The sequence below is a fragment of the Sebastes fasciatus genome, chromosome 9, assembly GCF_043250625.1.
Source record: "Sebastes fasciatus isolate fSebFas1 chromosome 9, fSebFas1.pri, whole genome shotgun sequence".
Lineage (NCBI taxonomy): Eukaryota > Metazoa > Chordata > Actinopteri > Perciformes > Sebastidae > Sebastes > Sebastes fasciatus.
In genome coordinates, this window is record NC_133803.1 from 224,607 (window position 1) to 296,695 (window position 72,089).

Consider the following 72,089-nt stretch of genomic DNA (forward strand, 5'->3'; position numbering starts at 1 on the left):
ACTCCTCCATGTCGCTACACCAACTCACTCCTCCATGTCACTCCTCCATTTCACTCCACCACGTCACTCCTCTATGTCACTCCTTTATATCACTCCTCCAAGTCACTCATCCATGTCTCTCCTCCATGTCACTCCTCCATGTCGCTACACCAACTCACTCCTCCATGTCACTCCTCCATTTCACTCCACCACGTCACTCCTCTATGTCACTCCTCCATGTCACTCCTCCATATCAACTCTCCATGTCACTCCTCCATGTCACTCCTCCATTTCGCTATTCCATGTCACTCCTCCATGTCGCTACACCAACTCACTCCTTGATGTCACTCCTCCATATCGCTACACCAACTCACTCCTCTATGTCACTCCTCCATATCAACCCTACTTGTCACTCCTCCATATCACTCCTCCATGTCACTCCTCTGTTTAACTCCTCCATGTTCCTCATCCATGTCACTTCTCCATGTCGCTACACCAACTCACTCCTCCATGTCACTCCTCCATGTTAATCCTCTATGTCACTCCTCCATGTCATTCCTCCATGTCACTCCTTTATGTCACTCCTCCAAGTCAATCCTCCATGTCACTTTTATGTCTTCCATGACACTCCTCCAGGTCCCTCCTCCATGTCACACCTCCATGTCACTCCTCCATGTCGCTACTCCATTTCACTACTCCATGTCGCTACACCAACTCACTCCTCATGTCACTCCTCCATGTCGCTACTCCATGTCACTCCTCCATGTCGCTACACCAACTAAATCTTCCTTGTCACTCCTCCATGTCACTCATCCAAGTCATTCCTCCATGTTACTCCTTTATGTCACTCCTCCAAGTCATTCCGCCATGTCACTTCTCTATGTCTTCCATGTCACTCCTCCATGTCCTTCCTCCATGTCACTCCCCCATATCAATCCTCCTTGCTGATCCGCCGTGTCACTTCTCCATGTCACTCCTCCATGTCACTTCTATATGTCTTCCATGTCACTCCTCCATGTCGCTACACCAACTCACTCCTCCATGTCAATCCTCCATGTCGCTACTCCATGTCACTCCTCCATGTCACTCTTCCATGTCGCTCCTCCATTTAACTTCTCCAAGTCTTCAATGTCTCTCATCCGTGTAGCTCCACATTGTCACTCCTCCATATAACTCCTCCATGTCACTTCTACATGTTTTCCATGTCACTCCTCCATGTGACTCCTCCATGTCGCTCCACTATGTCATTCCTCCATGTCGCTACACCAACTCAATCCTATTTGTCACTCCTCCATTTCACTCATCCATGTCATTCCTCCATGTCACTCCTCCAAGTCACTCCTCCATGTCACCTCTATATGTCTTCCATGTCACTCCTCCATGTCCCTCCTCCATGTCACTACTCCATGTCATTCCTCCATGTCGCTCCTCCGTGTTGCTCCTCCCTGTCAATCCTCCATGTCAATCATACATGTCCCTCCGCCATGTCAATCCACCATAACAATACTCCTTCGAGATCAACCCTGTCACTTCTCAATGTCACTCCGCCATGTCTCTCCTCCACGTCAATCCTCTATGTCACTCCTCCATGTCACTCCATGTCGCAATTCCATGTCATTCCTCCATGTCGCTACACCAACTCACTCTTCCATGTCACTCCTCCATTTCACTCCACCACGTCACTCCTCTACATCACTCCTCATGTCACTCCTCCATGTCATTCCTCCATATCACTCCTTTATGTCACTCCTCCAAGTCACTTCTCAATTTCACTTCTATATGTCTTCCATGTCACTCCTCCATGTCGCTACTCCATTTCACTACTCCATGTCGCTACACCAACTCACTCCTCATGTCACTCCTCCATGTCGCTACTCCTTGTCACTCCTCCATGTCACTCATCCATGTCATTCCTCCATGTTACTCCGTTATGTCACTCCTCCAAGTCATTCCTCCATGTCACTTCTATATGTCTTCCATGTCACTCATCCATGTCCTTCCTCCATGTCACTCCACCATATCAATCCTCCTTGCTGATCCGCCCTGTCACTTCTCCATGTCACTCCTCCATTTCACTTCTATATGTCTTCCATGTCACTCCTCCATGTCGCTACACCAACTCAATCCTCCATGTCACTCCTCCATGTCGCTACTCCATGTCACTCCTCCATGTCACTCTTCCATGTCGCTCCTCCATTTAACTTCTATATGTCTTCCATGTCACTCCTCCATGTCGCTACACTAACTCACTCCTCCATGTCACTCCTCCATGTCACTCCTCCATGTCCCTCCTCCATGTCACTCCTCCATGTCACTCCTCCATGTCCCTCCTCCATGTCACTTCTCCATGTCACTCACACATGTCCCTCCGCCATGTCACTCCAGCATATCAATCCTCCTTCCTGATCAACCCTGTCACTTCTCCATGTCACTCCTCCATGTTTCTCCTCCACGTCAAACCTCTATGTCACTCCTCCATGTCACTCCTCCATGTCACTTCTATATGTCCTCCATATAACTCCTCCATGTTGCTCCTACATGTCACTCCTCCATGTCACTCATTCATGTCCCTCCGCCATGTCACTCCACCTTATCAATCCTCTTTGCTGATTCGCCCTGTCACTTCTCCATTTCACTCCTCCATGTCACTCCTCCAAGTCACTCCTCCATGTCGCTATTCCATGTCACTCCTTATGTTGCTAAACCAACTCACTCCACCATGTCCCTCCGCCATGTCACTCCACCATATCATTCCTCCTTCCTGATCAAACCTGTCACTTCTCCATGTCACTCCACCATTTCTCTCCTCCACATCAACACTCTATGTCACTCCTCCATGTCTCTCCTCCACATCAATCCTCTATGTCACTCCTACATGTCACTCCTCCATGTCGCTATTCCATGTCACTCCTCCATGTCGCTACATCAACTCACTCTTCCATGTCACTCCTCCTTTTCACTCCACCATGTCACTCGTCTACGTCACTCCTCCATGTCACTCCTCAAAGTCACTCATCCATGTCGCTACTCCATGTGACTCCTCCATGTCACTCCTCCACATCACTCCTATATGTCACTCCTCCATGTCACACCTCCATGTCACTCCTCCATGTCACTATTCCATGTCACTCCTCATGTCGTTATACCAACTCACTTCTACATGTCACACCTCCATTTCACTCCACCACGTCACTCCTCTATGTCACTCCTCCATGTCACTCCTCCATTTCACTCCTCCATGTCGCTATTCCATGTCACTCCTCCATGTCACTACACCAACTCACTCCTCAATGTCACTCCTCCATGTCACTACTCCATGTCACTCCTCCATGTCGCTACACCAACTCAATCCTCCTTTACACTCTTTAATGTCACTCATCCATGTCATTCATCCATGTCACTCCTTTATGTCACTCCTCCAAGTCACTCCTCCATTTCGCTACTCCATGTGACTCCTCCATGTCGCTCCACCAACTAACTCCTCTATGTCACTCCTCCATGTCACTCCTCCAGGTCACTCCTCTATGTCACTCCTCCAAGTCACTCCTCCATATCAATCCTTCATGTCACTCCTCCATTTCACTCCTCCATGTCACTTCTATATTTCTTCCATGTCACTCCTCCATCTCGCTACAAAAACTCAAGCCTCCTTGTCACTCCTCCATGTCGCTACACCAACTCAAACCTCCTTTACACTCTTTAATGTCACTCATCCATGTCACTCCTCCATGTCACTCCTCCATGTCACTCCTCCATGTCACTCCTCCATGTCATTTCTATATGTCTTCTATGTCACTCCATTTCACTCCTCCATGTCACTCCTCCATGTCACTCCTTTATATCACTCCTCCAAGTCTCTCCTCCATGTCGCTACTCCATGTTACTCCTCATGTCGCTACACCAACTCACTCCTCCATGTCACTCCTCCATTTCACTCCACCACGTCACTCCTCTATGTCACTCCTCCATGTCACTCCTCCATATCAACCCTCCATGTAACTCCTCCATGTCACTCCTCCATGTCACTCCTCCATGTCGCTATTCCATGTCACTCCTCTATGTCGCTACACCAACTCACTCCTTGATGTCACTCCTCCGAGTCGCTACTCTATGTCACTCCTCCATGTCGCTACACAAACTCAATCCTACTTGTCACTCCTCCATATCACTCCTCCATGTCACTCCTCTGTTTAAATCCTCCATGTTCCTCATCCATGTCACTTCTCCATGTCGCTACACCAACTCACTCCTCCATGTCACTCCTCGATGTTACTCCTCTATGTCACTCCTCCATGTCATTCCTCCATGTCACTCCTTTATGTCACTCCTCCAAGTCACTCCTCCATGTCACTTCTATGTCTTCCATGTCACTCCTCCAGGCCCCTCCTCCATGTCACACCTCCATGTCACTCCTCCATGTCGCTACACCAACTCACTCCTCATGTCACTCATCCATGTCGCTACTCCATGTCACTCCTCCATATCGCTACACCAACTCAATCTTCCTTGTCACTCCTCCATGTCACTCATCCATGTCATTCCTCCATGTTACTCCTTTATGTCACTCCTCCAAGTCATTCCTCCATGTCACTTCTATATGTCTTCCATGTCACTCCTCCATGTCCTTCCTCCATGTCACTCCACCATATCAATCTTCCTTGCTGATCCGCCCTGTCACTTCTCCATGTCACTCCTCCATGTCACTTCTATATGTCTTCCATGTCACTCCTCCATGTCGCTACACCAACTCACTCCTCCATGTCACTCCTCTACGTCACTCCTCATGTCACTCCTCTATGTCACTACTCCATGTCACTCCTCCATGTCGCTACACCAACTCAAACCTCCTTGTCACTCATCCATGTCACTCAGCCATGTCACTTCTATATGTCTTCTATGTCACTCCATTTCACTCCTCCTTGTCACTCCTCCATGTCACTCCTTTATATCACTCCTCCAAGTCACTCATCCATGTCGCTACTCCATGTGACTCCTCCATGTTGCTCCACACACTCACTCCTCCATGTCACTCCTCCATGTCTCTCCTCCACAACACTCCTATATGTCACTCCTCCATGTCCCTGCTCCATGTCACTCCTCCACATCACTCCTATATGTCACTCCTCCATGTCCCTCCTCCATGTCACTTCTCCATGTCATTCATCCATGTCCCTCCGCCATGTCACTCCACCATATCAATCCTCCTTCCTGATCAACCCTGTCACTTCTCCATGTCACTCCTCCATGTCTCTCCTCCATGTCAAACCTCTATGTCAATCCTCCATGTCACTCCTCCATGTCACTACTCCATATCACTCCTCCATGTAACTTCTATATGTCTTCCATATAACTCCTCCATGTCTCTCACCCATGTCCCTCCGCCATGTCACTCCACTTTATCAATCCTCTTTGCTGATTCGCCCTGTCATTTCTCCATGTCACTCCTCCATGTCACTCCTCCAAGTCCCTCCTCCATGTTGTTCCTCTATGTCACTCCTCCATGTCACACCTCCATGTCACTCCTCCATGTCCCTATTCCATGTCACTCCTTATGTCGCTACACCAACTCACTCCTCCATGTCCCTCGGTCATGTCACTCCACCATATCAACCCTCCTTCCTGATCAAACCTGTCACTTCTCCATGTCACTCCTCCATGTCTCTCCTCCACATCAATCCTCTATGTCACTCCTCCATGTCCCTCCTCCATGTCACTCCTCCATTTCACTCCACCATGTCACTCCTCTACGTCACTCCTCATGTCACTCCTCCATGTCACTACTCCATGTCACTCCTCCATGTCGCTACACCAACTCAAACCTCCTTGTCACTCCTCCATGACACTCAGCCATGTCACTTCTATATGTCTTCTATGTCACTCCATTTCACTCCTCCATGTCACTCCTCCATGTCACTCCTTTATATCACTCCTCCAAGTCACTCCACCACGTCACTCCTCTATGTCACTCCTCCATGTCACTCCTCCATATCACTCCTCCATGTCGCTATTCCATGTCACTCCTCCATGTCACTACACCAACTCACTCCTCAATGTGACTCCTCCATGTCACTACTTCATGTCACTCCTCCATGTCGCTACACCAACTCAATCCTCCTTTACACTCTTTAATGTCACTCATCCATGTCATTCCTCCATGTCACACCTTTATGTCACTCCTCCAAGTCACTCCTCCATTTCGCTACTCCATGTGACTCCTCCATGTCGCTCCAACAACTAACTCCTCCATATCACTCCTCCATGTCACTCCTCAAGGTCACTCCTCTATGTCACTCCTCCAAGTCACTCCTCCATATCAACCCTTCATGTCACTCCTCCATTTCACTCCTCCATGTCACTTCTATATGTCTTCCATGTCACTCCTCCATCTCGCTACACAAACTCAAGCCTCCTTGTCACTCCTCTATGTCACTCTTCCATATCAATCCTACTTGTCACTTCTCCATGTCACTCCTCCATGTCACTTCTATATGTCTTGTATGTCACTCAATTTTACTCCGCCATGTCACTCCTCCATGTCACTCCTTTATATCACTCCTCCAAGTCACTCCTCCATGTCGCTACTACATGTGACTCCTCCAGGTCGCTCCACCAACTCACTCCTCCATGTCACTGCTCCATGTCACTCCTCCACATCACTCCTCCATGTCACTCCTCCATGTCACACCTCCATGTGACTCCTCCATGTCACACCTCCATGTCACTCCCCCATGTCGCTACTCCATTTCACTACTCCATGTCGCTCCACCAACTCACTCCTCCATGTTACTCCTCCATGTCACTCCTCCACATCACTCCTCTATGTCACTCCTCCATGTCACACCTCCATGTCACTCCTCCATGTCACTATTCCATGTTACTCCTCATGTCGCTACACCAACTCACTCCTCCATGTCACTCCTCTATTTCACTCCACCACGTCACTCCTCTATGTCACTCCCCCATGTCACTCCTCCATATCAACCCTCCATGTCACTCCTCCATGTCACTCCTCCATGTTACTCCTCCATGTCGCTATTCCATGTCACTCCTCCATGTCGCTACACCACCTCACTCCTTGATGTCACTCCTCCATGTCGCTACTCCATGTCACTCTTCCATGTCGCTACACAAACTAATTGTCACTCCTCTATGTCACTCCTCCATGTCACTCCTCCATGTCTCTCCTCCACGTCAAACCTCTATGTCACTCCTCCATGTCGCTACACCATGTCACTCCTCCATGTCGCTACACAAACTAATTGTCACTCCTCTATGTCACTCCTCCATATCAACCCTCCATGTCACTCCTCCATGTCACTCCGCCATGTCACTCCTCCATGTCGCTATTCCATGTCACTCCTCCATGTCGCTACACCACCTCACTCCTTGATGTCACTCCTCCATGTCGCTACTCCATGTCACTCCTCCATGTCGCTACACAAACTAATTGTCACTCCTCTATGTCACTCCTCCATATCAATCCTACTTGTCACTCCTCCATGTCATTCCACCATGGCTCTCCTCCACGTCAAACCTCTATGTCACTCCTCCATGTCACTCCTCCATGTCGCTACACCAACTCACTCTTCCATGTCACTCCTCCATGTCACTCCTCCATGTCACTTCTATATGTCTTCCATATAACTCCTCCATGTTGCTCCTCCATTTCACTCCTCCATGTCATTCATCCATGTCCCTCCGCCATGTCACTCCTCCATATCACTCCTCCAAGTCACTCCTCCATGTTGCTCCTCTATGTCACTCCTCCATGTCACACCTCCATGTCACTCCTCCATGTCGCTATTCCATGTCACTCCTTATGTCGCTACACCAACTCACTCGTCAATGTCCCTCCGCCATGTCACTCCGCCATATCAACCCTCCTTCCTGATCAAACCTGTCACTTCTCCATGTCACTCCTCCATGCCTCTCCTCCACATCAACACTCTATGTCACTCCTCCATGTCTCTCCTCCACATCAATCCTCTATGTCACTCCTCCATGTCACTCCTCCGAGTCACTCCTCCATGTCGCTATTCCATGTGACTCCTCCATGTCGCTACACCAACTCACTCTTCCATGTCACTCCTCCATTTCACTTCACCATGTCACTCCTCTACGTCACTCCTCATGTCACTCCTCCATGTCACTACTCCATGTCACTAATCCATGTCGCTACACAGACTCAAACCACCTTGTCACTCCTCCATGTCACTCAGCCATGTCACTTCTATATGTCTTCTATGTCACCCCATTTCACTCCTCCATGTCACTCCTCCATGTCACTCCTTTATATCACTCCTCCAAGTCACTCATCCATGTCGCTACTCCATGTGACTCCTCCATGTTGCTCCACCAACTCACTCCTGCATGTCACTCCTCTATTTTACTCCTCCATATCACTCCTCCATGTCACTTCTATATGTCTTCCATATAACTCCTCCATGTTGCTCCCCCATGTCACTCCTCCATGTGTCTCATCCATGTCCCTCCGCCATGTCACTCCACCTTATCAATCCTCTTTGCTGATTCGCCCTGTCACTTCTCCATGTCACTCCTCCATGTCACTCCTCCACATCACTCCTCTATGTCACTCCTCCAGGTCACTCCTCTATGTCACTCCTCCAAGTCACTCCTCCATATCAATCCTTCATGTCACTCCTCCATTTCACTCCTCCATGTCACTTCTATATCTCTTCCATGTCACTCCTCCATCTCGCTACACAAACTCAAGCCTCCTTGTCACTCCTCTATGTCACTCCTCCATATCAATCCTACTTGTCACTCCTCCATGTCACTCCTCCATGTCACTTCTATATGTCTTCTATGTCACTCCATTTTACTCCTCCATGTCACTCCTCCATGTCACTCCTTCATGTCACTTCTATATCTCTTCCATGTCACTCCTCCATCTCGCTACACAAACTCAAGCCTCTTTGTCACTCCTCTATGTCACTCCTCCATATCAATCCTACTTGTCACTCCTCCATGTCACTCCTCCATGTCACTTCTATATGTCTTCTATGTCACTCCATTTTACTCCTCCATGTCACTCCTCCATGTCACTCCTTTATATCACTCCTCCAAGTCACTCCTCCATGTCGCTACTACATGTGACTCCTCCAGGTCGCTCCACCAACTCACTCCTCCATGTCACTGCTCCATGTCACTCCTCCACATCACTCCTCCATGTCACTCCTCCATGTCACTCCTCCACATACCTCCTCTATGTAACTCCTCCATGTCACACTTCCATGTCACTCCTCCATGTCACTATTCCATGTTACTCCTCATGTCGCTACACCAACTCACTCCTCCATGTCACTCCTCTATTTCACTCCACCACGTCACTCCTCTATGTCACTCCTCCATGTCACTCCTCCATATCAACCCTCCATGTCACTCCTCCATGTCACTCCTCCATGTCACTCCTCCATGTCGCTATTCCATGTCACTCCTCCATGTCGCTACACCACCTCACTCCTTGATGTCACTCCTCCATGTCGCTACTCCATGTCACTCCTCCATGTCGCCACACAAACTAATTGTCACTCCTCTATGTCACTCCTCCATATCAATCCTACTTGTCACTCCTCCATGTCACTCCTCCATGGCTCTCCTCCACGTCAAACCTCTATGTCACTCCTCCATGTCACTCCTCCATGTCGCTACACCAACTCACTCTTCCATGTCACTCCTCCATGTCACACCTCCATGTCACTACTCCATATCACTCCTCCATGTCACTTCTATATGTCTTCCATATAACTCCTCCATGTTGCTCCTCCATGTCACTCCTACATGTCACTCATCCATGTCCCTCCGCCATGTCACTCCACCTTATCAATCCTCTTTGCTGATTCGCCCTGTCACTTCGCCATGTCACTCCTCCATGTCACTCCTCCAAGTCACTCCTCCATGTTGCTCCTCTATGTCACTCCTCCATGTCACACCTCCATGTCACTCCTCTATGTCGCTATTCCATGTCACTCCTTATGTCGCTACACCAACTCACTCCTCAATGTCCCTCCGCCATGTCACTCCACCATATCAACCCTCCTTCCTGATCAAACCTGTCACTTCTCCATGTCACTCCTCCATGCCTCTCCTCCACATCAACACCCTATGTCACTCCTCCATGTTTCTCCTCCACATCAATCCTCTATGTCACTCCTCCATGTCACTCCTCCGAGTCACTCCTCCACGTCGCTATTCCATGTCACTCCTCCATGTCGCTACACCAACTCACTCTTCCATGTCACTCCTCCATTTCACTTCACCATGTCACTCCTCTACGTCACTCCTCATGTCACTCCTCCATGTCACTACTCCATGTCACTCCTCCATGTCGCTACACCAACTCAAACCACCTTGTCACTCCTCCATGTCACTCAGCCATGTCACTTCTATATGTCTTCTATGTCACTCCATGTCACTCCTCCATGTCACTCCTTTATATCACTCCTCCAAGTCACTCATCCATGTCGCTACTCCATGTGACTCCTCCATGTTGCTCCACCAACTCACTCCTGCATGTCACTCCTCCATTTTACTCCTCCACATCACTCCTATATGTCACTCCTCCATGTCACACATCCATGTCACTCCTCCATGTCACTATTCCATGTCACTCCTCATGTCGCTATACCAACTCACTTCTACATGTCACTCCTCCATTTCACTCCACCAAGTCACTCCTCTATGTCACTCCTCCATGTCACTCCTCCATGTCGCTATTCCATGTCACTACACCAACTCAATCCTCCTTTACACTCTTTAATGTCACTCATCCATGTCATTCCTCCATGTTACTCCTTTATGTCACTCCTCTAAGTCATTCCTCCATGTCACTTCTATATGTCTTCCATGTCACTCCTCCATGTCCTTCCTCCATTTCACTCCACCATATAAATCCTCCTTGCTGATCCGCCCTGTCACTTCTCCATGTCACTCCTCCATGTCACTTCTATATGTCTTCCATGTCACTCCTCCATGTCGCTACACCAACTCACTCCTCCATGTCACTCCTCCATGTCACTCCTCCATGTCACTCCTCCATGTCACTTCTCCATGTCACTCATCCATGTCCCTCCGCCATGTCACTCCACCATATCAATCCTCCTTCCTGATCAACCCTGTCACTTCTCCATGTCACTCCTCCATGTCTCTCCTCCATGTCAAACCTCTATGTCACTCCTCCATGTCACTCCTCCATGTCGCTACACCAACTAACTCTTCCATGTCACTCCTCCATGTCACTCCTCCTTGTCACTAATCAATATCACTCCTCCATGTCACTTCTATATGTCTTCCATTTAACTCCTCCATGTTGCTCCTCCATGTCACTCCTCCATGTCACTTCTATATGTCTTCCATGTCACTCCTCCATGTCGCTACACCAACTCACTCCTCCATGTCACTCCTCCATGTCGCTACTACATGTCACTCTTCCATGTCACTCTTCCATGTTGCTCCTCCATTTAACTTCTATATGTCTGCCATGTCACTCCTCCATGTCGCTACACCAACTCACTCCATCCATGTCCCTCCGCCATGTCACTCCACCATATCAATCCTCCTTCCTGATCAACCCTGTCACTTCTCCATGTCACTCCTCCATGTCTCTCCTCCATGTCAAACCTCTATGTCACTCCTCCATGTCGCTACACCAACTCACTCTTCCATGTCACTCCTCCATGTCACTTCTCCATGTCACTACTCCATATCACTCCTCCATGTCACTTCTATATGTCTTCCATATAACTCCTCCATGTTGCTCCTCCATGTCACTCCTCCATGTCACTCATCCATGCCCCTCCGCCATGTCACTCCACCTTATCAATCCTCTTTGCTGATTCGCCCTGTCACTTCTCCACGTCACTCCTCCATGTCACTCTTCCAAGTCACTCCTCCATGTCGCTATTCCATGTCACTCCTTATGTCGCTACACCAACTCACTCCTCCATGTCCCTCCGCCATGTCACTCCACCATATCAACCCTCCTTCCTGATCAAACCTGTCACTTCTCCATGTCACTCCTCCATGTCTCTCCTCCACATCAACCCTCTATGTCACTCCTCCATGTCTCTCCTCCACATCAATCCTCTATGTCACTCCTCCATGTCACTCCTCCATGTCGCTATTCCATGTCACTCCTCCATGTCGCTACACCAACTCACTCCTCCATGTCACTCCTCCATTTCACTCCACCATGTCACTCGTCTACGTCACTCCTCATGTCACTCCTCCATGTCACTCCTCCAAGTCACTCCTCCATTTCACTCCTCCATGTCAGTCCTCCATGTCACTCCTCCACATCACTTTTATATGTCACTCCTCCATGTCACACCTCCATGTCACTCCTCCATGTCACTATTCCATGTCACTCCTCATGTCGCTATACCAACTCACTTCTACATGTCACTCCTCCATTTCACTCCACCACGTCACTCCTCTATGTCACTCCTCCATGTCACTCCTCCATGTCACTCCTCAATGTTACTCCTCCATGTCACTCCTCCATTTCACTCCACCATGTCACTCGTCTACGTCACTCCTCATGTCACTCCTCCATGTCACTCCTCCATGTCACTACTCCATGTCACTCCTCCATGTCGCTACACCAACTCAAACCACCTTGTCACTCCTCCATGTCACTCAGCCATGTCACTTCTATATGTCTTCTATGTCACTCCATGTCACTCCTCCATGTCACTCCTTTATATCACTCCTCCAAGTCACTCATCCATGTCGCTACTCCATGTGACTCCTCCATGTTGCTCCACCAACTCACTCCTGCATGTCACTCCTCCATTTTACTCCTCCACATCACTCCTATATGTCACTCCTCCATGTCACACATCCATGTCACTCCTCCATGTCACTATTCCATGTCACTCCTCATGTCGCTATACCAACTCACTTCTACATGTCACTCCACCATTTCACTCCACCAAGTCACTCCTCTATGTCACTCCTCCATGTCACTCCTCCATGTCGCTATTCCATGTCACTCCTCCATGTCACTACACCAACTCACTCCTCAATGTGACTCCTCCATGTCACTACTCCATGTCACTCCTCCATGTCGCTACACCAACTCAATCCTCCTTTACACTCTTTAATGTCACTCATCCATGTCATTCCTCCATGTTACTCCTTTATGTCACTCCTCCAAGTCATTCCTCCATGTCACTTCTATATGTCTTCCATGTCACTCCTCCATGTCCTTCCTCCATGTCACTCCACCATATAAATCCTCCTTGCTGATCCGCCCTGTCACTTCTCCATGTCACTCCTCCATGTCACTTCTATATGTCTTCCATGTCACTCCTCCATGTCGCTACACCACCTCACTCCTTGATGTCACTCCTCCATGTCGCTACTCCATGTCACTCCTCCATGTCGCCACACAAACTAATTGTCACTCCTCTATGTCACTCCTCCATATCAATCCTACTTGTCACTCCTCCATGTCACTCCTCCATGGCTCTCCTCCACGTCAAACCTCTATGTCACTCCTCCATGTCACTCCTCCATGTCGCTACACCAACTCACTCTTCCATGTCACTCCTCCATGTCACACCTCCATGTCACTACTCCATATCACTCCTCCATGTCACTTCTATATGTCTTCCATATAACTCCTCCATGTTGCTCCTCCATGTCACTCCTACATGTCACTCATCCATGTCCCTCCGCCATGTCACTCCACCTTATCAATCCTCTTTGCTGATTCGCCCTGTCACTTCGCCATGTCACTCCTCCATGTCACTCCTCCAAGTCACTCCTCCATGTTGCTCCTCTATGTCACTCCTCCATGTCACACCTCCATGTCACTCCTCTATGTCGCTATTCCATGTCACTCCTTATGTCGCTACACCAACTCACTCCTCAATGTCCCTCCGCCATGTCACTCCACCATATCAACCCTCCTTCCTGATCAAACCTGTCACTTCTCCATGTCACTCCTCCATGCCTCTCCTCCACATCAACACCCTATGTCACTCCTCCATGTTTCTCCTCCACATCAATCCTCTATGTCACTCCTCCATGTCACTCCTCCGAGTCACTCCTCCACGTCGCTATTCCATGTCACTCCTCCATGTCGCTACACCAACTCACTCTTCCATGTCACTCCTCCATTTCACTTCACCATGTCACTCCTCTACGTCACTCCTCATGTCACTCCTCCATGTCACTACTCCATGTCACTCCTCCATGTCGCTACACCAACTCAAACCACCTTGTCACTCCTCCATGTCACTCAGCCATGTCACTTCTATATGTCTTCTATGTCACTCCATGTCACTCCTCCATGTCACTCCTTTATATCACTCCTCCAAGTCACTCATCCATGTCGCTACTCCATGTGACTCCTCCATGTTGCTCCACCAACTCACTCCTGCATGTCACTCCTCCATTTTACTCCTCCACATCACTCCTATATGTCACTCCTCCATGTCACACATCCATGTCACTCCTCCATGTCACTATTCCATGTCACTCCTCATGTCGCTATACCAACTCACTTCTACATGTCACTCCTCCATTTCACTCCACCAAGTCACTCCTCTATGTCACTCCTCCATGTCACTCCTCCATGTCGCTATTCCATGTCACTACACCAACTCAATCCTCCTTTACACTCTTTAATGTCACTCATCCATGTCATTCCTCCATGTTACTCCTTTATGTCACTCCTCTAAGTCATTCCTCCATGTCACTTCTATATGTCTTCCATGTCACTCCTCCATGTCCTTCCTCCATTTCACTCCACCATATAAATCCTCCTTGCTGATCCGCCCTGTCACTTCTCCATGTCACTCCTCCATGTCACTTCTATATGTCTTCCATGTCACTCCTCCATGTCGCTACACCAACTCACTCCTCCATGTCACTCCTCCATGTCACTCCTCCATGTCACTCCTCCATGTCACTTCTCCATGTCACTCATCCATGTCCCTCCGCCATGTCACTCCACCATATCAATCCTCCTTCCTGATCAACCCTGTCACTTCTCCATGTCACTCCTCCATGTCTCTCCTCCATGTCAAACCTCTATGTCACTCCTCCATGTCACTCCTCCATGTCGCTACACCAACTAACTCTTCCATGTCACTCCTCCATGTCACTCCTCCTTGTCACTAATCAATATCACTCCTCCATGTCACTTCTATATGTCTTCCATTTAACTCCTCCATGTTGCTCCTCCATGTCACTCCTCCATGTCACTTCTATATGTCTTCCATGTCACTCCTCCATGTCGCTACACCAACTCACTCCTCCATGTCACTCCTCCATGTCGCTACTACATGTCACTCTTCCATGTCACTCTTCCATGTTGCTCCTCCATTTAACTTCTATATGTCTGCCATGTCACTCCTCCATGTCGCTACACCAACTCACTCCATCCATGTCCCTCCGCCATGTCACTCCACCATATCAATCCTCCTTCCTGATCAACCCTGTCACTTCTCCATGTCACTCCTCCATGTCTCTCCTCCATGTCAAACCTCTATGTCACTCCTCCATGTCGCTACACCAACTCACTCTTCCATGTCACTCCTCCATGTCACTTCTCCATGTCACTACTCCATATCACTCCTCCATGTCACTTCTATATGTCTTCCATATAACTCCTCCATGTTGCTCCTCCATGTCACTCCTCCATGTCACTCATCCATGCCCCTCCGCCATGTCACTCCACCTTATCAATCCTCTTTGCTGATTCGCCCTGTCACTTCTCCACGTCACTCCTCCATGTCACTCTTCCAAGTCACTCCTCCATGTCGCTATTCCATGTCACTCCTTATGTCGCTACACCAACTCACTCCTCCATGTCCCTCCGCCATGTCACTCCACCATATCAACCCTCCTTCCTGATCAAACCTGTCACTTCTCCATGTCACTCCTCCATGTCTCTCCTCCACATCAACCCTCTATGTCACTCCTCCATGTCTCTCCTCCACATCAATCCTCTATGTCACTCCTCCATGTCACTCCTCCATGTCGCTATTCCATGTCACTCCTCCATGTCGCTACACCAACTCACTCCTCCATGTCACTCCTCCATTTCACTCCACCATGTCACTCGTCTACGTCACTCCTCATGTCACTCCTCCATGTCACTCCTCCAAGTCACTCCTCCATTTCACTCCTCCATGTCAGTCCTCCATGTCACTCCTCCACATCACTTTTATATGTCACTCCTCCATGTCACACCTCCATGTCACTCCTCCATGTCACTATTCCATGTCACTCCTCATGTCGCTATACCAACTCACTTCTACATGTCACTCCTCCATTTCACTCCACCACGTCACTCCTCTATGTCACTCCTCCATGTCACTCCTCCATGTCACTCCTCAATGTTACTCCTCCATGTCACTCCTCCATTTCACTCCACCATGTCACTCGTCTACGTCACTCCTCATGTCACTCCTCCATGTCACTCCTCCATGTCACTACTCCATGTCACTCCTCCATGTCGCTACACCAACTCAAACCACCTTGTCACTCCTCCATGTCACTCAGCCATGTCACTTCTATATGTCTTCTATGTCACTCCATGTCACTCCTCCATGTCACTCCTTTATATCACTCCTCCAAGTCACTCATCCATGTCGCTACTCCATGTGACTCCTCCATGTTGCTCCACCAACTCACTCCTGCATGTCACTCCTCCATTTTACTCCTCCACATCACTCCTATATGTCACTCCTCCATGTCACACATCCATGTCACTCCTCCATGTCACTATTCCATGTCACTCCTCATGTCGCTATACCAACTCACTTCTACATGTCACTCCACCATTTCACTCCACCAAGTCACTCCTCTATGTCACTCCTCCATGTCACTCCTCCATGTCGCTATTCCATGTCACTCCTCCATGTCACTACACCAACTCACTCCTCAATGTGACTCCTCCATGTCACTACTCCATGTCACTCCTCCATGTCGCTACACCAACTCAATCCTCCTTTACACTCTTTAATGTCACTCATCCATGTCATTCCTCCATGTTACTCCTTTATGTCACTCCTCCAAGTCATTCCTCCATGTCACTTCTATATGTCTTCCATGTCACTCCTCCATGTCCTTCCTCCATGTCACTCCACCATATAAATCCTCCTTGCTGATCCGCCCTGTCACTTCTCCATGTCACTCCTCCATGTCACTTCTATATGTCTTCCATGTCACTCCTCCATGTCGCTACACCAACTCACTCCTCCATGTCACTCCTCCATCTCACTCCTCCATGTCACTCCTCCATGTCACTTCTCCATGTCACTCATCCATGTCCCTCCGCCATGTCACTCCACCATATCAATCCTCCTTCCTGATCAACCCTGTCACTTCTCCATGTCACTCCTCCATGTCTCTCCTCCATGTCAAACCTCTATGTCACTCCTCCATGTCACTCCTCCATGTCGCTACACCAACTAACTCTTCCATGTCACTCCTCCATGTCACTCCTCCATGTCACTAATCAATATCACTCCTCCATGTCACTTCTATATGTCTTCCATTTAACTCCTCCATGTTGCTCCTCCATGTCACTCCTCCATGTCACTTCTATATGTCTTCCATGTCACTCCTCCATGTCGCTACACCAACTCACTCCTCCATGTCACTCCTCCATGTCACTCCTCCATGTCCCTCCTCCATGTCACTTCTCCATGTCACTCATCCATGTCCCTCCGCCATGTCACTCCACCATATCAATCCTCCTTCCTGATCAACCCTGTCACTTCTCCATGTCACTCCTCCATGTCTCTCCTCCATGTCAAACCTCTATGTCACTCCTCCATGTCGCTACACCAACTCACTCTTCCATGTCACTCCTCCATGTCACTTCTCCATGTCACTACTCCATATCACTCCTCCATGTCACTTCTATATGTCTTCCATATAACTCCTCCATGTTGCTCCTCCATGTCACTCCTCCATGTCACTCATCCATGCCCCTCCGCCATGTCACTCCACCTTATCAATCCTCTTTGCTGATTCGCCCTGTCACTTCTCCACGTCACTCCTCCATGTCACTCTTCCAAGTCACTCCTCCATGTCGCTATTCCATGTCACTCCTTATGTCGCTACACCAACTCACTCCTCCATGTCCCTCCGCCATGTCACTCCACCATATCAACCCTCCTTCCTGATCAAACCTGTCACTTCTCCATGTCACTCCTCCATGTCTCTCCTCCACATCAACACTCTATGTCACTCCTCCATGTCTCTCCTCCACATCAATCCTCTATGTCACTCCTCCATGTCGCTATTCCATGTCACTCCTCCATGTCGCTACACCAACTCACTCCTCCATGTCACTCCTCCATTTCACTCCACCATGTCACTCGTCTACGTCACTCCTCATGTCACTCCTCCATGTCACTCCTCCAAGTCACTCCTCCATTTCACTCCTCCATGTCACACCTCCATGTCACTCCTCCATGTCACTATTCCATGTCACTCCTCATGTCGCTATACCAACTCACTTCTACATGTCACTCCTCCATTTCACTCCACCACGTCACTCCTCTATGTCACTCCTCCATGTCACTCCTCCATGTCACTCCTCAATGTCACTCCTCCATGTCACTACGCCATGTCACTCCTCCATGTCGCTACACCAACTCAATCCTCCTTTACACTCTTTAATGTCACTCATCCATGTCATTCATCCATGTCACTCCTTTATGTCACTCCTCCAGGTCACTCCTCCATTTCGCTACTCCATGTGACTCCTTCATGTCGCTCCACCAACTAACTCCTCTATGTCACTCTTCCAAGTCACTCCTCCATATCAATCCTTCATGTCACTCCTCCATTTCACTCCTCCATGTCACTTCTATATGTCTTCCATGTCACTCCTCCATCTCGCTACAAAAACTCAAGCCTCCTTGTCACTCCTCTGTCACTCCTCCATATCAATCCTACTTGTCACTCCTCCATGTGCCTCCTCCATGTCACTTCTATATGTCTTCTATGTCACTCCATTTCACTCCTCCATGTCACTCCTCCATGTCACTCCTTTATATCACTCCTCCAAGTCACTCCTCCAGGTCGCTCCACCAACTCACTCCTCCATGTCACTCCTCCATTTCACTCCTCCACATCACTCCTCTATGTCACTCCTCCAGGTCACTCCTCTATGTCACTCCTCCAAGTCACTCCTCCATATCAATCCTTCATGTCACTCCTCCATTTCACTTCTCCATGTCACTTCTATATGTCTTCCATGTCACTCCTCCATCTCGCTACACAAACTCAAGCCTCCTTGTCACTCCTCTATGTCACTCCTCCATATCAATCCTACTTGTCACTCCTCCATGTCACTTCTATATGTCTTCTATGTCACTCCATTTCACTCCTCCATGTCACTCCTCCATGTCACTCCTTTATATCACTCCTCCAAGTCACTCCTCCATGTCGCTACTCCATGTTACTCCTCATGTCGCTACACCAACTCACTCCTCCATGTCACTCCTCCATTTCACTCCACCACGTCACTCCTCTATGTCACTCCTCCATGTCATTCCTCCATGTTACTCCTCCATGTGTTACCATGACTACAGACCACCGGAGCTTAGCTTACCATAGTTTACCAGAGCTGAAGACTTTCTCCTGTACCATGTTAACATAACTAACTAACAGGTGAGATGATTACAAATGCTGTGAATAATTAATATTGTCATCTGTCTACTCAAATAAAGTTTGACTGTGAAACAGAAATGTGTTGTGTTGCTTACAAGTCACTATTTACTACCTGTAATCTGCTACATGCATGACATCAAATATATATAATATATAAATATCATCTGTTTAAACAGTGTAATTACATAAAGCCTTTGTGAATGAACATGTTATATTTAGATGATGGGAGTACAAGAAGCCTGTTCTGCTGGTTCTTGCAGACTAACTGTAGGAGCTACTTTGCTCAAGTTCGGTTGAGGAGGAGAGACAGTGACGCGCTGTGGGGCGGGGTCAGCTACTGAAGGTTCTGCTCTGGTTCGACCAGGAAACCCTCACGTGGCTTGCATTCTCTAATGACGTCAGAATACAAGGAAAAAAGCGAATTTTTTTTCTGCACCCATTTCCGGACAAACGGAGGAGGAGAAAAAGAGAGAGGATGGTCTTTTATGATACTATGGTGGCCTGTAGACACACTGGGGACAGATATTGATGTTTAAAAGACATGGAAAAGTGCATTTTGCATAATAGGTGACCTTTAAGATATGATGGGGCCTGACCGTTTAGCGCTTTGTAGGTGAGGAGGACGATTTTAAAATCTATTCTGGATTTTACAGGCAGCCAGTGCAGAGAAGCTAATACAGGCGTAATATGATCTCTTTTTCTAGTTCTAGTCAGTACACGTGCTGCAGAATTCTGGATCAACTGGAGAGTCTTAAGAGACTTATTGGAGCAGCCTGATAATAAGGAATTGCAGTAATCGAGTCTAGAGGTAACAAATGCATGGACTAATTTTTCTGCATCATTTTGACACAGGATGTGCCTGATCTTCGCAATGTTACGTAGATGAAAGAAGGCAGTCCGTGAGGTTTGTTTTATGTGAGAGTTAAAGGACATATCCTGGTCGAAGACAACTCCCAGGTTCCTTACGGTGGTGCTGGAGGCCAGGGCAATGCCATCTAAAGTAACTATATCATTAGATAATTTGTTTCGGAGGTGCTCAGGGCCTAGTACAATAACTTCAGTTTTGTCTGAGTTTAACATCAGGAAATTGCAGGTCATCCAGGTTTTTATGTCCTTAAGGCATGCTTGAAGTTTAGTTAACTGGTTTGTTTCGTCTGGCTTGATTGATAGATATAATTGGGTATCATCTGCATAACAATGAAAGTTTATGGAGTGTTTTCTAATAACATTGCCTAAGGGAAGCATATATGTGACCTGCTCCATCATTATGAGTCACATTGACCCCGAAACACATTTTGAGTTATCTGTCTGACTGTAAAGAGGAACGTCTCAGCTTTATGGCAATACCAAGATTATCTTTCTACGACAAATATTCGATAAGATATGCTCTTTCAAAGTTCGACTGTCATGGAACATTACTTTTGAGAAAAAGGGCATTAAAGATAAGAATTCATATTCAGCCATTTTTTGCATTGATTAAAACACATTTATTAAGACTCAAGTCTAAATGAACACAATATTTCTTGGTCAAAAATGACACCCAACATTTCATAATGTAGCCTACACATACTTACATGCATACATGTGCACATAGTCACGAGCACGTGATGTGCACGTGGCCACGTGCACGCGTATGACCACAAGCAGTACAGTAGATAGGGCTAGAAGTCCATGTAGAAAAGAATCCAAAATTGATGGAATAAAATTGATAAAATATTTAAAAAATATACTGTACATATGATATAATATATAGTATATATGTTTATTTCAAAATAATAATAATTATATGAAGAACACACAATTAAAAATATTAAATATGGAGTCTTGTGCACACAGGTACGTGCACAAACTTACAAGTCCATATCCAAACAATAAAAAAACATACTAGAAAAAACATATGAACAAATATTATGTACATATTATGTATGTACAATATTATATAATATAATATATAATAGAAATATAGACATAATAGAAAGACTATGAAATGTGTTGCCTGTGCACATTCTGCTGGCTTCTCCTGGAGCTCACTGTATCCTTTGACAGGGTCATGTGGGAGCTGATCTTCTCAAGGAGATCCAGATGTTTCTCATCTACAAAATGACATAAAGGGAAAAGCATAAAGTGAAAAATCAAGTCATCTCAAAGATTTTAAGCTTGCTAAATCATGTTGAATCATTGTTGAATGAGGCCTGATCATTATCATATAAATACAGCCCTATATTAATTAACATAGCCTATTCACCATGTGATATCAGATTAATATACAACATATCATTTTACTATACATTAAGCTATTTCTTTTGCTATTTAAAATGATATCCTCCAAGAGACACACACCTGAGACAGACAGACAACTCAGAGACACACCTGAGACAGACAAACATCTATAGACTACACACAGTGACACACACATTATTAGCTGCTGTTAATGCTTCTTAGCCTGCTCTAGGGATTTTAAAAGTCTTTAAAACAAACAGATAAAATAAGGATAGTGTAGTTAAACTATAATAACTTACCATCAGTCATTTCTTTTATCTGGTCGCGTCTTCTCTCCATCTCCTCCGGTGTAGAGAGCGGCGCTGTTTTACAGTTTGCTGAGATCGCCCGGCCGGGAGTACCAGTGTAGCTACACTGGTACTCCCGGCCGGGCGATCTCAGTCTCTATAACACTGTCCTGATTTAATAACTATAATCAGAGACACTGTGTGTCATCATCGGCTCAGCCATGAGTGGAATATCTTCCTCCTCGTCTTCCTCCAACTCTCTTTCTCCGTCCTGATCAGCTGATTGAGAGCTAGCCTAGCCTCTAGCGTTAGCCGGGCGTCCGACCCGACTCGGCGCACCCGCTGTCCTCATCACCCGGTGCGGTGAAATAATCTGAATTTAAGTCGGTCCAGGTGTATTCAGATGTAGCACCTCTAACAGGAATTTAATTTAAAAGTCGAGCGATGTTTTCCATACGTGATTTCATCTTGTCAAGCCAGCTATCTCCTCCGTCAACCACAATCTGTCAATCAACTCTATTGAGCCGCGTCAATACACAGCGGACTTCCGGTAAAAACTTTACGACAACGTTATGTTTAAGAGCTTCAAAACTAGACTTATCATTTGAATTTTACATCGATTCTTACTTTGTATTAAAGCTGAGACTTTATTTATTCAGAAACGAATAAAAAAAACAAAAACTCAAAACACACTTTTTCATAAAAAAACGTGTTTTTACAAGAATGCGCTGCCGCGACATCCGACTCATTTTGATAGAGCGGGTCACATATAAGGTAAATAGAATTGGTCCAAGTACAGAACCCTGTGGAACTCCGTGACTAACTTTGGCGTGCATGGAGGACTCATCGTTGACATGTACAAACTGAGATCGATCTGATAAATAGGACTTAAACCAACTTAGTGCAGTTCCTTTAATGCCAATTAAATGTTCCAGTCTTTGTAATAGGATGTCATGGTCAATGGTGTCGAAAGCAGCACTGAGATCTAGCAAGACAAGTACAGAGACAAGTCCTTTGTCCGATGCCATTAGAAGGTCATTTGTAATTTTCACTAGTGCTGTCTCTGTGCTATGGTGCACTCTAAATCCTGACTGATAATCTTCGAATAAATGATTGTTCTGTAGAAAGTCACACAGCTGACTGGCAACTACTTTTTCGAGTATTTTGGAGGTAAAGGGAAGGTTAGATATAGGTCTATAGTTGGCTAGGACCTCTGGATCAAGAGTGGTCTTTTTAAGAAGAGGTTTAATTACAGCTACTTTAAAGGACTGTGGTACATAGCCTGTTAGTAAAGACACATTGATCATATCCAGTAAAGAGGTGCTACCTAGAGGTAAAACTTCTTTAAGCAGTTTAGTTGGGATGGGGTCTATAGGAGACAGGTAGTTGATTTAGATGAGGAGATCAGTGAGGTTAATTTGTGGAGATCGATAGGAGAAAAGCAGTCTAAATATATATCAGGTTGTACAGCTGTTTCTAAGGTTCCTAAGTTTGAGGATAAATTGGTACCAGTTGACGGTAGGAGGTGATTAATTTTGTCTCTAATAGTTATGATTAGAGACGATGACATCACTGTAATACATAAAAGAATATGCGAGTTGCATCCAACTCATATTTACCTGGCATGGGAGATACAATGATCAAGTATTTTATGACAATAATTTTTTTTTAAAGTTAAAAAAAATATAGATTAATACCAGTCATATTCTTGAAAAGAAGCATTATTTTGAAGAAAAAAAATATTTATGTTACAAATATACAACTGAGTAGAGATTGTCAACTGTGAGTGTATTGTGGCAGCACGCTTCAATGTGTCTATCCAAACTAGCCTAATGTTCCAGAATGTGTGAAAACATCAAAGGACGATGACATCACATCAAAGGACGATGACATCACATCAAAGGATGATGACATCACTGTAATACATAAAATGATATGTATGAATATTCAAAATGACGTATGGAAAACTCAATTTAAATGTCCAGAAAAGTGGCAGTGTTGATGTGCAGCAGTGTCTGGTGTACGTTGGGAAGCTGTGTGTTGAGCAATGCGAGTTGCATCCAACTCATATTTACATGGCATGGGAGATACAATGATCAAGTATTTTATGACAATAATTTTTTTTTAAAGTTGTAAACAAATACAGATTAATACCAGCCATATTCTTGAAAAGAAGCATTATTTTGAAGAAAAAAATATGTATGTTACAAATATCCAACTGAGTAGAGATTGTCAACTGTGAGTGTATTGTGGCAGCACGCTTCAATGTGTCTATCCAAACTAGCCTATTGTTCCAGAATGTGTGAAAACATTAAAGGACGATGACATCACTGTATTACATAAAATTATATGTATGAATATTCAAAATGACGTGTGGAAAAGTAAATTTAAATGTCCAGAAAAGTGGCAGTGTTGCTGTGCAGCAGTTTCTGATGGACGTTGTGAAGCTGTGAGTTGAGCAATGCGAGTTGCATCCAACTCATATTTACCTGGCATGGGAGATACAATGATCAAGTATTTCATGACAATAATTAATTTTTAAAGTTAAAACAAATACAGATTAATACCAGCCATATTCTTGAAAAGAAGCATTATTTTGAAGAAAAAACTATGTATGTTACAAATATCCAACTGAGTAGAGATGTCAATTGTGAGTGTATTGTGGCTGCACGCTTCAATGTGTCTATCCAAACTAGCCTAATGTTCCAGTATGTGTGAAAACATCAAAAGATGATGACATCACATCAAAGGACAATGACATCACTGTAATACATAAAAGGACATGTATGAATATTCAAAATGACATATGGAAAACTAAATTTAAATGTCCAGAAAAGTGGCAGTGTTGCTGTGCAGCAGTGTCTGGTGTTCATTGTGAAGCTGTGAGTTGAGCAATACATGGCAACTGTATTGTGGCAGCACGCTTCAATGTGTCTATCCAAACTAGCCTAATGTTCCAGAATGTGTGAAAACATATAAAGGACAATGACATCACATCCAAGGACGATGACATCACATCAAAGGATGATGACATCACTGTAATACATAAAATGATATGTATGAATATTCAAAATGACGTATGGAAAACTCAATTTAAATGTCCAGAAAAGTGGCAGTGTTGCTGTGCAGCAGTGTCTGGTGTTCATTGTGAAGCTGTGAGTTGAGCAATGCGAGTTGCATCCAAAACATATTTACATGGCAACTGTGAGTGTATTGTGGCAGCACGCTTCAATGTGTCTATCCAAACTAGCCTAATGTTCCAGAATGTGTGAAAACATATAAAGGACAATGACATCACATCCAAGGACGATGACATCACATCAAAGGATGATGACATCACTGTAATACATAAAATGATATGTATGAATATTCAAAATGACGTATGGAAAACTCAATTTAAATGTCCAGAAAAGTGGCAGTGTTGCTGTGCAGCAGTGTCTGGTGTACGTTGGGAAGCTGTGTGTTGAGCAATGCGAGTTGCATCCAACTCATATTTACCTTGCATGGGAGATACAATGATCAAGTATTTTATGACAATCATTTTTTTAAAAGTTAAAAACAAATACAGATTAATACAAACCATATTCTTGAAAAGAAGCATTATTTTGAAGAAAAAAATATGTATGTTACAAATATCCAACTGAGTAGATATTGTCAACTGTGAGTGTATTGTGGCAGCACGCTTCAATGTGTCTATCCAAACTAGCCTAATGTTCCAGAATGTGTGAAAACATCAAAAGATGATGACATCACATCAAAGGACGATGACATCACTGTAATACATAAAAGGACATGTATGAATATTCAAAATGACGTATGGAAAACTAAATTTAAATGTCCAGAAAAGTGGCAGTGTTGCTGTGCAGCAGTGTCTGGTGTTCATTGTGAAGCTTTGAGTTGAGCAATGCGAGTTGCATCCAACACATATTTACATGGCATGGGAGATACAATGATCAAGTATTTTATGACAATAATTTTTTTTTAAAGTTGTAAACAAATACAGATTAATACCAGCCATATTCTTGAAAAGAAACATTATTTTGAAGAAAAAAATATGTATTTTACAAATATCCAACTGAGTAGAGATTGTCAACTGTGAGTGTATTGTGGCAGCACGCTTCAATGTGTCTATCCAAACTAGCCTAATGTTCCAGAATGTGTGAAAACATCAAAAGATGATGACATCACATCAAAGGACGATGACATCACTGTAATACATAAAAGGACATGTATGAATATTCAAAATGACTTATGGAAAACTAAATTTAAATGTCCAGAAAAGTGGCAGTGTTGCTGTGCAGCAGTGTCTGGTGTTCATTGTGAAGCTGTGAGTTGAGCAATGCGAGTTGCATCCAACACATATTTACATGGCATGGGAGATACAATGACCAAGTATTTTATAACAATAATTTTTTTTTAAAGTTGTAAACAAATACAGATTAATACCAGCCATATTCTTGAAAAGAAACATTATTTTGAAGAAAAAAATATGTATTTTACAAATATCCAACTGAGTAGAGATTGTCAACTGTGAGTGTATTGTGGCAGCACGCTTCAATGTGTCTATCCAAACTAGCCTAATGTTCCAGAATGTGTGAAAACATCAAAAGATGATGACATCACATCAAAGGACGATGACATCACTGTAATACATAAAAGGACATGTATGAATATTCAAAATGATGTATGGAAAACTAAATTTAAATGTCCAGAAAAGTGGCAGTGTTGCTGTGCAGCAGTGTCTGGTGTTCATTGTGAAGCTTTGAGTTGAGCAATGCGAGTTGCATCCAACACATATTTACATGGCATGGGAGATACAATGATCAAGTATTTTATGACAATAATTTTTTTTTAAAGTTGTAAACAAATACAGATTAATACCAGCCATATTCTTGAAAAGAAACATTATTTTGAAGAAAAAAATATGTATTTTACAAATATCCAACTGAGTAGAGATTGTCAACTGTGAGTGTATTGTGGCAGCACGCTTCAATGTGTCTATCCAAACTAGCCTAATGTTCCAGAATGTGTGAAAACATCAAAAGATGATGACATCACATCAAAGGACGATGACATCACTGTAATACATAAAAGGACATGTATGAATATTCAAAATGACTTATGGAAAACTAAATTTAAATGTCCAGAAAAGTGGCAGTGTTGCTGTGCAGCAGTGTCTGGTGTTCATTGTGAAGCTGTGAGTTGAGCAATGCGAGTTGCATCCAACACATATTTACATGGCATGGGAGATACAATGACCAAGTATTTTATAACAATAATTTTTTTTTAAAGTTGTAAACAAATACAGATTAATACCAGCCATATTCTTGAAAAGAAACATTATTTTGAAGAAAAAAATATGTATTTTACAAATATCCAACTGAGTAGAGATTGTCAACTGTGAGTGTATTGTGGCAGCACGCTTCAATGTGTCTATCCAAACTAGCCTAATGTTCCAGAATGTGTGAAAACATCAAAAGATGATGACATCATATCAAAGGACGATGACATCACTGTAATACATAAAAGGACATGTATGAATATTCAAAATGACTTATGGAAAACTAAATTTAAATGTCCAGAAAAGTGGCAGTGTTGCTGTGCAGCAGTGTCTGGTGTTCATTGTGAAGCTGTGAGTTGAGCAATGCGAGTTGCATCCAACACATATTTACATGGCATGGGAGATACAATGACCAAGTATTTTATAACAATAATTTTTTTTTAAAGTTGTAAACAAATACAGATTAATACCAGCCATATTCTTGAAAAGAAACATTATTTTGAAGAAAAAAATATGTATGTTACAAATATCCAACTGAGTAGAGATTGTCAACTGTGAGTGTATTGTGGCAGCACGCTTCAATGTGTCTATCCAAACTAGCCTATTGTTCCAGAATGTGTGAAAACATCAAAGGACGATGACATCACTGTATTACATAAAATGATATGTATGAATATTCAAAATGACGTGTGGAAAAGTAAATTTAAATGTCCAGAAAAGTGGCAGTGTTGCTGTGCAGCAGTTTCTGATGGACGTTGTGAAGCTGTGAGTTGAGCAATGCGAGTTGCATCCAACTCATATTTAGCTGGCATGGGAGATACAATGATCAAGTATTTCATGACAATAATTAATTTTTTAAAGTTAAAACAAATACAGATTAATACCAGCCATATTCTTGAAAAGAAGCATTATTTTGAAGAAAAAACTATGTATGTTACAAATATCCAACTGAGTAGAGATGTCAATTGTGAGTGTATTGTGGCAGCAGGCTTCAATGTGTCTATCCAAACTAGCCTAATGTTCCAGAATGTGTGAAAACATCAAAAGATGATGACATCACATCAAAGGACGATGACATCACTGTAATACATAAAAGGACATGTATGAATATTCAAAATGACGTATGGAAAACTAAATTTAAATGTCCAGAAAAGTGGCAGTGTTGCTGTGCAGCAGTGTCTGGTGTTCATTGTGAAGCTGTGAGTTGAGCAATGCGAGTTGCATCCAACACATATTTACATGGCATGGGAGATACAATGATCAAGTATTTTATGACAATAATTTTTTTTTAAAGTTGTAAACAAATACAGATTAATACCAGCCATATTCTTGAAAAGAAACATTATTTTGAAGAAAAAAATATGTATTTTACAAATATCCAACTGAGTAGAGATTGTCAACTGTGAGTGTATTGTGGCAGCACGCTTCAATGTGTCTATCCAAACTAGCCTAATGTTCCAGAATGTGTGAAAACATCAAAAGATGATGACATCACATCAAAGGACGATGACATCACTGTAATACATAAAAGGACATGTATGAATATTCAAAATGACTTATGGAAAACTAAATTTAAATGTCCAGAAAAGTGGCAGTGTTGCTGTGCAGCAGTGTCTGGTGTTCATTGTGAAGCTGTGAGTTGAGCAATGCGAGTTGCATCCAACACATATTTACATGGCATGGGAGATACCATGACCAAGTATTTTATGACAATAATTTTTTTTTAAAGTTGTAAACAAATACAGATTAATACCAGCCATATTCTTGAAAAGAAACATTATTTTGAAGAAAAAAATATGTATTTTACAAATATCCAACTGAGTAGAGATTGTCAACTGTGAGTGTATTGTGGCAGCACGCTTCAATGTGTCTATCCAAACTAGCCTAATGTTCCAGAATGTGTGAAAACATATAAAGGACAATGACATCACATCCAAGGACGATGACATCACATCAAAGGATGATGACATCACTGTAATACATAAAATGATATGTATGAATATTCAAAATGACGTATGGAAAACTCAATTTAAATGTCCAGAAAAGTGGCAGTGTTGCTGTGCAGCAGTGTCTGGTGTACGTTGGGAAGCTGTGTGTTGAGCAATGCGAGTTGCATCCAACTCATATTTACCTTGCATGGGAGATACAATGATCAAGTATTTTATGACAATAATTTTTTTTTAAAGTTGTAAACAAATACAGATTAATACCAGCCATATTCTTGAAAAGAAACATTATTTTGAAGAAAAAAATATGTATTTTACAAATATCCAACTGAGTAGAGATTGTCAACTGTGAGTGTATTGTGGCAGCACGCTTCAATGTGTCTATCCAAACTAGCCTAATGTTCCAGAATGTGTGAAAACATCAAAGGACGATGACATCACTGTAATACATAAAAGGATATGTATGAATATTTAAAATGACATATGGAAAACTAAATTTAAATGTCCAGAAAAGTGGCAGTGTTGCTGTGCAGCAGTGTCTGGTGTACGTTGGGAAGCTGTGTGTTGAGCAATGCGAGTTGCATCCAACTCATATTTACCTTGCATGGGAGATACAATGATCAAGTATTTTATGACAATAATTTTTTTTTAAAGTTGTAAACAAATACAGATTAATACCAGCCATATTCTTGAAAAGAAACATTATTTTGAAGAAAAAAATATGTATTTTACAAATATCCAACTGAGTAGAGATTGTCAACTGTGAGTGTATTGTGGCAGCACGCTTCAATGTGTCTATCCAAACTAGCCTAATGTTCCAGAATGTGTGAAGACATATAAAGGACAATGACATCACATCCAAGGACGATGACATCACATCAAAGGATGATGACATCACTGTAATACATAAAATGATATGTATGAATATTCAAAATGACGTATGGAAAACTCAATTTAAATGTCCAGAAAAGTGGCAGTGTTGCTGTGCAGCAGTGTCTGGTGTACGTTGGGAAGCTGTGTGTTGAGCAATGCGAGTTGCATCCAACTCATATTTACATGGCATGGGAGATACAATGATCAAGTATTTTATGACAATAATTTTTTTTTAAAGTTGTAAACAAATACAGATTAATACCAGCCATATTCTTGAAAAGAAACATTATTTTGAAGAATAAAATATGTATTTTACAAATATCCAACTGAGTAGAGATTGTCAACTGTGAGTGTATTGTGGCAGCACGCTTCAATGTGTCTATCCAAACTAGCCTAATGTTCCAGAATGTGTGAAAACATCAAAAGATGATGACATCACATCAAAGGACGATGACATCACTGTAATACATAAAAGGACATGTATGAATATTCAAAATGATGTATGGAAAACTAAATTTAAATGTCCAGAAAAGTGGCAGTGTTGCTGTGCAGCAGTGTCTGGTGTTCATTGTGAAGCTGTGAGTTGAGCAATGCGAGTTGCATCCAACACATATTTACATGGCATGGGAGATACAATGATCAAGTATTTTATGACAATAATTTTTTTTTAAAGTTGTAAACAAATACAGATTAATACCAGCCATATTCTTGAAAAGAAACATTATTTTGAAGAAAAAAATATGTATTTTACAAATATCCAACTGAGTAGAGATTGTCCCAGAATGTGTGAAAACATCAAAAGATGATGACATCACATCAAAGGACGATGACATCACTGTAATACATAAAAGGACATGTATGAATATTCAAAATGACTTATGGAAAACTAAATTTAAATGTCCAGAAAAGTGGCAGTGTTGCTGTGCAGCAGTGTCTGGTGTTCATTGTGAAGCTGTGAGTTGAGCAATGCGAGTTGCATCCAACACATATTTACATGGCATGGGAGATACCATGACCAAGTATTTTATGACAATAATTTTTTTTTAAAGTTGTAAACAAATACAGATTAACACCAGCCATATTCTTGAAAAGAAACATTATTTTGAAGAAAAAAATATGTATTTTACAAATATCCAACTGAGTAGAGATTGTCAACTGTGAGTGTATTGTGGCAGCACGCTTCAATGTGTCTATCCAAACTAGCCTAATGTTCCAGAATGTGTGAAAACATATAAAGGACAATGACATCACATCCAAGGACGATGACATCACATCAAAGGATGATGACATCACTGTAATACATAAAATGATATGTATGAATATTCAAAATGACGTATGGAAAACTCAATTTAAATGTCCAGAAAAGTGGCAGTGTTGCTGTGCAGCAGTGTCTGGTGTACGTTGGGAAGCTGTGTGTTGAGCAATGCGAGTTGCATCCAACTCATATTTACCTTGCATGGGAGATACAATGATCAAGTATTTTATGACAATAATTTTTTTTTAAAGTTGTAAACAAATACAGATTAATACCAGCCATATTCTTGAAAAGAAACATTATTTTGAAGAAAAAAATATGTATTTTACAAATATCCAACTGAGTAGAGATTGTCAACTGTGAGTGTATTGTGGCAGCACGCTTCAATGTGTCTATCCAAACTAGCCTAATGTTCCAGAATGTGTGAAAACATCAAAGGACGATGACATCACTGTAATACATAAAAGGATATGTATGAATATTTAAAATGACATATGGAAAACTAAATTTAAATGTCCAGAAAAGTGGCAGTGTTGCTGTGCAGCAGTGTCTGGTGTACGTTGGGAAGCTGTGTGTTGAGCAATGCGAGTTGCATCCAACTCATATTTACCTTGCATGGGAGATACAATGATCAAGTATTTTATGACAATAATTTTTTTTTAAAGTTGTAAACAAATACAGATTAATACCAGCCATATTCTTGAAAAGAAACATTATTTTGAAGAAAAAAATATGTATTTTACAAATATCCAACTGAGTAGAGATTGTCAACTGTGAGTGTATTGTGGCAGCACGCTTCAATGTGTCTATCCAAACTAGCCTAATGTTCCAGAATGTGTGAAAACATCAAAAGATGATGACATCACATCAAAGGACGATGACATCACTGTAATACATAAAAGGACATGTATGAATATTCAAAATGATGTATGGAAAACTAAATTTAAATGTCCAGAAAAGTGGCAGTGTTGCTGTGCAGCAGTGTCTGGTGTTCATTGTGAAGCTGTGAGTTGAGCAATGCGAGTTGCATCCAACACATATTTACATGGCATGGGAGATACAATGATCAAGTATTTTATGACAATAATTTTTTTTTAAAGTTGTAAACAAATACAGATTAATACCAGCCATATTCTTGAAAAGAAACATTATTTTGAAGAAAAAAATATGTATTTTACAAATATCCAACTGAGTAGAGATTGTCAACTGTGAGTGTATTGTGGCAGCACGCTTCAATGTGTCTATCCAAACTAGCCTAATGTTCCAGAATGTGTGAAAACATCAAAAGATGATGACATCACATCAAAGGACGATGACATCACTGTAATACATAAAAGGACATGTATGAATATTCAAAATGACGTATGGAAAACTAAATTTAAATGTCCAGAAAAGTGGCAGTGTTGCTGTGCAGCAGTGTCTGGTGTTCATTGTGAAGCTTTGAGTTGAGCAATGCGAGTTGCATCCAACTCATATTTACCTGGCATGGGAGATACAATGATCAAGTATTTCATGACAATAATTAATTTTTTAAAGTTAAAACAAATACAGATTAATACCAGCCATATTCTTGAAAAGAAGCATTATTTTGAAGAAAAAACTATGTATGTTACAAATATCCAACTGAGTAGAGATGTCAATTGTGAGTGTATTGTGGCAGCAGGCTTCAATGTGTCTATCCAAACTAGCCTAATGTTCCAGAATGTGTGAAAACATCAAAAGATGATGACATCACATCAAAGGACGATGACATCACTGTAATACATAAAAGGACATGTATGAATATTCAAAATGACTTATGGAAAACTAAATTTAAATGTCCAGAAAAGTGGCAGTGTTGCTGTGCAGCAGTGTCTGGTGTTCATTGTGAAGCTGTGAGTTGAGCAATGCGAGTTGCATCCAACACATATTTACATGGCATGGGAGATACAATGACCAAGTATTTTATGACAATAATTTTTTTTTAAAGTTGTAAACAAATACAGATTAATACCAGCCATATTCTTGAAAAGAAACATTATTTTGAAGAAAAAAATATGTATGTTACAAATATCCAACTGAGTAGAGATTGTCAACTGTGAGTGTATTGTGGCAGCACGCTTCAATGTGTCTATCCAAACTAGCCTATTGTTCCAGAATGTGTGAAAACATCAAAGGACGATGACATCACTGTATTACATAAAATGATATGTATGAATATTCAAAATGACGTGTGGAAAAGTAAATTTAAATGTCCAGAAAAGTGGCATTGTTGCTGTGCAGCAGTTTCTGATGGACGTTGTGAAGCTGTGAGTTGAGCAATGCGAGTTGCATCCAACTCATATTTACCTGGCATGGGAGATACAATGATCAAGTATTTCATGACAATAATTAATTTTTTAAAGTTAAAACAAATACAGATTAATACCAGCCATATTCTTGAAAAGAAGCATTATTTTGAAGAAAAAACTATGTATGTTACAAATATCCAACTGAGTAGAGATGTCAATTGTGAGTGTATTGTGGCAGCACGCTTCAATGTGTCTATCCAAACTCGCCTAATGTTCCAGAATGTGTGAAAACATCAAAAGATGATGACATCACATCAAAGGACAATGACATCACTGTAATACATAAAAGGACATGTATGAATATTCAAAATGACGTATGGAAAACTAAATTTAAATGTCCAGAAAAGTGGCAGTGTTGCTGTGCAGCAGTGTCTGGTGTTCATTGTGAAGCTGTGAGTTGAGCAATGCGAGTTGCATCCAACACATATTTACATGGCATGGGAGATACAATGATCAAGTATTTTATGACAATAATTTTTTTTTAAAGTTGTAAACAAATACAGATTAATACCAGCCATATTCTTGAAAAGAAACATTATTTTGAAGAAAAAAATATGTATTTTACAAATATCCAACTGAGTAGAGATTGTCAACTGTGAGTGTATTGTGGCAGCACGCTTCAATGTGTCTATCCAAACTAGCCTAATGTTCCAGAATGTGTGAAAACATCAAAAGATGATGACATCACATCAAAGGACGATGACATCACTGTAATACATAAAAGGACATGTATGAATATTCAAAATGACTTATGGAAAACTAAATTTAAATGTCCAGAAAAGTGGCAGTGTTGCTGTGCAGCAGTGTCTGGTGTTCATTGTGAAGCTGTGAGTTGAGCAATGCGAGTTGCATCCAACACATATTTACATGGCATGGGAGATACCATGACCAAGTATTTTATGACAATAATTTTTTTTTAAAGTTGTAAACAAATACAGATTAATACCAGCCATATTCTTGAAAAGAAACATTATTTTGAAGAAAAAAATATGTATTTTACAAATATCCAACTGAGTAGATATTGTCAACTGTGAGTGTATTGTGGCAGCACGCTTCAATGTGTCTATCCAAACTAGCCTAATGTTCCAGAATGTGTGAAAACATATAAAGGACAATGACATCACATCCAAGGACGATGACATCACATCAAAGGATGATGACATCACTGTAATACATAAAATGATATGTATGAATATTCAAAATGACGTATGGAAAACTCAATTTAAATGTCCAGAAAAGTGGCAGTGTTGCTGTGCAGCAGTGTCTGGTGTACGTTGGGAAGCTGTGTGTTGAGCAATGCGAGTTGCATCCAACTCATATTTACCTTGCATGGGAGATACAATGATCAAGTATTTTATGACAATAATTTTTTTTTAAAGTTGTAAACAAATACAGATTAATACCAGCCATATTCTTGAAAAGAAACATTATTTTGAAGAAAAAAATATGTATTTTACAAATATCCAACTGAGTAGAGATTGTCAACTGTGAGTGTATTGTGGCAGCACGCTTCAATGTGTCTATCCAAACTAGCCTAATGTTCCAGAATGTGTGAAAACATCAAAGGACGATGACATCACTGTAATACATAAAAGGATATGTATGAATATTTAAAATGACATATGGAAAACTAAATTTAAATGTCCAGAAAAGTGGCAGTGTTGCTGTGCAGCAGTGTCTGGTGTACGTTGGGAAGCTGTGTGTTGAGCAATGCGAGTTGCATCCAACTCATATTTACCTTGCATGGGAGATACAATGATCAAGTATTTTATGACAATAATTTTTTTTTAAAGTTGTAAACAAATACAGATTAATACCAGCCATATTCTTGAAAAGAAACATTATTTTGAAGAAAAAAATATGTATTTTACAAATATCCAACTGAGTAGAGATTGTCAACTGTGAGTGTATTGTGGCAGCACGCTTCAATGTGTCTATCCAAACTAGCCTAATGTTCCAGAATGTGTGAAAACATATAAAGGACAATGACATCACATCCAAGGACGATGACATCACATCAAAGGATGATGACATCACTGTAATACATAAAATGATATGTATGAATATTCAAAATGACGTATGGAAAACTCAATTTAAATGTCCAGAAAAGTGGCAGTGTTGCTGTGCAGCAGTGTCTGGTGTACGTTGGGAAGCTGTGTGTTGAGCAATGCGAGTTGCATCCAACTCATATTTACATGGCATGGGAGATACAATGATCAAGTATTTTATGACAATAATTTTTTTTTAAAGTTGTAAACAAATACAGATTAATACCAGCCATATTCTTGAAAAGAAACATTATTTTGAAGAATAAAATATGTATTTTACAAATATCCAACTGAGTAGAGATTGTCAACTGTGAGTGTATTGTGGCAGCACGCTTCAATGTGTCTATCCAAACTAGCCTAATGTTCCAGAATGTGTGAAAACATCAAAGGACGATGACATCACTGTAATACATAAAAGGATATGTATGAATATTTAAAATGACATATGGAAAACTAAATTTAAATGTCCAGAAAAGTGGCAGTGTTGCTGTGCAGCAGTGTCTGGTGTTCATTGTGAAGCTGTGAGTTGAGCAATGCGAGTTGCATCCAACACATATTTACATGGCATGGGAGATACAATGATCAAGTATTTTATGACAATAATTTTTTTTTAAAGTTGTAAACAAATACAGATTAATACCAGCCATATTCTTGAAAAGAAACATTATTTTGAAGAAAAAAATATGTATTTTACAAATATCCAACTGAGTAGAGATTGTCAACTGTGAGTGTATTGTGGCAGCACGCTTCAATGTGTCTATCCAAATTAGCCTAATGTTCCAGAATGTGTGAAAACATCAAAAGATGATGACATCACATCAAAGGACGATGACATCACTGTAATACATAAAAGGACATGTATGAATATTCAAAATGACGTATGGAAAACAAAATTTAAATGTCCAGAAAAGTGGCAGTGTTGCTGTGCAGCAGTGTCTGGTGTTCATTGTGAAGCTGTGAGTTGAGCAATGCGAGTTGCATCCAACACATATTTACATGGCATGGGAGATACAATGATCAAGTATTTTATGACAATAATTTTTTTTTAAAGTTGTAAACAAATACAGATTAATACCAGCCATATTCTTGAAAAGAAACATTATTTTGAAGAAAAAAATATGTATTTTACAAATATCCAACTGAGTAGAGATTGTCAAATGTGAGTGTATTGTGGCAGCACGCTTCAATGTGTCTATCCAAACTAGCCTAATGTTCCAGAATGTGTGAAAACATATAAAGGACAATGACATCACATCCAAGGACGATGACATCACATCAAAGGATGATGACATCACTGTAATACATAAAATGATATGTATGAATATTCAAAATGACGTATGGAAAACTCAATTTAAATGTCCAGAAAAGTGGCAGTGTTGCTGTGCAGCAGTGTCTGGTGTACATTGGGAAGTTCTGTGTTGAGCAATGCGAGTTGCATCCAACTCATATTTACCTTGCATGGGAGATACAATGATCAAGTATTTTATGACAATAATTTTTTTTTAAAGTTGTAAACAAATACAGATTAATACCAGCCATATTCTTGAAAAGAAACATTATTTTGAAGAAAAAAATATGTATTTTACAAATATCCAACTGAGTAGAGATTGTCAACTGTGAGTGTATTGTGGCAGCACGCTTCAATGTGTCTATCCAAACTAGCCTAATGTTCCAGAATGTGTGAAAACATCAAAGGACGATGACATCACTGTAATACATAAAAGGATATGTATGAATATTTAAAATGACATATGGAAAACTAAATTTAAATGTCCAGAAAAGTGGCAGTGTTGCTGTGCAGCAGTGTCTGGTGTACGTTGGGAAGCAGTGTGTTGAGCAATGCGAGTTGCATCCAACTCATATTTACCTTGCATGGGAGATACAATGATCAAGTATTTTATGACAATAATTTTTTTTTAAAGTTGTAAACAAATACAGATTAATACCAGCCATATTCTTGAAAAGAAACATTATTTTGAAGAAAAAAATATGTATTTTACAAATATCCAACTGAGTAGAGATTGTCAACTGTGAGTGTATTGTGGCAGCACGCTTCAATGTGTCTATCCAAACTAGCCTAATGTTCCAAAATGTGTGAAAACATATAAAGGACAATGACATCACATCCAAGGACGATGACATCACATCAAAGGATGATGACATCACTGTAATACATAAAATGATATGTATGAATATTCAAAATGACGTATGGAAAACTCAATTTAAATGTCCAGAAAAGTGGCAGTGTTGCTGTGCAGCAGTGTCTGGTGTACGTTGGGAAGCTCTGTGTTGAGCAATGCGAGTTGCATCCAACTCATATTTACCTTGCATGGGAGATACAATGATCAAGTATTTTATGACAATCATTTTTTTAAAAGTTAAAAACAAATACAGATTAATACAAACCATATTCTTGAAAAGAAGCATTATTTTGAAGAAAAAAATATGTATGTTACAAATATCCAACTGAGTAGAGATTGTCAACTGTGAGTGTATTGTGGCAGCACGCTTCAATGTGTCTATCCAAACTAGCCTAATGTTCCAGAATGTGTGAAAACATCAAAAGATGATGACATCACATCAAAGGACGATGACATCACTGTAATACATAAAAGGACATGTATGAATATTCAAAATGACGTATGGAAAACTAAATTTAAATGTCCAGAAAAGTGGCAGTGTTGCTGTGCAGCAGTGTCTGGTGTTCATTGTGAAGCTGTGAGTTGAGCAATGCGAGTTGCATCCAACACATATTTACATGGCATGGGAGATACAATGATCAAGTATTTTATGACAATCATTTTTTTAAAAGTTGTAAACAAATACAGATTAATACCAGCCATATTCTTGAAAAGAAACATTATTTTGAAGAAAAAAATATGTATTTTACAAATATCCAACTGAGTAGAGATTGTCAACTGTGAGTGTATTGTGGCAGCACGCTTCAATGTGTCTATCCAAACTAGCCTAATGTTCCAGAATGTGTGAAAACATATAAAGGACAATGACATCACATCCAAGGACGATGACATCACATCAAAGGATGATGACATCACTGTAATACATAAAATGATATGTATGAATATTCAAAATGACGTATAGAAGACTCAATTTAAATGTCCAGAAAAGTGGCAGTGTTGCTGTGCAGCAGTGTCTGGTGTACGTTGGGAAGCTGTGTGTTGAGCAATGCGAGTTGCATCCAACTCATATTTACCTTGCATGGGAGATACAATGATCAAGTATTTTATGACAATAATTTTTTTTTAAAGTTGTAAACAAATACAGATTAATACCAGCCATATTCTTGAAAAGAAACATTATTTTGAAGAGAAAAATATGTATTTTACAAATATCCAAATGAGTAGAGATTGTCAACTGTGAGTGTATTGTGGCAGCACGCTTCAATGTGTCTATCCAAACTAGCCTAATGTTCCAGAATGTGTGAAAACATATAGAGAAAAATGACATCACATCCAAGGACGATGACATCACATCAAAGGATGATGACATCACTGTAATACATAAAATGATATGTATGAATATTCAAAATGACGTATGGAAAACTCAATTTAAATGTCCAGAAAAGTGGCAGTGTTGCTGTGCAGCAGTGTCTGGTGTTCATTGTGAAGCTGTGAGTTGAGCAATGCGAGTTGCATCCAACACATATTTACATGGCATGGGAGATACAATGATCAAGTATTTTATGACAATAATTTTTTTTTAAGGTTGTAAACAAATACAGATTAATACCAGCCATATTCTTGAAAAGAAACATTATTTTGAAGAAAAAAATATGTATTTTACAAATATCCAACTGAGTAGAGATTGTCAACTGTGAGTGTATTGTGGCAGCACGCTTCAATGTGTCTATCCAAACTAGCCTAATGTTCCAGAATGTGTGAAAACATCAAAGGACGATGACATCACTGTAATACATAAAAGGATATGTATGAATATTTAAAATGACATATGGAAAACTAAATTTAAATGTCCAGAAAAGTGGCAGTGTTGCTGTGCAGCAGTGTCTGGTGTACGTTGGGAAGCTGTGTGTTGAGCAATGCGAGTTGCATCCAACTCATATTTACCTTGCATGGGAGATACAATGATCAAGTATTTTATGACAATAATTTTTTTTTAAAGTTGTAAACAAATACAGATTAATACCAGCCATATTCTTGAAAAGAAACATTATTTTGAAGAAAAAAATATGTATTTTACAAATATCCAACTGAGTAGAGATTGTCAACTGTGAGTGTATTGTGACAGCACGCTTCAATGTGTCTATCCAAACTAGCCTAATGTTCCAGAATGTGTGAAAACATATAAAGGACAATGACATCACATCCAAGGACGATGACATCACATCAAAGGATGATGACATCACTGTAATACATAAAATGATATGTATGAATATTCAAAATGACGTATGGAAAACTCAATTTAAATGTCCAGAAAAGTGGCAGTGTTGCTGTGCAGCAGTGTCTGGTGTTCATTGTGAAGCTGTGAGTTGAGCAATGCGAGTTGCATCCAACACATATTTACATGGCATGGGAGATACAATGATCAAGTATTTTATGACAATAATTTTTTTTTAAGGTTGTAAACAAATACAGATTAATACCAGCCATATTCTTGAAAAGAAACATTATTTTGAAGAAAAAAATATGTATTTTACAAATATCCAACTGAGTAGAGATTGTCAACTGTGAGTGTATTGTGGCAGCACGCTTCAATGTGTCTATCCAAACTAGCCTAATGTTCCAGAATGTGTGAAAACATCAAAGGACGATGACATCACTGTAATACATAAAAGGATATGTATGAATATTTAAAATGACATATGGAAAACTAAATTTAAATGTCCAGAAAAGTGGCAGTGTTGCTGTGCAGCAGTGTCTGGTGTACGTTGGGAAGCTGTGTGTTGAGCAATGCGAGTTGCATCCAACTCATATTTACCTTGCATGGGAGATACAATGATCAAGTATTTTATGACAATAATTTTTTTTTAAAGTTGTAAACAAATACAGATTAATACCAGCCATATTCTTGAAAAGAAACATTATTTTGAAGAAAAAAATATGTATTTTACAAATATCCAACTGAGTAGAGATTGTCAACTGTGAGTGTATTGTGACAGCACGCTTCAATGTGTCTATCCAAACTAGCCTAATGTTCCAGAATGTGTGAAAACATATAAAGGACAATGACATCACATCCAAGGACGATGACATCACATCAAAGGATGATGACATCACTGTAATACATAAAATGATATGTATGAATATTCAAAATGACGTATGGAAAACTCAATTTAAATGTCCAGAAAAGTGGCAGTGTTGCTGTGCAGCAGTGTCTGGTGTACGTTGGGAAGCTGTGTGTTGAGCAATGCGAGTTGCATCCAACTCATATTTACCTTGCATGGGAGATACAATGATCAAGTATTTTATGACAATAATTTTTTTAGAAGTTAAAAACAAATACAGATTAATACAAACCATATTCTTGAAAAGAAGCATTATTTTGAAGAAAAAAATATGTATGTTACAAATATCCAACTGAGTAGAGATTGTCAACTGTGAGTGTATTGTGGCAGCACGCTTCAATGTGTCTATCCAAACTAGCCTAATGTTCCAGAATGTGTGAAAACATCAAAAGATGATGACATCACATCAAAGGACGATGACATCACTGTAATACATAAAAGGACATGTATGAATATTCAAAATGACGTATGGAAAACTAAATTTAAATGTCCAGAAAAGTGGTAGTGTTGCTGTGCAGCAGTGTCTGGTGTTCATTGTGAAGCTGTGAGTGGAGCAATGCGAGTTGCATCCAACACATATTTACATGGCATGGGAGATACAATGATCAAGTATTTTATGACAATAATTTTTTTTTAAAGTTGTAAACAAATACAGATTAATACCAGCCATATTCTTGAAAAGAAACATTATTTTGAAGAAAAAAATATGTATTTTACAAATATCCAACTGAGTAGAGATTGTCAACTGTGAGTGTATTGTGGCAGCACGCTTCAATGTGTCTATCCAAACTAGCCTAATGTTCCAGAATGTGTGAAAACATATAAAGGACAATGACATCACATCCAAGGACGATGACATCACATCAAAGGATGATGACATCACTGTAATACATAAAATGATATGTATGAATATTCAAAATGATGTATGGAAAACTCAATTTAAATGTCCAGAAAAGTGGCAGTGTTGCTGTGCAGCAGTGTCTGGTGTACGTTGGGAAGCTCTGTGTTGAGCAATGCGAGTTGCATCCAACTCATATTTACCTTGCATGGGAGATACAATGATCAAGTATTTTATGACAATCATTTTTTTAAAAGTTAAAAACAAATACAGATTAATACAAACCATATTCTTGAAAAGAAGCATTATTTTGAAGAAAATAATATGTATGTTACAAATATCCAACTAAGTAGAGATTGTCAACTGTGAGTGTATTGTGGCAGCACGCTTCAATGTGTCTATCCAAACTAGCCTAATGTTCCAGAATGTGTGAAAACATCAAAAGATGATGACATCACATCAAAGGACGATGACATCACTGTAATACATAAAAGGACATCTATGAATATTCAAAATGACGTATGGAAAACAAAATTTAAATGTCCAGAAAAGTGGCAGTGTTGCTGTGCAGCAGTGTCTGGTGTTCATTGTGAAGCTGTGAGTTGAGCAATGCGAGTTGCATCCAACACATATTTACATGGCATGGGAGATACAATGATCAAGTATTTTATGACAATAATTTTTTTTTAAAGTTGTAAACAAATACAGATTAATACCAGCCATATTCTTGAAAAGAAACATTATTTTGAAGAAAAAAATATGTATTTTACAAATATCCAACTGAGTAGAGATTGTCAACTGTGAGTGTATTGTGGCAGCACGCTTCAATGTGTCTATCCAAACTAGCCTAATGTTCCAGAATGTGTGAAAACATCAAAGGACGATGACATCACTGTAATACATAAAAGGATATGTATGAATATTTAAAATGACATATGGAAAACTAAATTTAAATGTCCAGAAAAGTGGCAGTGTTGCTGTGCAGCAGTGTCTGGTGTACGTTGGGAAGCTGTGTGTTGAGCAATGCGAGTTGCATCCAACTCATATTTACCTTGCATGGGAGATACAATGATCAAGTATTTTATGACAATAATTTTTTTTTAAAGTTGTAAACAAATACAGTTTAATACCAGCCATATTCTTGAAAAGAAACATTATTTTGAAGAAAAAAATATGTATTTTACAAATATCCAACTGAGTAGAGATTGTCAACTGTGAGTGTATTGTGGCAGCACGCTTCAATGTGTCTATCCAAATTAGCCTAATGTTCCAGAATGTGTGAAAACATATAAAGGACAATGACATCACATCCAAGGACGATGACATCACATCAAAGGATGATGACATCACTGTAATACATAAAATGATATGTATGAATATTCAAAATGACGTATGGAAAACTCAATTTAAATGTCCAGAAAAGTGGCAGTGTTGCTGTGCAGCAGTGTCTGGTGTACGTTGGGAAGCTCTGTGTTGAGCAATGCGAGTTGCATCCAACTCATATTTACCTTGCATGGGAGATACAATGATCAAGTATTTTATGACAATCATTTTTTTAAAAGTTAAAAACAAATACAGATTAATACAAACCATATTCTTGAAAAGAAGCATTATTTTGAAGAAAAAAATATGTATGTTACCAACTGAGTAGAGATTGTCAACTGTGAGTGTATTGTGGCAGCACGCTTCAATGTGTCTATCCAAACTAGCCTAATGTTCCAGAATGTGTGAAAACATCAAAAGATGATGACATCACATCAAAGGATGATGACATCACTGTAATACATAAAAGGATATGTATGAATATTCAAAATGACGTATGGAAAACTAAATTTAAATGTCCAGAAAAGTGGCAGTGTTGCTGTGCAGCAGTGTCTGGTGTTCATTGTGAAGCTGTGAGTTGAGCAATGCGAGTTGCATCCAACACATATTTACATGGCATGGGAGATACAATGATCAAGTATTTTATGACAATAATTTTTTTTTAAAGTTGTAAACAAATACAGATTAATACCAGCCATATTCTTGAAAAGAAACATTATTTTGAAGAAAAAAATATGTATTTTACAAATATCCAACTGAGTAGAGATTGTCAACTGTGAGTGTATTGTGGCAGCACGCTTCAATGTGTCTATCCAAACTAGCCTAATGTTCCAGAATGTGTGAAAACATATAAAGGACAATGACATCACATCCAAGGACGATGACATCACATCAAAGGATGATGACATCACTGTAATACATAAAATGATATGTATGAATATTCAAAATGACGTATGGAAAACTCAATTTAAATGTCCAGAAAAGTGGCAGTGTTGCTGTGCAGCAGTGTCTGGTGTACGTTGGGAAGCTCTGTGTTGAGCAATGCGAGTTGCATCCAACTCATATTTACCTTGCATGGGAGATACAATGATCAAGTATTTTATGACAATCATTTTTTTAAAAGTTAAAAACAAATACAGATTAATACAAACCATATTCTTGAAAAGAAGCATTATTTTGAAGAAAAAAATATGTATGTTACAAATATCCAACTGAGTAGAGATTGTCAACTGTGAGTGTATTGTGGCAGCACGCTTCAATGTGTCTATCCAAACTAGCCTAATGTTCCAGAATGTGTGAAAACATCAAAAGATGATGACATCACATCAAAGGATATGACATCACTGTAATACATAAAAGGATATGTATGAATATTCAAAATGACGTATGGAAAACTAAATTTAAATGTCCAGAAAAGTGGCAGTGTTGCTGTGCAGCAGTGTCTGGTGTACGTTGGGAAGCTGTGTGTTGAGCAATGCGAGTTGCATCCAACTCATATTTACCTTGCATGGGAGATACAATGATCAAGTATTTTATGACAATCATTTTTTTAAAAGTTAAAAACAAATACAGATTAATACAAACCATATTCTTGAAAAGAAGCATTATTTTGAAGAAAAAAATATGTATGTTACAAATATCCAACTGAGTAGAGATTGTCAACTGTGAGTGTATTGTGGCAGCACGCTTCAATGTGTCTATCCAAACTCGCCTATTGTTCCAGAATGTGTGAAAACATCAAAGGACGATGACATCACCGTAATACATAAAAGGATATGTATGAATATTTAAAATGACATATGGAAAACTAAATTTAAATGTCCAGAAAAGTGGCAGTGTTGCTGTGCAGCAGTGTCTGGTGTACGTTGGGAAGCTGTGTGTTGAGCAATGCGAGTTGCATCCAACTCATATTTACCTTGCATGGGAGATACAATGATCAAGTATTTTATGACAATCATTTTTTTAAAAGTTAAAAACAAATACAGATTAATACAAACCATATTCTTGAAAAGAAGCATTATTTTGAAGAAAAAAATATGTATGTTACAAATATCCAACTGAGTAGAGATTGTCAACTGTGAGTGTATTGTGGCAGCACGCTTCAATGTGTCTATCCAAACTAGCCTAATGTTCCAGAATGTGTGAAAACATCAAAAGATGATGACATCACATCAAAGGACGATGACATCACATCAAAGGACGATGACATCACTGTATTACATAAAAGGATATGTATGAATTTTCAAAATGACATATGGAAAACTAGTGTCGCCAGGTTTGATGTGCTGGTGATGTTTGGCAGTGAGTTCAGCAGTCAGGTCCAGCCACTGTAAGTTAGTGTTTCTGTCCCTGTTAGGCTTCAGTGTGGACTCCCTTTGGAGTTTGTGGGGGGGTGTTAGTGTGGTGTGAACGCGGTTAGAGCTGCTGTCAGCTCGGGAGCACGGCCGAGGCTGCGGGGGAAGTTGCCGGTTGCTGGTTGCTTCGGTTGCTTTGCGGTAGAGAGTGCATAAATACCCACCGCAACTAGCACCTGAAGACTAGGGGGGAGTTTACCTAGTTCTCTGTCAGGCAGTTAGAGGGACGGTGCACGGTGACGTCACGGCTGTGCGGGGGGGCTGTGTGAGCTCAGCGTGCCGGGTGTGTTTTTGTCGCGTCAGTAGAGGATCGTGCGTGTAGGTAAGTGAGTTATGGGGAGTGTAGAGGAGTTTTTGAGAGCGCCATCGGAGGAGCTGCTGGACAGCTGCTCACGTGAACAGTTAATCCGTATTGCCGAACATTTTAATTTAGATGTTGGTGATAAGAGGATGAAGGACAAAATTAAAGGTATTGTTAAAGCCAATCTCACTGATAGGGGTATTTTCAGAGGTAAAATGTATACTGTTGGTCCTGAGGTGGACAGTGTTGCTGTGTCTGGCTGCAGAGATACAGGTCAGACTTTTGAGCAGAGGAGAGAGCTGTTGCTACTGCAGACAGAGATGGAGAAGCTGGCAGTGGAGAAACTGAGGAGAGAGGCAGAACTTAAAAGGCTGGAGATAGAGCACAGGTTGAGTTTACCTGCTGGAGGTGCTAGCTGTGCATCTGACTTCTCTGGTAGATCGACTTCGTCATTTGATGTTGCCAGTAATCTGAGGTTAGTTCCCTCTGCTGCTTGTAAAGAGAAGTGAAAAAGCTTACAGCACCTGGTATTCCCAGGCGGTCTCCCACCCAAGTACTGACCAGGCCCGACCCTGCTTAGCTTCCGAGATCAGACGAGATCGGGCGTGTTCAGGGTGGTATGGCCGTAAGCAACAGCACTGGTGACGAGATCGGGCGTGTTCAGGGTGGTATGGCCGTAAGTAACAGCACTGGTGACGAGATCGGGCGTGTTCAGGGTGGTATGGCCGTAAGCAACAGCACTGGTGACAAAACGGCCCTTTATAGATGTCAATCACTGCCACCGTGAACGCCTGTGTGCATATCTGTCCATAGGGACATTAGCATATTTCCAGAAGTTCTGGGCAAGGAGCTCTGATTACAGTGACACAGTTTCCCCACATGAATGATAAACACTATCTATGACAGAGGTGAGATTGTAACTGAGCTGCTTGAATGCAGGTTTGAGGTGCTTTTTGCAATTTTATGCTACTTTATACTTGACTTTACAGGGATAGATTGGAGTTTTTACTCCACTACGTTTGTGATTGTTATTGCGACTTTGTAGATTTAGATTTGACATTTAAAACGTGATTGTTTCATAAAATATGGCGCAGTATGATACTTGAAAATGCTGCTTACACAGCAATACATCAGTGATAATAATCCAATAATATTTTCATAACATAGCCTGTAACAATGTAACAACGACAGAGTTTGTAACAAAGACCCTTTTTGTCATCATAGTGAGAATATTTGTTTGTGTTCCTGACAATCTGCAGCTGCTACCTTCATAGACAGAATACGAACACTTTGTGTTACAGCATCTTTAAATGGCCTTTTTGTTGCTGCAAATGTTGCTTACGGCCATACCACCCTGAACACGGCCGATCTCGTCTGATTTCGGAAGCCAAGCAGGGTCGGGCCTGGTCAGTACTTGGATGGGAGACCGCCTGGGAATACCAGGTGCTGTAAGCTTTTTCGCTTCTCTTTTACAAACAGCGGAGGGCGCTGCTGCTTCTTCGTTGGACACTGGCAGGCGCTGATGAAAATCAATAGAATGGTGTACACACAATGTCAATGCTTTTCAAATATTTTTTAAAGAGCAGATCACGAGTTACAAGTGTATATCATTATATCATAAACTAATTAGAAGCTGATCAATTTCACTCGGGAAAAAAATAAACCTTTATTGAAGTTCATTGGACAGCATAGAGTGGAAAGAATGGTGAAGATATACATCACTCAGAAACGACACGTGAGTTTTCAACTTTTTTTCAAAAGCATGCAGAAGTGATTCAAACTGAAGTAATGGCCGTTACTCTTTGGTGACAGCACACTAGCATCAGGACAAAGCGTTGAAAATGTGGGAGAAAGAAAAATGCTGAAATTCAACATCCAGAGTCAAGCTGCTCTGATTTTCAAAGTCTCCACCGGAGAAGCAGCGGCGCCCTCTGCTGCTTGTAAAGAGAAGTGAAAAAGCTTACAGCACCTGGTATTCCCAGGCGGTCTCCCACCCAAGTACTGACCAGGCCCGACCCTGCTTAGCTTCCGAGATCAGACGAGATCGGGCGTGTTAAGGGTGGTATGGCCGTAAGCAACAGCACTGGTGACGAGATCGGGCGTGTTCAGGGTGGTATGGCCGTAAGCAACAGCACTGGTGACAAAACGACACAGGCGTTCACTGCCACCGTGAACGCCTGTGTGCATTTCTGTCCATAGGGACATTAGCATATTTCCAGAAGTTCTGGGCAAGGAGCTCTGATTACAGTGACACAGTTTCCCCACATGAATGATAAACACTATCTATGACAGAGGTGAGATTGTAACTGAGCTGCTTGAATGCAGGTTTGAGGTGCTTTTTGCAATTTTATGCTACTTTATACTTGACTTTACAGGGATAGATTGGAGTTTTTACTCCACTACGTTTGTGATTGTTATTGCGACTTTGTAGATTTAGATTTGACATTTAAAACGTGATTGTTTCATAAAATATGGCGCAGTGTGATACTTGAAAATGCTGCTTACACAGCAATACATCAGTGATAATAATCCAATAATATTTTCATAACATAGCCTGTAACAATGTAACAACGACAGAGTTTGTAACAAAGACCCTTTTTGTCATTATAGTGAGAATATTTGTTTGTGTTCCTGACAATCTGCAGCTGCTACCTTCATAGACAGAATAGGAACACTTTGTGTTACAGCATCTTTAAATGGCCTTTTTGTTGCTGCAAATGTTGCTTACGGCCATACCACCCTGAACACGGCCGATCTCGTCTGATCTCGGAAGCCAAGCAGGGTCGGGCCTGGTCAGTACTTGGATGGGAGACCGCCTGGGAATACCAGGTGCTGTAAGCTTTTTCGCTTCTCTTTTACAAACAGCGGAGGGCGCTGCTGCTTCTTCGTTGGACACTGGCAGGCGCTGATGAAAATCAATAGAATGGTGTACACACAATGTCAATGCTTTTCAAATATTTTTTAAAGAGCAGATCACGAGTTACAAGTGTATATCATTATATCATAAACTAATTAGAAGCTGATCAATTTCACACGGGAAAAAAAGAAACCTTTATTGAAGTTCATTGGACAGCATACAGTGGAAAGAATGGTGAAGATATACATCACTCAGAAACGACACGTGAGTTTTCAACTTTTTTTCAAAAGCATGCAGAAGTGATTCAAACTGAAGTAATGGCCGTTACTCTTTGGTGACAGCACACTAGCATCAGGACAAAGCGTTTAAAAATGTGGGAGAAAGAAAAATGCTGAAATTCAACATCCAGAGTCAAGCTGCTCTGATTTTCAAAGTCTCCACCGGAGAAGCAGCGGCGCCCTCTGCTGCTTGTAAAGAGAAGTGAAAAAGCTTACAGCACCTGGTATTCCCAGGCGGTCTCCCACCCAAGTACTGACCAGGCCCGACCCTGCTTAGTTTCCGAGATCAGACGAGATCGGGCGTGTTCAGGGTGGTATGGCCGTAAGCAACAGCACTGGTGACGAGATCGGGCGTGTTCAGGGTGGTATGGCCGTAAGCAACAGCACTGGTGACAAAACGGCCCTTTATAGATGTCAATCACTGCCACCGTGAACGCCTGTGTGCATTTCTGTCCATAGGGACATTAGCATATTTCCAGAAGTTCTGGGCAAGGAGCTCTGATTACAGTGACACAGTTTCCCCACATGAATGATAAACACTATCTATGACAGAGGTGAGATTGTAACTGAGCTGCTTGAATGCAGGTTTGAGGTGCTTTTTGCAATTTTATGCTACTTTATACTTGACTTTACAGGGATAGATTGGAATTTTTACTCCACTACGTTTGTGATTGTTATTGCGACTTTGTAGATTTAGATTTGACATTTAAAACGTGATTGTTTCATAAAATATGGCGCAGTATGATACTTGAAAATGCTGCTTACACAGCAATACATCAGTGATAATAATCCAATAATATTTTCATAACATAGCCTGTAACAATGTAACAACGACAGAGTTTGTAACAAAGACCCTTTTTGTCATCATAGTGAGAATATTTGTTTGTGTTCCTGACAATCTGCAGCTGCTACCTTCATAGACAGAATACGAACACTTTGTGTTACAGCATCTTTAAATGGCCTTTTTGTTGCTGCAAATGTTGCTTACGGCCATACCACCCTGAACACGGCCGATCTCGTCTGATTTCGGAAGCCAAGCAGGGTCGGGCCTGGTCAGTACTTGGATGGGAGACCGCCTGGGAATACCAGGTGCTGTAAGCTTTTTCGCTTCTCTTTTACAAACAGCGGAGGGCGCTGCTGCTTCTTCGTTGGACACTGGCAGGCGCTGATGAAAATCAATAGAATGGTGTACACACAATGTCAATGCTTTTCAAATATTTTTTAAAGAGCAGATCACGAGTTACAAGTGTATATCATTATATCATAAACTAATTAGAAGCTGATCAATTTCACTCGGGAAAAAAATAAACCTTTATTGAAGTTCATTGGACAGCATACAGTGGAAAGAATGGTGAAGATATACATCACTCAGAAACGACACGTCAGTTTTCAACTTTTTTTCAAAAGCATGCAGAAGTGATTCAAACTGAAGTAATGGCCGTTACTCTTTGGTGACAGCACACTAGCATCAGGACAAAGCGTTGAAAATGTGGGAGAAAGAAAAATGCTGAAATTCAACATCCAGAGTCAAGCTGCTCTGATTTTCAAAGTCTCCACCGGAGAAGCAGCGGCGCCCTCTGCTGCTTGTAAAGAGAAGTGAAAAAGCTTACAGCACCTGGTATTCCCAGGCGGTCTCCCACCCAAGTACTGACCAGGCCCGACCCTGCTTAGCTTCCGAGATCAGACGAGATCGGGCGTGTTCAGGGTGGTATGGCCGTAAGCAACAGCACTGGTGACGAGATCGGGCGTGTTCAGGGTGGTATGGCCGTAAGCAACAGCACTGGTGACAAAACGGCCCTTTATAGATGTCAATCACTGCCACCGTGAACGCCTGTGTGCATTTCTGTCCATAGGGACATTAGCATATTTCCAGAAGTTCTGGGCAAGGAGCTCTGATTACAGTGACACAGTTTCCCCACATGAATGATAAACACTATCTATGACAGAGGTGAGATTGTAACTGAGCTGCTTGAATGCAGGTTTGAGGTGCTTTTTGCAATTTTATGCTACTTTATACTTGACTTTACAGGGATAGATTGGAGTTTTTACTCCACTACATTTGTGATTGTTATTGCGACTTTGTAGATTTAGATTTGACATTTAAAACGTGATTGTTTCATAAAATATGGCGCAGTATGATACTTGAAAATGCTGCTTACACAGCAATACATCAGTGATAATAATCCAATAATATTTTCATAACATAGCCTGTAACAATGTAACAACGACAGAGTTTGTAACAAAGACCCTTTTTGTCATTATAGTGAGAATATTTGTTTGTGTTCCTGACAATCTGCAGCTGCTACCTTCATAGACAGAATACGAACACTTTGTGTTACAGCATCTTTAAATGGCCTTTTTGTTGCTGCAAATGTTGCTTACGGCCATACCACCCTGAACACGGCCGATCTCGTCTGATCTCGGAAGCCAAGCAGGATCGGGCCTGGTCAGTACTTGGATGGGAGACCGCCTGGGAATACCAGGTGCTGTAAGCTTTTTCGCTTCTCTTTTACAAACAGCGGAGGGCGCTGCTGCTTCTTCGTTGGACACTGGCAGGCGCTGATGAAAATCAATAGAATGGTGTACACACAATGTCAATGCTTTTCAAATATTTTTTAAAGAGCAGATCACGAGTTACAAGTGTATATCATTATATCATAAACTAATTAGAAGCTGATCAATTTCACTCGGGAAAAAAATAAACCTTTATTGAAGTTCATTGGACAGCATACAGTGGAAAGAATGGTGAAGATATACATCACTCAGAAACGACACGTCAGTTTTCAACTTTTTTTCAAAAAAATGCAGAAGTGATTCAAACTGAAGTAATGGCCGTTACTCTTTGGTGACAGCACACTAGCATCAGGACAAAGCGTTGAAAATGTGGGAGAAAGAAAAATGCTGAAATTCAACATCCAGAGTCAAGCTGCTCTGATTTTCAAAGTCTCAACCGGAGAAGCAGCGGCGCCCTCTGCTGCTTGTAAAGAGAAGTGAAAAAGCTTACAGCACCTGGTATTCCCAGGCGGTCTCCCACCCAAGTACTGACCAGGCCCGACCCTGCTTAGCTTCCGAGATCAGACGAGATCGGGCGTGTTCAGGGTGGTATGGCCGTAAGCAACAGCACTGGTGACGAGATCGGGCGTGTTCAGGGTGGTATGGCCGTAAGCAACAGCACTGGTGACAAAACGGCCCTTTATAGATGTCAATCACTGCCACCGTGAACGCCTGTGTGCATTTCTGTCCATAGGGACATTAGCATATTTCCAGAAGTTCTGGGCAAGGAGCTCTGATTACAGTGACACAGTTTCCCCACATGAATGATAAACACTATCTATGACAGAGGTGAGATTGTAACTGAGCTGCTTGAATGCAGGTTTGAGGTGCTTTTTGCAATTTTATGCTACTTTATACTTTATTTTACTATACATTAAGCTATTTCTTTTGCTATTTAAAATGATATCCTCCAAGAGACACACACCTGAGACAGACAGACAACTCAGAGACACACCTGAGACAGACAAACATCTATAGACTACACACAGTGACACACACATTATTAGCTGCTGTTAATGCTTCTTAGCCTGCTCTAGGGATTTTAAAAGTCTTTAAAACAAACAGATAAAATAAGGATAGTGTAGTTAAACTATAATAACTTACCATCAGTCATTTCTTTTATCTGGTTGCGTCTTCTCTCCATCTCCTCCGGTGTAGAGAGCGGCGCTGTTTTACAGTTTGCTGAGATCGCCCGGCCGGGAGTACCAGTGTAGCTACACTGGTACTCCCGGCCGGGCGATCTCAGTCTCTATAACACTGTCCTGATTTAATAACTATAATCAGAGACACTGTGTGTCATCATCGGCTCAGCCATGAGTGGAATATCTTCCTCCTCGTCTTCCTCCAACTCTCTTTCTCCGTCCTGATCAGCTGATTGAGAGCTAGCCTAGCCTCTAGCGTTAGCCGGGCGTCCGACCCGACTCGGCGCACCCGCTGTCCTCATCACCCGGTGCGGTGAAATAATCTGAATTTAAGTCGGTCCAGGTGTATTCAGATGTAGCACCTCTAACAGGAATTTAATTTAAAAGTCGAGCGATGTTTTCCATACGTGATTTCATCTTGTCAAGCCAGCTATCTCCTCCGTCAACCACAATCTGTCAATCAACTCTATTGAGCCGCGTCAATACACAGCGGACTTCCGGTAAAAACTTTACGACAACGTTATGTTTAAGAGCTTCAAAACTAGACTTATCATTTGAATTTTACATCGATTCTTACTTTGTATTAAAGCTGAGACTTTATTTATTCAGAAACGAATAAAAAAAACAAAAACTCAAAACACACTTTTTCATAAAAAAACGTGTTTTTACAAGAATGCGCTGCCGCGACATCCGACTCATTTTGATAGAGCGGGTCACATATAAGGTAAATAGAATTGGTCCAAGTACAGAACCCTGTGGAACTCCGTGACTAACTATGGCGTGCATGGAGGACTCATCGTTGACATGTACAAACTGAGATCGATCTGATAAATAGGACTTAAACCAACTTAGTGCAGTTCCTTTAATGCCAATTAAATGTTCCAGTCTTTGTAATAGGATGTCATGGTCAATGGTGTCGAAAGCAGCACTGAGATCTAGCAAGACAAGTACAGAGACAAGTCCTTTGTCCGATGCCATTAGAAGGTCATTTGTAATTTTCACTAGTGCTGTCTCTGTGCTATGGTGCACTCTAAATCCTGACTGATAATCTTCGAATAAATGATTGTTCTGTAGAAAGTCACACAGCTGACTGGCAACTACTTTTTCGAGTATTTTGGAGGTAAAGGGAAGGTTAGATATAGGTCTATAGTTGGCTAGGACCTCTGGATCAAGAGTGGGCTTTTTAAGAAGAGGTTTAATTACAGCTACTTTAAAGGACTGTGGTACATAGCCTGTTAGTAAAGACACATTGATCATATCCAGTAAAGAGGTGCTACCTAGAGGTAAAACTTCTTTAAGCAGTTTAGTTGGGATGGGGTCAATAGGAGACAGGTAGTTGATTTAGATGAGGAGATCAGTGAGGTTAATTTGTGGAGATCGATAGGAGAAAAGCAGTCTAAATATATATCAGGTTGTACAGCTGTTTCTAAGGTTCCTAAGTTTGAGGATAAATTGGTACCAGTTGACGGTAGGAGGTGATTAATTTTGTCTCTAATAGTTATGATTAGAGACGATGACATCACTGTAATACATAAAAGGATAAATACAGATTAATACCAGTCATATTCTTGAAAAGAAGCATTATTTTGAAGAAAAAAAATATTTATGTTACAAATATACAACTGAGTAGAGATTGTCAACTGTGAGTGTATTGTGGCAGCACGCTTCAATGTGTCTATCCAAACTAGCCTAATGTTCCAGAATGTGTGAAAACATCAAAGGACGATGACATCACATCAAAGGACGATGACATCACATCAAAGGATGATGACATCACTGTAATACATAAAATGATATGTATGAATATTCAAAATGACGTATGGAAAACTCAATTTAAATGTCCAGAAAAGTGGCAGTGTTGATGTGCAGCAGTGTCTGGTGTACGTTGGGAAGCTGTGTGTTGAGCAATGCTAGTTGCATCCAACTCATATTTACCTTGCATGGGAGATACAATGATCAAGTATTTTATGACAATAATTTTTTTAAAAGTTAAAAACAAATACAGATTAATACAAACCATATTCTTGAAAAGAAGCATTATTTTGAAGAAAAAAATATGTATGTTACAAATATCCAACTGAGTAGAGATTGTCAACTGTGAGTGTATTGTGGCAGCACGCTTCAATGTGTCTATCCAAACTAGCCTAATGTTCCAGAATGTGTGAAAACATCAAAGGACGATGACATCACATCAAAGGACGATGACATCACTGTATTACATAAAATTATATGTATGAATATTCAAAATGACGTGTGGAAAAGTAAATTTAAATGTCCAGAAAAGTGGCAGTGTTGCTGTGCAGCAGTTTCTGATGGACGTTGTGAAGCTGTGAGTTGAGCAATGCGAGTTGCATCCAACTCATATTTACCTGGCATGGGAGATACAATGATCAAGTATTTCATGACAATAATTAATTTTTAAAGTTAAAACAAATACAGATTAATACCAGCCATATTCTTGAAAAGAAGCATTATTTTGAAGAAAAAACTATGTATGTTACAAATATCCAACTGAGTAGAGATGTCAATTGTGAGTGTATTGTGGCTGCACGCTTCAATGTGTCTATCCAAACTAGCCTAATGTTCCAGAATGTGTGAAAACATCAAAAGATGATGACATCACATCAAAGGACAATGACATCACTGTAATACATAAAAGGACATGTATGAATATTCAAAATGACGTATGGAAAACTAAATTTAAATGTCCAGAAAAGTGGCAGTGTTGCTGTGCAGCAGTGTCTGGTGTTCATTGTGAAGCTGTGAGTTGAGCAATGCGAGTTGCATCCAACACATATTTACATGGCAACTGTGAGTGTATTGTGGCAGCACGCTTCAATGGTAAATGGACTTGGACTTATATAGCGCTTTTCTAGTCTTCCGACCACTCAAAGCGCTTTACACTACATGTCAGTATTCACCCATTCACACACACATTCATACACTGATGGCAGAGGCTACTAAGGTGCCAACTTTGCCCATCAGGATTTAATCTAAATACTCATTCACACACCGATGGCTATGCCTCCGGGAGCAATTTGGGGTTAAGTATCTTGCTCAAGGACTCATCGACATGTGACCCGGAGCAGCCTGGGATCGAACCACCGACCTTCCGATTGGTGGACAACCTGCTCTACCCTCTGAGCCACAGACGCCCGTGTGTCAATGTGTCTATCCAAACTAGCCTAATGTTCCAGAATGTGTGAAAACATATAAAGGACAATGACATCACATCCAAGGACGATGACATCACATCAAAGGATGATGAAATCACTGTAATACATAAAATGATATGTATGAATATTCAAAATGACGTATGGAAAACTCAATTTAAATGTCCAGAAAAGTGGCAGTGTTGCTGTGCAGCAGTGTCTGGTGTACGTTGGGAAGCTGTGTGTTGAGCAATGCGAGTTGCATCCAACTCATATTTACCTTGCATGGGAGATACAATGATCAAGTATTTTATGACAATCATTTTTTTAAAAGTTAAAAACAAATACAGATTAATACAAACCATATTCTTGAAAAGAAGCATTATTTTGAAGAAAAAAATATGTATGTTACAAATATCCAACTGAGTAGAGATTGTCAACTGTGAGTGGATTGTGGCAGCACGCTTCAATGTGTCTATCCAAACTAGCCTATTGTTCCAGAATGTGTGAAAACATCAAAGGACGATGACATCACTGTATTACATAAAATGATATGTATGAATATTCAAAATGACGTGTGGAAAAGTAAATTTAAATGTCCAGAAAAGTGGCAGTGTTGCTGTGCAGCAGTTTCTGATGGACGTTGTGAAGCTGTGAGTTGAGCAATGCGAGTTGCATCCAACTCATATTTACCTGGCATGGGAGATACAATGATCAAGTATTTCATGACAATAATTAATTTTTTAAAGTTAAAACAAATACAGATTAATACCAGCCATATTCTTGAAAAGAAGCATTATTTTGAAGAAAAAACTATGTATGTTACAAATATCCAACTGAGTAGAGATGTCAATTGTGAGTGTATTGTGGCAGCACGCTTCAATGTGTCTATCCAAACTAGCCTAATGTTCCAGAATGTGTGAAAACATCAAAAGATGATGACATCACATCAAAGGACAATGACATCACTGTAATACATAAAAGGACATGTATGAATATTCTAAATGACGTATGGAAAACTAAATTTAAATGTCCAGAAAAGTGGCAGTGTTGCTGTGCAGCAGTGTCTGGTGTTCATTGTGAAGCTGTGAGTTGAGCAATGCGAGTTGCATCCAACACATATTTACATGGCATGGGAGATACAATGATCAAGTATTTTATGACAATCATTTTTTTAAAAGTTGTAAACAAATACAGATTAATACCAGCCATATTCTTGAAAAGAAACATTATTTTGAAGAAAAAAATATGTATTTTACAAATATCCAACTGAGTAGAGATTGTCAACTGTGAGTGTATTGTGGCAGCACGCTTCAATGTGTCTATCCAAACTAGCCTAATGTTCCAGAATGTGTGAAAACATATAAAGGACAATGACATCACATCCAAGGACGATGACATCACATCAAAGGATGATGACATCACTGTAATACATAAAATGATATGTATGAATATTCAAAATGACGTATGGAAAACTCAATTTAAATGTCCAGAAAAGTGGCAGTGTTGCTGTGCAGCAGTGTCTGGTGTACGTTGGGAAGCTGTGTGTTAAGCAATGCGAGTTGCATCCAACTCATATTTACCTTGCATGGGAGATACAATGATCAAGTATTTTATGACAATCATTTTTTTAAAAGTTAAAAACAATTACAGATTAATACAAACCATATTCTTGAAAAGAAGCATTATTTTGAAGAAAAAAATATGTATGTTACAAATATCCAACTGAGTAGAGATTGTCAACTGTGAGTGTATTGTGGCAGCACGCTTCAATGTGTCTATCCAAACTCGCCTATTGTTCCAGAATGTGTGAAAACATCAAAGGACGATGACTCACTGTAATACATGAAAGGATATGTATGAATATTTAAAATGACATATGGAAAACTAAATTTAAATGTCCAGAAAAGTGGCAGTGTTGCTGTGCAGCAGTGTCTGGTGTACGTTGGGAAGCTGTGTGTTGAGCAATGCGAGTTGCATCCAACTCATATTTACCTTGCATGGGAGATACAATGATCAAGTATTTTATGACAATAATTTTTTTTTAAAGTTGTAAACAAATACAGATTAATACCAGCCATATTCTTGAAAAGAAACATTATTTTGAAGAAAAAAATATGTATTTTACAAATATCCAACTGAGTAGAGATTGTCAACTGTGAGTGTATTGTGGCAGCACGCTTCAATGTGTCTATCCGAACTAGCCTAATGTTCCAGAATGTGTGAAAACATCAAAAGATGATGACATCACATCAAAGGACGATGACATCACTGTAATACATAAAAGGACATGTATGAATATTCAAAATGACGTATGGAAAACTAAATTTAAATGTCCAGAAAAGTGGCAGTGTTGCTGTGCAGCAGTGTCTGGTGTACGTTGGGAAGCTGTGTGTTGAGCAATGCGAGTTGCATCCAATTCATATTTACCTTGCATGGGAGATACAATGATCAAGTATTTTATGACAATAATTTTTTTTTAAAGTTGTAAACAGATACAGATTAATACCAGCCATATTCTTGAAAAGAAACATTATTTTGAAGAAAAAAATATGTATTTTACAAATATCCAACTGAGTAGAGATTGTCAACTGTGAGTGTATTGTGGCAGCATGCTTCAATGTGTCTATCCAAACTAGCCTAATGTTCCAGAATGTGTGAAAACATATAAAGGACAATGACATCACATCCAAGGACGATGACATCACATCAAAGGATGATGACATCACTGTAATACATAAAATGATATGTATGAATATTCAAAATGACGTATGGAAAACTCAATTTAAATGTCCAGTAAAGTGGCAGTGTTGCTGTGCAGCAGTGTCTGGTGTACGTTGGGAAGCTGTGTGTTGAGCAATGCGAGTTGCATCCAACTCATATTTACCTTGCATGGGAGATACAATGATCAAGTATTTTATGACAATCATTTTTTTAAAAGTTAAAAACAAATACAGATTAATACAAACCATATTCTTGAAAAAAAGCATTATTTTGAAGAAAAAAATATGTATTTTACAAATATCCAACTGAGTAGAGATTGTCAACTGTGAGTGTATTGTGGCAGCACGCTTCAATGTGTCTATCCAAACTAGCCTAATGTTCCAGAATGTGTGAAAACATATAAAGGACAATGACATCACATCCAAGGACGATGACATCACATCAAAGGATGATGACATCACTGTAATACATAAAATGATATGTATGAATATTCAAAATGACGTATGGAAAACTCAATTTAAATGTCCAGAAAAGTGGCAGTGTTGCTGTGCAGCAGTGTCTGGTGTACGTTGGGAAGCTCTGTGTTGAGCAATGCGAGTTGCATCCAACTCATATTTACCTTGCATGGGAGATACAATGATCAAGTATTTTATGACAATCATTTTTTTAAAAGTTAAAAACAAATACAGATTAATACAAACCATATTCTTGAAAAGAAGCATTATTTTGAAGAAGAAAATATGTATGTTACAAATATCCAACTGAGTAGAGATTGTCAACTGTGAGTGTATTGTGGCAGCACGCTTCAATGTGTCTATCCAAACTAGCCTAATGTTCCAGAATGTGTGAAAACATCAAAAGATGATGACATCACATCAAAGGACGATGACATCACTGTAATACATAAAAGGACATGTATGAATATTCAAAATGACGTATGGAAAACTAAATTTAAATGTCCAGAAAAGTGGCAGTGTTGCTGTGCAGCAGTGTCTGGTGTTCATTGTGAAGCTGTGAGTTGAGCAATGCGAGTTGCATCCAACACATATTTACATGGCATGGGAGATACAATGATCAAGTATTTTATGACAATAATTTTTTTTTAAAGTTGTAAACAAATACAGATTAATACCAGCCATATTCTTGAAAAGAAACATTATTTTGAAGAAAAAAATATGTATTCTACAAATATCCAACTGAGTAGAGATTGTCAACTGTGAGTGTATTGTGGCAGCACGCTTCAATGTGTCTATCCAAACTAGCCTAATGTTCCAGAATGTGTGAAAACATCAAAAGATGATGACATCACATCAAAGGACGATGACATCACTGTAATACATAAAAGGACATGTATGAATATTCAAAATGACTTATGGAAAACTAAATTTAAATGTCCAGAAAAGTGGCAGTGTTGCTGTGCAGCAGTGTCTGGTGTTCATTGTGAAGCTGTGAGTTGAGCAATGCGAGTTGCATCCAACACATATTTACATGGCATGGGAGATACAATGATCAAGTATTTTATGACAATAATTTTTTTTTAAAGTTGTAAACAAATACAGATTAATACCAGCCATATTCTTGAAAAGAAACATTATTTTGAAGAAAAAAATATGTATTTTACAAATATCCAACTGAGTAGAGATTGTCAACTGTGAGTGTATTGTGGCAGCACGCTTCAATGTGTCTATCCAAACTAGCCTAATGTTCCAGAATGTGTGAAAACATATAAAGGACAATGACATCACATCCAAGGACGATGACATCACATCAAAGGATGATGACATCACTGTAATACATAAAATGATATGTATGAATATTCAAAATGACGTATGGAAAACTCAATTTAAATGTCCAGAAAAGTGGCAGTGTTGCTGTGCAGCAGTGTCTGGTGTACGTTGGGAAGCTGTGTGTTGAGCAATGCGAGTTGCATCCAACTCATATTTACCTTGCATGGGAGATACAATGATCAAGTATTTTATGACAATCATTTTTTTAAAAGTTAAAAAGAAATACAGATTAATACAAACCATATTCTTGAAAAGAAGCATTATTTTGAAGAAAAAAATATGTATGTTACAAATATCCAACTGAGTAGAGATTGTCAACTGTGAGTGTATTGTGGCAGCACGCTTCAATGTGTCTATCCAAACTAGCCTAATGTTCCAGAATGTGTGAAAACATCAAAAGATGATGACATCACATCAAAGGACGATGACATCACTGTAATACATAAAAGGACATGTATGAATATTCAAAATGACGTATGGAAAACTAAATTTAAATGTCCAGAAAAGTGGCAGTGTTGCTGTGCAGCAGTGTCTGGTGTTCATTGTGAAGCTGTGAGTTGAGCAATGCGAGTTGCATCCAACACATATTTACATGGCATGGGAGATACAATGATCAAGTATTTTATGACAATAATTTTTTTTTAAAGTTGTAAACAAATACAGATTAATACCAGCCATATTCTTGAAAAGAAACATTATTTTGAAGAAAAAAATATGTATTCTACAAATATCCAACTGAGTAGAGATTGTCAACTGTGAGTGTATTGTGGCAGCACGCTTCAATGTGTCTATCCAAACTAGCCTAATGTTCCAGAATGTGTGAAAACATATAAAGGACAATGACATCACATCCAAGGACGATGACATCACATCAAAGGATGATGACATCACTGTAATACATAAAATGATATGTATGAATATTCAAAATGACGTATGGAAAACTCAATTTAAATGTCCAGAAAAGTGGCAGTGTTGCTGTGCAGCAGTGTTGCTGTGCAGCAGTGTCTGGTGTACGTTGGGAAGCTGTGTGTTGAGCAATGCGAGTTGCATCCAACTCATATTTACCTTGCATGGGAGATACAATGATCAAGTATTTTATGACAATAATTTTTTTTTAAAGTTGTAAACAAATACAGATTAATACCAGCCATATTCTTGAAAAGAAACATTATTTTGAAGAAAAAAATATGTATTTTACAAATATCCAACTGAGTAGAGATTGTCAACTGTGAGTGTATTGTGGCAGCACGCTTCAATGTGTCTATCCAAACTAGCCTAATGTTCCAGAATGTGTGAAAACATCAAAAGATGATGACATCACATCAAAGGACGATGACATCACTGTAATACATAAAAGGACATGTATGAATATTCAAAATGACGTATGGAAAACTAAATTTAAATGTCCAGAAAAGTGGCAGTGTTGCTGTGCAGCAGTGTCTGGTGTTCATTGTGAAGCTGTGAGTTGAGCAATGCGAGTTGCATCCAACACATATTTACATGGCATGGGAGATACAATGATCAAGTATTTTATGACAATAATTTTTTTTTAAAGTTGTAAACAAATACAGATTAATACCAGCCATATTCTTGAAAAGAAACATTATTTTGAAGAAAAAAATATGTATTTTACAAATATCCAACTGAGTAGAGATTGTCAACTGTGAGTGTATTGTGGCAGCACGCTTCAATGTGTCTATCCAAACTAGCCTAATGTTCCAGAATGTGTGAAAACATCAAAAGATGATGACATCACATCAAAGGACGATGACATCACTGTAATACATAAAAGGACATGTATGAATATTCAAAATGACTTATGGAAAACTAAATTTAAATGTCCAGAAAAGTGGCAGTGTTGCTGTGCAGCAGTGTCTGGTGTTCATTGTGAAGCTGTGAGTTGAGCAATGCGAGTTGCATCCAACACATATTTACATGGCATGGGAGATACAATGATCAAGTATTTTATGACAATAATTTTTTTTTAAAGTTGTAAACAAATACAGATTAATACCAGCCATATTCTTGAAAAGAAACATTATTTTGAAGAAAAAAATATGTATTTTACAAATATCCAACTGAGTAGAGATTGTCAACTGTGAGTGTATTGTGGCAGCACGCTTCAATGTGTCTATCCAAACTAGCCTAATGTTCCAGAATGTGTGAAAACATATAAAGGACAATGACATCACATCCAAGGACGATGACATCACATCAAAGGATGATGACATCACTGTAATACATAAAATGATATGTATGAATATTCAAAATGACGTATGGAAAACTCAATTTAAATGTCCAGTAAAGTGGCAGTGTTGCTGTGCAGCAGTGTCTGGTGTACGTTGGGAAGCTGTGTGTTGAGCAATCCGAGTTGCATCCAACTCATATTAACCTTGCATGGGAGATACAATGATCAAGTATTTTATGACAATCATTTTTTTAAAAGTTAAAAACAAATACAGATTAATACAAACCATATTCTTGAAAAGAAGCATTATTTTGAAGAAAAAAATATGTATGTTACAAATATCCAACTGAGTAGAGATTGTCAACTGTGAGTGTATTGTGGCAGCACGCTTCAATGTGTCTATCCAAACTAGCCTATTGTTCCAGAATGTGTGAAAACATCAAAGGACGATGACATCACTGTATTACATAAAATGATATGTATGAATATTCAAAATGACGTGTGGAAAAGTAAATTTAAATGTCCAGAAAAGTGGCAGTGTTGCTGTGCAGCAGTTTCTGATGGACGTTGTGAAGCTGTGAGTTGAGCAATGCGAGTTGCATCCAACTCATATTTACCTGGCATGGGAGATACAATGATCAAGTATTTCATGACAATAATTAATTTTTTAAAGTTAAAACAAATACAGATTAATACCAGCCATATTCTTGAAAAGAAGCATTATTTTGAAGAAAAAACTATGTATGTTACAAATATCCAACTGAGTAGAGATGTCAATTGTGAGTGTATTGTGGCAGCACGCTTCAATGTGTCTATCCAAACTAGCCTAATGTTCCAGAATGTGTGAAAACATATAAAGGACAATGACATCACATCCAAGGACGATGACATCACATCAAAGGATGATGACATCACTGTAATACATAAAATGATATGTATGAATATTCAAAATGACGTATGGAAAACTCAATTTAAATGTCCAGAAAAGTGGCAGTGTTGCTGTGCAGCAGTGTCTGGTGTACGTTGGGAAGCTCTGTGTTGAGCAATGCGAGTTGCATCCAACTCATATTTACCTTGCATGGGAGATACAATGATCAAGTATTTTATGACAATAATTTTTTTTTAAAGTTGTAAACAAATACAGATTAATACCAGCCATATTCTTGAAAAGGAGCATTATTTTGAAGAAGAAAATATGTATGTTACAAATATCCAACTGAGTAGAGATTGTCAACTGTGAGTGTATTGTGGCAGCACGCTTCAATGTGTCTATCCAAACTAGCCTAATGTTCCAGAATGTGTGAAAACATCAAAAGATGATGACATCACATCAAAGGACGATGACATCACTGTAATACATAAAAGGACATGTATGAATATTCAAAATGACGTATGGAAAACTAAATTTAAATGTCCAGAAAAGTGGCAGTGTTGCTGTGCAGCAGTGTCTGGTGTTCATTGTGAAGCTGTGAGTTGAGCAATGCGAGTTGCATCCAACACATATTTACATGGCATGGGAGATACAATGATCAAGTATTTTATGACAATAATTTTTTTTTAAAGTTGTAAACAAATACAGATTAATACCAGCCATATTCTTGAAAAGAAACATTATTTTGAAGAAAAAAATATGTATTTTACAAATATCCAACTGAGTAGAGATTGTCAACTGTGAGTGTATTGTGGCAGCACGCTTCAATGTGTCTATCCAAACTAGCCTAATGTTCCAGAATGTGTGAAAACATCAAAGGACGATGACATCACTGTAATACATAAAAGGATATGTATGAATATTTAAAATGACATATGGAAAACTAAATTTAAATGTCCAGAAAAGTGGCAGTGTTGCTGTGCAGCAGTGTCTGGTGTACGTTGGGAAGCTGTGTGTTGAGCAATGCGAGTTGCATCCAACTCATATTTATCTTGCATGGGAGATACAATGATCAAGTATTTTATGACAATAATTTTTTTTTAAAGTTGTAAACAAATACAGATTAATACCAGCCATATTCTTGAAAAGAAACATTATTTTGAAGAAAAAAATATGTATTTTACAAATATCCAACTGAGTAGAGATTGTCAACTGTGAGTGTATTGTGGCAGCACGCTTCAATGTGTCTATCCAAACTAGCCTAATGTTCCAGAATGTGTGAAAACATATAAAGGACAATGACATCACATCCAAGGACGATGACATCACATCAAAGGATGATGACATCACTGTAATACATAAAATGATATGTATGAATATTCAAAATGACGTATGGAAAACTCAATTTAAATGTCCAGAAAAGTGGCAGTGTTGCTGTGCAGCAGTGTCTGGTGTACGTTGGGAAGCTGTGTGTTGAGCAATGCGAGTTGCATCCAACTCATATTTACCTTGCATGGGAGATACAATGATCAAGTATTTTATGACAATCATTTTTTTAAAAGTTAAAAACAAATACAGATTAATACAAACCATATTCTTGAAAAGAAGCATTATTTTGAAGAAAAAAATATGTATGTTACAAATATCCAACTGAGTAGAGATTGTCAACTGTGAGTGTATTGTGGCAGCACGCTTCAATGTGTCTATCCAAACTCGCCTATTGTTCCAGAATGTGTGAAAACATCAAAGGACGATGACATCACCGTAATACATAAAAGGATATGTATGAATATTTAAAATGACATATGGAAAACTAAATTTAAATGTCCAGAAAAGTGGCAGTGTTGCTGTGCAGCAGTGTCTGGTGTACGTTGGGAAGCTGTGTGTTGAGCAATGCGAGTTGCATCCAACTCATATTTACCTTGCATGGGAGATACAATGATCAAGTATTTTATGACAATCATTTTTTTAAAAGTTAAAAACAAATACAGATTAATACAAACCATATTCTTGAAAAGAAGCATTATTTTGAAGAAAAAAATATGTATGTTACAAATATCCAACTGAGTAGAGATTGTCAACTGTGAGTGTATTGTGGCAGCACGCTTCAATGTGTCTATCCAAACTAGCCTAATGTTCCAGAATGTGTGAAAACATCAAAAGATGATGACATCACATCAAAGGACGATGACATCACATCAAAGGACGATGACATCACTGTATTACATAAAAGGATATGTATGAATATTCAAAATGACATATGGAAAACTAGTGTCGCCAGGTTTGATGTGCTGGTGATGTTTGGCAGTGAGTTCAGCAGTCAGGTCCAGCCACTGTAAGTTAGTGTTTCTGTCCCTGTTAGGCTTCAGTGTGGACTCCCTTTGGAGTTTGTGGGGGGGTGTTAGTGTGGTGTGAACGCGGTTAGAGCTGCTGTCAGCTCGGGAGCACGGCCGAGGCTGCGGGGGAAGTTGCCGGTTGCTGGTTGCTTCGGTTGCTTTGCGGTAGAGAGTGCATAAATACCCACCGCAACTAGCACCTGAAGACTAGGGGGGAGTTTACCTAGTTCTCTGTCAGGCAGTTAGAGGGACGGTGCACGGTGACGTCACGGCTGTGCGGGGGGGCTGTGTGAGCTCAGCGTGCCGGGTGTGTTTTTGTCGCGTCAGTAGAGGATCGTGCGTGTAGGTAAGTGAGTTATGGGGAGTGTAGAGGAGTTTTTGAGAGCGCCATCGGAGGAGCTGCTGGACAGCTGCTCACGTGAACAGTTAATCCGTATTGCCGAACATTTTAATTTAGATGTTGGTGATAAGAGGATGAAGGACAAAATTAAAGGTATTGTTAAAGCCAATCTCACTGATAGGGGTATTTTCAGAGGTAAAATGTATACTGTTGGTCCTGAGGTGGACAGTGTTGCTGTGTCTGGCTGCAGAGATACAGGTCAGACTTTTGAGCAGAGGAGAGAGCTGTTGCTACTGCAGACAGAGATGGAGAAGCTGGCAGTGGAGAAACTGAGGAGAGAGGCAGAACTTAAAAGGCTGGAGATAGAGCACAGGTTGAGTTTACCTGCTGGAGGTGCTAGCTGTGCATCTGACTTCTCTGGTAGATCGACTTCGTCATTTGATGTTGCCAGTAATCTGAGGTTAGTTCCCTCTGCTGCTTGTAAAGAGAAGTGAAAAAGCTTACAGCACCTGGTATTCCCAGGCGGTCTCCCACCCAAGTACTGACCAGGCCCGACCCTGCTTAGCTTCCGAGATCAGACGAGATCAGGCGTGTTCAGGGTGGTATGGCCGTAAGCAACAGCACTGGTGACGAGATCGGGCGTGTTCAGGGTGGTATGGCCGTAAGCAACAGCACTGGTGACAAAACGGCCCTTTATAGATGTCAATCACTGCCACCGTGAACGCCTGTGTGCATTTCTGTCCATAGGGACATTAGCATATTTCCAGAAGTTCTGGGCAAGGAGCTCTGATTACAGTGACACAGTTTCCCCACATGAATGATAAACACTATCTATGACAGAGGTGAGATTGTAACTGAGCTGCTTGAATGCAGGTTTGAGGTGCTTTTTGCAATTTTATGCTACTTTATACTTGACTTTACAGGGATAGATTGGAGTTTTTACTCCACTACGTTTGTGATTGTTATTGCGACTTTGTAGATTTAGATTTGACATTTAAAACGTGATTGTTTCATAAAATATGGCGCAGTGTGATACTTGAAAATGCTGCTTACACAGAAATACATCAGTGATAATAATCCAATAATATTTTCATAACATAGCCTGTAACAATGTAACAACGACAGAGTTTGTAACAAAGACCCTTTTTGTCATTATAGTGAGAATATTTGTTTGTGTTCCTGACAATCTGCAGCTGCTACCTTCATAGACAGAATAGGAACACTTTGTGTTACAGCATCTTTAAATGGCCTTTTTGTTGCTGCAAATGTTGCTTACGGCCATACCACCCTGAACACGGCCGATCTCGTCTGATCTCGGAAGCCAAGCAGGGTCGGGCCTGGTCAGTACTTGGATGGGAGACCGCCTGGGAATACCAGGTGCTGTAAGCTTTTTCGCTTCTCTTTTACAAACAGCGGAGGGCGCTGCTGCTTCTTCGTTGGACACTGGCAGGCGCTGATGAAAATCAATAGAATGGTGTACACACAATGTCAATGCTTTTCAAATATTTTTTAAAGAGCAGATCACGAGTTACAAGTGTATATCATTATATCATAAACTAATTAGAAGCTGATCAATTTCACTCGGGAAAAAAAGAAACCTTTATTGAAGTTCATTGGACAGCATACAGTGGAAAGAATGGTGAAGATATACATCACTCAGAAACGACACGTGAGTTTTCAACTTTTTTTCAAAAGCATGCAGAAGTGATTCAAACTGAAGTAATGGCCGTTACTCTTTGGTGACAGCACACTAGCATCAGGACAAAGCGTTTAAAAATGTGGGAGAAAGAAAAATGCTGAAATTCAACATCCAGAGTCAAGCTGCTCTGATTTTCAAAGTCTCCACCGGAGAAGCAGCGGCGCCCTCTGCTGCTTGTAAAGAGAAGTGAAAAAGCTTACAGCACCTGGTATTCCCAGGCGGTCTCCCACCCAAGTACTGACCAGGCCCGACCCTGCTTAGTTTCCGAGATCAGACGAGATCGGGCGTGTTCAGGGTGGTATGGCCGTAAGCAACAGCACTGGTGACGAGATCGGGCGTGTTCAGGGTGGTATGGCCGTAAGCAACAGCACTGGTGACAAAACGGCCCTTTATAGATGTCAATCACTGCCACCGTGAACGCCTGTGTGCATTTCTGTCCATAGGGACATTAGCATATTTTCAGAAGTTCTGGGCAAGGAGCTCTGATTACAGTGACACAGTTTCCCCACATGAATGATAAACACTATCTATGACAGAGGTGAGATTGTAACTGAGCTGCTTGAATGCAGGTTTGAGGTGCTTTTTGCAATTTTATGCTACTTTATACTTGACTTTACAGGGATAGATTGGAGTTTTTACTCCACTACGTTTGTGATTGTTATTGCGACTTTGTAGATTTAGATTTGACATTTAAAACGTGATTGTTTCATAAAATATGGCGCAGTATGATACTTGAAAATGCTGCTTACACAGCAATACATCAGTGATAATAATCCAATAATATTTTCATAACATAGCCTGTAACAATGTAACAACGACAGAGTTTGTAACAAAGACCCTTTTTGTCATCATAGTGAGAATATTTGTTTGTGTTCCTGACAATCTGCAGCTGCTACCTTCATAGACAGAATACGAACACTTTGTGTTACAGCATCTTTAAATGGCCTTTTTGTTGCTGCAAATGTTGCTTACGGCCATACCACCCTGAACACGGCCGATCTCGTCTGATTTCGGAAGCCAAGCAGGGTCGGGCCTGGTCAGTACTTGGATGGGAGACCGCCTGGGAATACCAGGTGCTGTAAGCTTTTTCGCTTCTCTTTTACAAACAGCGGAGGGCGCTGCTGCTTCTTCGTTGGACACTGGCAGGCGCTGATGAAAATCAATAGAATGGTGTACACACAATGTCAATGCTTTTCAAATATTTTTTAAAGAGCAGATCACGAGTTACAAGTGTATATCATTATATCATAAACTAATTAGAAGCTGATCAATTTCACTCGGGAAAAAAATAAACCTTTATTGAAGTTCATTGGACAGCATACAGTGGAAAGAATGGTGAAGATATACATCACTCAGAAACGACACGTCAGTTTTCAACTTTTTTTCAAAAGCATGCAGAAGTGATTCAAACTGAAGTAATGGCCGTTACTCTTTGGTGACAGCACACTAGCATCAGGACAAAGCGTTGAAAATGTGGGAGAAAGAAAAATGCTGAAATTCAACATCCAGAGTCAAGCTGCTCTGATTTTCAAAGTCTCCACCGGAGAAGCAGCGGCGCCCTCTGCTGCTTGTAAAGAGAAGTGAAAAAGCTTACAGCACCTGGTATTCCCAGGCAGTCTCCCACCCAAGTACTGACCAGGCCCGACCCTGCTTAGCTTCCGAGATCAGACGAGATCGGGCGTGTTCAGGGTGGTATGGCCGTAAGCAACAGCACTGGTGACGAGATCGGGCGTGTTCAGGGTGGTATGGCCGTAAGCAACAGCACTGGTGACAAAACGGCCCTTTATAGATGTCAATCACTGCCACCGTGAACGCCTGTGTGCATTTCTGTCCATAGGGACATTAGCATATTTCCAGAAGTTCTGGGCAAGGAGCTCTGATTACAGTGACACAGTTTCCCCACATGAATGATAAACACTATCTATGACAGAGGTGAGATTGTAACTGAGCTGCTTGAATGCAGGTTTGAGGTGCTTTTTGCAATTTTATGCTACTTTATACTTGACTTTACAGGGATAGATTGGAGTTTTTACTCCACTACGTTTGTGATTGTTATTGCGACTTTGTAGATTTAGATTTGACATTTAAAACGTGATTGTTTCATAAAATATGGCGCAGTGTGATACTTGAAAATGCTGCTTACACAGCAATACATCAGTGATAATAATCCAATAATATTTTCATAACATAGCCTGTAACAATGTAACAACGACAGAGTTTGTAACAAAGACCCTTTTTGTCATTATAGTGAGAATATTTGTTTGTGTTCCTGACAATCTGCAGCTGCTACCTTCATAGACAGAATAGGAACACTTTGTGTTACAGCATCTTTAAATGGCCTTTTTGTTGCTGCAAATGTTGCTTACGGCCATACCACCCTGAACACGGCCGATCTCGTCTGATCTCGGAAGCCAAGCAGGGTCGGGCCTGGTCAGTACTTGGATGGGAGACCGCCTGGGAATACCAGGTGCTGTAAGCTTTTTCGCTTCTCTTTTACAAACAGCGGAGGGCGCTGCTGCTTCTTCGTTGGACACTGGCAGGCGCTGATGAAAATCAATAGAATGGTGTACACACAATGTCAATGCTTTTCAAATATTTTTTAAAGAGCAGATCACGAGTTACAAGTGTATATCATTATATCATAAACTAATTAGAAGCTGATCAATTTCACACGGGAAAAAAAGAAACCTTTATTGAAGTTCATTGGACAGCATACAGTGGAAAGAATGGTGAAGATATACATCACTCAGAAACGACACGTGAGTTTTCAACTTTTTTTCAAAAGCATGCAGAAGTGATTCAAACTGAAGTAATGGCCGTTACTCTTTGGTGACAGCACACTAGCATCAGGACAAAGCGTTTAAAAATGTGGGAGAAAGAAAAATGCTGAAATTCAACATCCAGAGTCAAGCTGCTCTGATTTTCAAAGTCTCCACCGGAGAAGCAGCGGCGCCCTCTGCTGCTTGTAAAGACAAGTGAAAAAGCTTACAGCACCTGGTATTCCCAGGCGGTCTCCCACCCAAGTACTGACCAGGCCCGACCCTGCTTAGTTTCCGAGATCAGACGAGATCGGGCGTGTTCAGGGTGGTATGGCCGTAAGCAACAGCACTGGTGACGAGATCGGGCGTGTTCAGGGTGGTATGGCTGTAAGCAACAGCACTGGTGACAAAACGGCCCTTTATAGATGTCAATCACTGCCACCGTGAACGCCTGTGTGCATTTCTGTCCATAGGGACATTAGCATATTTCCAGAAGTTCTGGGCAAGGAGCTCTGATTACAGTGACACAGTTTCCCCACATGAATGATAAACACTATCTATGACAGAGGTGAGATTGTAACTGAGCTGCTTGAATGCAGGTTTGAGGTGCTTTTTGCAATTTTATGCTACTTTATACTTGACTTTACAGGGATAGATTGGAGTTTTTACTCCACTACATTTGTGATTGTTATTGCGACTTTGTAGATTTAGATTTGACATTTAAAACGTGATTGTTTCATAAAATATGGCGCAGTATGATACTTGAAAATGCTGCTTACACAGCAATACATCAGTGATAATAATCCAATAATATTTTCATAACATAGCCTGTAACAATGTAACAACGACAGAGTTTGTAACAAAGACCCTTTTTGTCATTATAGTGAGAATATTTGTTTGTGTTCCTGACAATCTGCAGCTGCTACCTTCATAGACAGAATACGAACACTTTGTGTTACAGCATCTTTAAATGGCCTTTTTGTTGCTGCAAATGTTGCTTACGGCCATACCACCCTGAACACGGCCGATCTCGTCTGATCTCGGAAGCCAAGCAGGGTCGGGCCTGGTCAGTACTTGGATGGGAGACCGCCTGGGAATACCAGGTGCTGTAAGCTTTTTCGCTTCTCTTTTACAAACAGCGGAGGGCGCTGCTGCTTCTTCGTTGGACACTGGCAGGCGCTGATGAAAATCAATAGAATGGTGTACACACAATGTCAATGCTTTTCAAATATTTTTTAAAGAGCAGATCACGAGTTACAAGTGTATATCATTATATCATAAACTAATTAGAAGCTGATCAATTTCACTCGGGAAAAAAATAAACCTTTATTGAAGTTCATTGGACAGCATACAGTGGAAAGAATGGTGAAGATATACATCACTCAGAAACGACACGTCAGTTTTCAACTTTTTTTCAAAAAAATGCAGAAGTGATTCAAACTG

At 40.4% G+C, this 72,089-nt stretch overlaps 17 non-coding genes across 17 annotated transcripts; 8 read left to right on the forward strand and 9 right to left on the reverse strand.

Moving 5' to 3' along the window:
* Nucleotides 1-46,472: 46,472 nt before the first annotated feature.
* LOC141774681 (5S ribosomal RNA) lies at nucleotides 46,473-46,591 on the reverse strand. The gene has a single exon (XR_012595431.1). It is a non-coding gene; the product is annotated as a 5S ribosomal RNA (ribosomal RNA).
* A 705-nt stretch (nucleotides 46,592-47,296) lies between these two features.
* Nucleotides 47,297-47,415, forward strand: LOC141774682 (5S ribosomal RNA). The gene has a single exon (XR_012595432.1). It is a non-coding gene; the product is annotated as a 5S ribosomal RNA (ribosomal RNA).
* A 502-nt stretch (nucleotides 47,416-47,917) lies between these two features.
* Nucleotides 47,918-48,036, reverse strand: LOC141774663 (5S ribosomal RNA). The gene has a single exon (XR_012595413.1). It is a non-coding gene; the product is annotated as a 5S ribosomal RNA (ribosomal RNA).
* Nucleotides 48,037-48,682: 646 nt separating this feature from the next.
* On the forward strand, nucleotides 48,683-48,801 carry LOC141774673 (5S ribosomal RNA). Its single transcript, XR_012595423.1, has one exon. It is a non-coding gene; the product is annotated as a 5S ribosomal RNA (ribosomal RNA).
* Nucleotides 48,802-49,304: 503 nt separating this feature from the next.
* LOC141774668 (5S ribosomal RNA) lies at nucleotides 49,305-49,423 on the reverse strand. The gene has a single exon (XR_012595418.1). It is a non-coding gene; the product is annotated as a 5S ribosomal RNA (ribosomal RNA).
* A 654-nt stretch (nucleotides 49,424-50,077) lies between these two features.
* Nucleotides 50,078-50,196, forward strand: LOC141774684 (5S ribosomal RNA). Its single transcript, XR_012595433.1, has one exon. It is a non-coding gene; the product is annotated as a 5S ribosomal RNA (ribosomal RNA).
* A 502-nt stretch (nucleotides 50,197-50,698) lies between these two features.
* Nucleotides 50,699-50,817, reverse strand: LOC141774692 (5S ribosomal RNA). The gene has a single exon (XR_012595440.1). It is a non-coding gene; the product is annotated as a 5S ribosomal RNA (ribosomal RNA).
* Nucleotides 50,818-51,471: 654 nt separating this feature from the next.
* Nucleotides 51,472-51,590, forward strand: LOC141774686 (5S ribosomal RNA). The gene has a single exon (XR_012595435.1). It is a non-coding gene; the product is annotated as a 5S ribosomal RNA (ribosomal RNA).
* Nucleotides 51,591-52,092: 502 nt separating this feature from the next.
* LOC141774696 (5S ribosomal RNA) lies at nucleotides 52,093-52,211 on the reverse strand. Its single transcript, XR_012595444.1, has one exon. It is a non-coding gene; the product is annotated as a 5S ribosomal RNA (ribosomal RNA).
* Nucleotides 52,212-66,685: 14,474 nt separating this feature from the next.
* Nucleotides 66,686-66,804, reverse strand: LOC141774664 (5S ribosomal RNA). The gene has a single exon (XR_012595414.1). It is a non-coding gene; the product is annotated as a 5S ribosomal RNA (ribosomal RNA).
* Nucleotides 66,805-67,458: 654 nt separating this feature from the next.
* LOC141774674 (5S ribosomal RNA) lies at nucleotides 67,459-67,577 on the forward strand. Its single transcript, XR_012595424.1, has one exon. It is a non-coding gene; the product is annotated as a 5S ribosomal RNA (ribosomal RNA).
* A 503-nt stretch (nucleotides 67,578-68,080) lies between these two features.
* LOC141774669 (5S ribosomal RNA) lies at nucleotides 68,081-68,199 on the reverse strand. The gene has a single exon (XR_012595419.1). It is a non-coding gene; the product is annotated as a 5S ribosomal RNA (ribosomal RNA).
* Nucleotides 68,200-68,853: 654 nt separating this feature from the next.
* LOC141774685 (5S ribosomal RNA) lies at nucleotides 68,854-68,972 on the forward strand. Its single transcript, XR_012595434.1, has one exon. It is a non-coding gene; the product is annotated as a 5S ribosomal RNA (ribosomal RNA).
* Nucleotides 68,973-69,474: 502 nt separating this feature from the next.
* Nucleotides 69,475-69,593, reverse strand: LOC141774665 (5S ribosomal RNA). The gene has a single exon (XR_012595415.1). It is a non-coding gene; the product is annotated as a 5S ribosomal RNA (ribosomal RNA).
* A 654-nt stretch (nucleotides 69,594-70,247) lies between these two features.
* LOC141774675 (5S ribosomal RNA) lies at nucleotides 70,248-70,366 on the forward strand. Its single transcript, XR_012595425.1, has one exon. It is a non-coding gene; the product is annotated as a 5S ribosomal RNA (ribosomal RNA).
* Nucleotides 70,367-70,869: 503 nt separating this feature from the next.
* On the reverse strand, nucleotides 70,870-70,988 carry LOC141774671 (5S ribosomal RNA). Its single transcript, XR_012595421.1, has one exon. It is a non-coding gene; the product is annotated as a 5S ribosomal RNA (ribosomal RNA).
* Nucleotides 70,989-71,642: 654 nt separating this feature from the next.
* LOC141774676 (5S ribosomal RNA) lies at nucleotides 71,643-71,761 on the forward strand. Its single transcript, XR_012595426.1, has one exon. It is a non-coding gene; the product is annotated as a 5S ribosomal RNA (ribosomal RNA).
* Nucleotides 71,762-72,089: the final 328 nt, after the last annotated feature.